Here is a 67,216-nt window from a genome sequence, read left to right as displayed (position 1 = left end):
ATAGAAAATTTATTGGTATTTGTAAAAACAAAACGTATATATTATAATTCAAAACTATAAGAATACTCATAACGGAGAATAGAAAAGTACATATAACCGTAGTAATAGTCAATTTCCAAAAAAAACTAATACTTAAACCCATATAACTACTTAAGAAGGCTCCGTTATTAAACTAAACCTTAATCAACATGAACTTAGTTCATAGACCTCTGAAATACCACACCTCATGGCTATTCCTAAAGCCTGCGAATTCTAAGACTTTCCACATCAACAATATTCAATCCTATAGTTCGCTTTACTATCATAATAAATCTGACAATGACTTCTTAATCACTATCTATACTCTAAAATCTTTACCTCCTATGAACTTACAGAAATCTAAACCTCCAAGGTTTATAGTATGCAGAATTCAAACCTGGGACCTGTGGGTTATGGACAAGGATAGATGGTGTAATTGGAGAATTACTACTTGTCACTCATAGACATGTCTCCTAACACATCCAAAGAAAAATTCTCCCAAAACTTTATAAATGAAATCAATCTAAAATCTTCTCAAAATCTCATTACAAACTCCACATAAACTTTAATGCAATAATAATAAATCAAAGGGGTCCATAACCTCCCGGTAATAGTAACATACCAAACTGAAAACACCATAGATCCTACTAAACCCAAACATATAATTAAAACTCAAAGGCATTAAAAACTAAGAACATCAAGAGTCCTCATTCCAACTACATCCCCTCAGCTTAACCATGATCACCAAACTAATCCAGGTCCTCATTTGGACTCTCCACATCATCTGAAAAATATTATCATGATAGGGGGTGAGTTATCGCAACTCAGTAAGTAGAAATCATATGCTAGCGTGCAAACATGAGCATTTATAAAGTAGAGTATGCAGAATAAAATATTTTTCAGAGTTATCATGCAGAACAGAACATATTTTCAAAATAACAGAGCGATGGTTTTAAAACAAGTAAAACCCATGGTACTTTGGCATAACATAAACTGAGTATCATCATCAGATCAAAACAGAGCATCAAACAGAGCAGAGACCATGTTTCACCCCCGTGGTAGGGTTGTGCTAACCCCGGTGGCCAAACCAGGCAGAGACAGAGGTGAAATCTTTCCTTTATTCTTCTCGGAGCCCCGAGTGTGCACACAGGAAAGACCACAATAAAACCACTTTGTTTCCAAAGTGGGTGCACTCAGAGACAGAGAAGTTGGTACCAACCCAAACAGAGCAGAGCATAACAGAGCAGAGCAGAGCAAAGCAGAGACAGAGTCAGATACGAAAACCAGTACACCATGCCAAAGGTTTTCAGATGTTATATCAAGATAATACAGAGTATCAAAACAGAATCAGACAGTTTACACACACTGAACACAAAAGCCAAAATATCTTTTCGAATAAATGCACAACTTTTCATATTCTCAATATCGCTCATTTTTCAGATTTCAGAAATCACATGACAGAATTTAGCTCATGTCTACACAATGCATGTCAGAACATATTTTTCTCTTTTTCACACAGATTTCATGAATAATGCAGAATAGTGACCGAGGTTGATCTTTGTTTTCACAAGTTCCCAACACAACACAAATTATGCAAGTTTTCATAAAATCAACCTCAGTCTTATTAACTTGTATAAAACCCAGCATAGGAACCCCGCTTACCTGACTCCTGCAGCGTATTATCTAAGCCTTGAAAATGATCTCTATCAATCTCGTCACCTATTCATAAAAATAATATAGATACGCTGAGTATTAAATGATAATTGATATAACGTCCATCTAATAATTAACACTCAAAAACTCAACCCATAGTATAGCAAAAACAACTCACTAATACTACTAATAGTAATTTGGACAGCCCGCATTTCAACCCGAAAATACCATATTCTAATTTTTAACAATTACCAAAACACCCACCAAAATCCACGTCAAACACAAATAACCAAAATATCAACCCCACCTCAAAGGCCCCTAACTCCAAGCAATCATCACAACTCAACCACAATGCAGCTCCAACTATTAATCTCCACTCCCAACGGTCAAATAGAAACCCATATAGCACAAAAACAGCCCCCAAACAAACCCAAGCATTACTCGATTTACTGCTCGACCAACCCAAAACAATTCACAATTCCAAGCCAATTCCAACACAAAGTGTTTGTTAATTCACAAAAAGTGTCCGAGAACTCACAATACACCTCCAAATATTTCATTGAAGTGAAATAAACTGACTTGAGGTGAAGTGTGTGTGCGTGCGCGTAAGACCGAGACCGAGCATGGCTTACCAGTGAAAGAAAAGAATAGATTCTCCGGAATTAGCTTCACTGATTACACGAGAAACTGAAAGTCCAATAACTAGGAATCACAAGTCACGGAAACTCAAGAACCGACGAAAATACAACTCAAACTCACGGCAACCAAAAACTGCAGAAATGAGGATAAAATCAAAATAAATTTGAAGAAGAACTGCATGAGTATGATACGGCATTGAGAAAAACCAGCAAAGGTTTCAATGCTTACCCGAAACTCACCAACCCGAAATACTCCCACGCACAGCAACCAGAAAACTCACAAAATGCTACTCAAAACTCACGGCCAAAACAGAAACTGCAGAAACAGAGGATAAAACAAACCAAATACTAAGGATCAGAATCTGCACAATTTCAGTATATGAAACCGAAACCTAAAGGGATGAGAAGGAAACACTTACCAGTCGAAAAAAATGGAGGAAAGAGAGGTACTGCTCGCTGACTTGTAGAGGAAGAACAGAAACGTGAAAATGGAGAGAAAACAGAGTGTAGCAGACGGCAACTCACTGGAATAATAAGCAGTGCAAGAGAGAAACCGCAATAATGAGGAAACTAGGGCAGAGAATCGGAACCCACAGACTAACGCAGCAACAAGAAATAAGAAGAAACCGAAAGAAAAGAAGGAGACGTGCGCGAGAGACGTGCGGAAGAAACCGAAACTGCGGAAGAGAAGGGAGAAAGAAACGGAAAACAGAGGAGATAAACATACCTCCCAAAACGACGTCGCTCGGTGGTCTCATTAGACAATAAAATGGCTGGGCCATTTACACGCACTGATCCGGGCCACTGATGAAGAAACTGGGCCTTACAACCTGACATCAGAAAAATTTACATTCCTCATGAGTGTCAACAGGCGGGAGCGGGTATAGTAACAAACTGCCCGAAAAACTTACCTCCCTACGGGATACAAGGGGAAAGGTTGGCCTGAAAGGTTGCCTTGTCCTCCTAGCGGAGGTGAGCGGGTTTGGCCCTCATGGCAACTCGAAAACTTACCCCGAACTCCACTATGAGTGAAGAGTGGGTCTAGCGCCAGCCTTGCTCAAAGCGTACCTCAACCCGCAAGAGAACATTCTGGTGAAGAGAGCGACCTTTAAAGCGTAACCCTCATCGTCAACAACCCTCACTAGGCCCAGGGACTTCAAAAACCACATTCTCCCGAAAATGAAAGGTAGAATTGCTCCATGATGCAAACCTCGGGTTGGTCTAGCTCCCCAAGAATCTTGAGTTGAATGGTCTTCTTGGGAGCCATGAAGGTTGAAATTGAGATAGGCAACAGAGAGGAAGAAGAGATGAGCAAAGGGAACGAGAAAGCTAGAACATGAAGAGACGAGGATGTGAAAATGGTGGTAAAAAGAGGGCAAAGCCGTGTTTATACAAAGGGGAAGTGAAGGTTTCCCTTCCATACCCATGTGGCAGAACGGGAGATACGAAAGGGTTCAAATCCCATGAAAGACGCAACATAATGCGATATGGGAAACAAAATGGCACCTTCAGACAAGTCCGTTGTAGTCTAGTCGCTATGATGGGAAGGGTAAAATGTAAAAGAAGGAAGGGGAAATTTAAATAAAGGGCAGCGGCGGTTAACATCCCAAAGTCGTGGAGACAAACGTGCCCAATAGGGCTAACAAGACGTGGATGCATCCCACGGAATGTACTGTGCGATGCAACGCGGAGAGAAAGAGCTGCCTAACACCATCAATGTTGAGAGAACCGAAGGGATGCAATCAAGTATGAGACCCAACGGTTAGAAAATGTGCCAATGAAATTGGGAGGAGAACCGTTGCCCGACATCATTAAAATAACGAAAAAGCCATATAGGCATAGTCTTGAGTTGGGAACCTTACAAATAGAAGAGCTGGGAGAGTAACAACCACTATGGAAGTAAGTCAGAGAGCCCGGCCAAGAGTGTGCATTTGCAGAGTACTCGGTCTACGAGCAAAATCCACCTACTAAGCAACTCCTGCATAGGCAAAGTAAACAGTAGGGGTGGATGGGACTCGCTGCCCCGACACCACCCTGATGGCATACCACCTTCTGAAACTTGCACATACAAGTAGGGGAAATATGGAGAATCCTCGATCTCCTGACATCAGGCATGAAGAGGCTTAACAGGGAACGTGGGCGGGATAAAGTGAGTCAGGAAGTCATGCCGCATTAAAAGACTCTGACAATTAAACAGTGGAAAGTACAAAGGTTCCTCAAAGTCAGGGATGGGTTGTCCCCACCCGAAACCTAGTGTAAAAGTCGATTGTCAGGTATGAAGAACTCTCTCTGATCTCTCTAACGCACAACCTACTAAGGAGATATACTGACTTTAGCATCGAAAACTCCCCGGCCACCACCAAGGCTCCCAATTCTCCATGTTTGCTTAAGTGTGCAGGTGAGAACCCAAAGATTCGAGTTGCAGGAACCCGGCTGTGATACACTATATGATAAGGATAATGGTAGGTGGTATATAGGATTCCACATTGTTTGGAAAGGAGAAATTATTGCTCTTTATAAGGGTCCAATGGGACTCCAATTGTATCATTGACTAGTCCTTTTGGAGTATAGACTATGTATTTTGGGCCTTCCATTGGGGCGTTACATCAGCACAAAGGTGTGCGAAACACGACGTTAACACATGTTTTCTCCCTCAAGCATTTTGTTTTCCCTCGTCATTTTGTCTCTCATTTATTCTCACTTGCTCTAAAGTTTAGGTTCATCGTCTCGATTAGTATTGCCACCATGACCAATAGAAAGTGGTATTGCACAATCTCATTTCGAAGTGCGGCAAGGTAACGCCTTGTTCAATATTAGTTGTTGTTTTACATGACCCAGTGCTTGGATTTATTTTAACGTCACTACTTTATATCACAGGACATCGCTAACGCTCCCGACATGGTTGTTCCACTCCTTATTTCCACGATTCAAACACAAGCTTAGGTAAGATATTCATAATTTTAGGCTCATGGCCAGTATTTTTGTTACGCGTGCAATATAAGTAAATTACGGTTGCTAGAATTTTTAATGAATGATAATTATATGGCTATTGTGAATTATAGGCTGGCTGTATTGAAATTATATGTGAATTATTGAGTTTAAGTTGGCGTTCGTTGTGGTGAAGCTATAAGATACTATTGAAGTTGAGTGATGGATTGTTGAGCTGATGTATTTCTCTGGGTTAAAAGAGGGTTGTTGGGTTGATGAGCATGGTGGTTTAGGTTGAGATGTGGGGCTGGCCTGGTTACTATATGACTGTTATTGGATTGATCATGATGGGTTGATTATATTTGCACTATGGCGAGTTGTGTGGATGCTCGAGACTGAAGTATTTGAAAGTTTGGTTGTTTGTGAAATGTAGAGAGTGACTGTGAAATGTTATGTGCTGGCTAATGAAGAGATATGGTTGTTTGGGTGGTTATAAACTAAACTAGCTAGAGGCTCGTGTTACGTTGGTGTAAGCTTATGCAAATCTTACTAATAAGTTTTTGTGTGGGGATTAATGTTTAACTTAAAAGCGATTAAAATTTTATTTAGGTTATTATGATACGGCTAGAGTGCGAACTCAAGACGTAGATAATATGAAAGTCAGGTACACAGAGTTTCTATACTAGAATTTGTATAAAAGAAAATGACTGCAGTTAATTTTGAAAAATATGCATGTTTGTTTTGAAGAGAAACCTGAAAACAACCTTAGATAAGTGTTCTGCATAATCATGAAATATGTATAAAAATGAAGTATTTTTTATCATGATTGATATAGACATAAGTTTATTTTGTTGCATTCTATTTCTGAGTTGTGTAAAAAGAGCAAACATGAAATCTAAAAAGTTTGCTTTGAGTAAATGAAAATGCTTTGATTATGTTATTTTGAATATATGAAATGATCTAAAGCTATTCAGTACTCGGTTCTGATAAAATGTGTCATCTGAAAACTTTGGAATAATTTTCTGATTCTGTATCTAACTATAATCTGGTTCCGATGTTGTTTTTGTTCTGTTTCCGTTAAGGCCATGCCATTGGTATAATAGTGGCATATGGCCCTGCCACAGTTATAATGGTGGTTTATAACCCTACCACGGGGGTTAAACATGATATATGATCCTATCACTGATATAATAGTGGTATACAGCCCTACCACGGGAATAATAGTGGTATACGGCCCGCCATGGGTATAATAGTGGCATATGGCCCCGCCACGAGTATAATGGTAGTTTATAACCCTACCACGAGGGTTAAACATGATATATGACTCCGTCATGGGTATAATGGTGGTTTATAACCCTACTACGAGAGTTAAACATGGTATCTATCCCGATTTGATACTCTGATATGATATGAAAATTATGTCTCAGATTTTGATACGCCAAATGATTTTTGTTTTTTAAATAATAATGTTTTATGAAATATTCGCTCTAATATTTTGTAATATGTTTTGATTCTATCTTCTGAAAGTAAATATTTTGTTCTTAATTCTGAACTTTGTAAATGCTCATGCTTACATACTAGTATATGTTCTCTGCTTACTGAGTTGTTGATAACTCATTATTTTATCTTCACAATATTTCAAATGGCTTTGATGGTTTAGTTGAGAATCAGTAATAGAGTACATGTGCAAGATTAGCTAAGGATAGAGTTGAGTACCTTGGGGTACTAGTGCTGGTGGTGGATTTATTTGTTCAGTAAACACATTTCAGTATGTTTAGATGATTATGAAAACTTATGTAAACCCTATTTCATTTTATTACGTTAATTGAGACATGTGGAGAAATTGACCTATTTTATCTGGTTTATGGTATTGAGGATCTGATATGTGAATATGTGTGGTTAATTGAATTAGAGGTACTTATGTTTGATTTGGAACCTTTGGAAGTATATATTAGGATTTGGAAAATATATTAGCATTATTGAAGTTGATTATTGAATTAACTCCCTAGACTACATAAAAACATTATTTTTTAATAATAGACTCCACTTTTTTCGACTCTAAAGTTCGAATTTGCAAAGATCAACAAACGTGGCCAATAATTTGTACAAATATATTATCATTAAAATATATACCTCACAAGATTTCCAACAAGGTTTGCCTTTATTTTGTTATGATGTATATTTCCCCCTTCCCACACTGCATGTGATCACCAACTCGATCTTTCCCAATCTTAAAGTACTACTTCTGTATCATAAAGTAAACTAGAAAAAAACTTCAGCCGATCATGCCCACAGAAAAAAAGAAAATCTGATGCCAAATCTCTCTCTCTCTCTCTCTCATAAACTCTAAAGCCCCTTGAGTCGGAAGCCTGGTATTAATATTTATAGCATGATACTAGCTTCTAAGGGCATGCAGTACTACTACGTCATTTTATTTCAATGATTTGAGAGATCATCTCCACCAAATCCAGCTCCTTCTTCGACTCACACTCTACCTCTGGATTCATATCCAGTACTGGGACATCCATCTCAAAATCTTTCTCATCCACAACTGGATCACAAACTACATTCTCCTCATGATCATCAACCACATGATCAAGAGCAGAATTAGGCCAGCTTTCCTCGTCCAAATCTTTCTTGTCAACAGTTAGAGTGCAATGCATGTAGTCACCGAGAAGAGAACCAATGCTACAGCTTTCACGAGACAAGTTTCCATCGAAACAAAAATCCAGGACCTCATGAAAATCATAGTACTCCGAATTGTCAGGGTAAAACTCCGTACTGGTGATGATCTTTGGCTGAGTTAGTGCTTTGAGTTTGAGCTGTGTGTTATCATGAATGGTTGTGCCGCCGTCATTACTAGCATTTGTTTTTGTCTGGTTTTGCACCGTGTTTGAGTCCAAATTCAAGCTCTTGATGTATTCTTGTAGAAGGGAGCTTCTAGGGTATTTTGAACGACATTTTCGTTTCGAGAATTGCCTTCTTTTGGTTGCATTCCAGTGGTTTTTAATGGAGTTTTCGGTTCTTCCAGGCAGCCTCTTTGCAATCTCTGCCCATTTGTTTCCTACTTCTCCATGCGCCTGAATGAGTACCTTGTCCTCCTCTTCACTCCACGTATCCTTCTGCAAAGTAATAAAAAAGAAGATGAAAACATGAATAAAATTAGCTATAGGTATATATTGTGTGCACAAGGATACCTATAGCTCATATTGGTGGTCATGTATTCTTCCTCTGATCAACCAAGATTTTGAACATTTTCACGCATGCGTTTGGTGTCTAATCAGAACATATGTATCCCATCGATGTTTTTATCAGAATTCAATTATATATATCCAGAAAGCTGGAGCAGATACATGGTGTGAAGATCGAATAATATACCAAAAAATAAATAAATAAATAAATAATTAAGAAACTTAAACCTTGATATCAGGCCTAAGATGATTATGCCATCTCTCTCTACACTGCTTTCCTATCCTCCCAGCTGGCAACATTTGAGCAATATGAGACCATTTCCTCACTCCATATTGCTGAACCAGTTGAATCAAGAGCCTGATATATAGGAATACACCAATCATGGAGAATGATCATATATATAAAGTTATAACTTACTGCATGCACAACATTATATACCTCAGTACCCTTATATCTTACTGTATTGATCATGTGGTATTATCTATCGATCCGTGAATTTGTTGTTCTAAAAAGCAAGAGTTGATGGACATAACTATATCGGTACAATGTGATGAAAGTGGAATAAAAGTAGGGATGTATATACACTACAAAAACGAAAATTTGTGACAGATTATTTGTCACGAGAATAACTATTTGCTATGAAAACATACTCATTTTAACAAGAAATAGCTGGTCACCAATAAACAGTTTTCTTGTAGTGATATAGCATAACGAGAAATTGAACTTTCTCTACCTGTCTTCTTCAGTCGTCCATTGGCCCTTAACCAAATTAGACCTTTTCCGACCTTTATATTCCCTTGTAGTTGTTGGCAATGCCCTATTCTTATTCATGCCAAATTTTTTGTAGTACCCAATTTCCGATGTTATGCATGAGACTTCATCTGGTACGATAAAATTCACAGGTTTCACATCTTGGAAAGTAGTTGTGAAGGCCATGGGACCCTGATGATCATCTGTTGCCACAATATCGGCGGGATTTGTCTGAGGAAAACTTAAGTATCGGCCTCCACTTTGGAAATTGTCCATAACATGACCATGCCCACCATTTTCTGCAAATGGCTTACACTCGGTTGAGAATCCATAAGTGAAATTATCTAATGAATCATGACACCCATGAGTTTGGACCCCAAAAATGGGATTTGATGCAAACCCATTAGCATGAAACTCATGATCAGGATGGTGAAAATCTTGCAACAAACACTTTGATGAAGGAGTTCCAAAAGAAAATTCATCTTTCATGTAGGGTTTCAAGCTGTAAGTTGGAGAGAAAAGCATGGGTTGGGAGCCAAGATTTTCCATCAGCTTAGTTTGAAGCTCCATGGGATCAGAGAGGAGCAGAAACTGATCATGAAGAAAAAATGGCTTTGTGGCTTGGAGCTATCACCTTTGTGTTCCTTAATAGGTGACCTTGAGAATCAGGCATTAATTGTTGAGGTTGAAGACCATGCACATTAATTCTAACTCATCCAATGGTCAGGGTTGCTTAGCATTTGCTAGACAGTACTTTTGTGAACAAACCTTTGCACTCAGAGGTCTCTTAATTTGGCATTTCTTAGTTTTTGATGGGTACTTTTGCAACTGCAATATTTAATGAAGAATGAAGATCAATGACGAATTAAATATGATCCAGCTAGCCGTTATGTATACTTTGTCGAATGGTCAAAGAAGTTCATGGTTTCAGACATCTGCGGATAAAATATATTTATCGATCGAGTCATGAGTAGTCATGCACGTTATGGGATTCTACAAAACGCCCTTGGCAACATTTAGTAATAAAGATAATGAAATATTTATGATAATTATTTAATTAATTCTGAGCTTTTTCTCAACTTAAGATAAATGAGGCATTCATTTTCAATTTACCATGGCATTGAAATCAAGATGCAGTACTTTCAGTTGCTCGAGTAGTCGGGTCATGACAGTAAAGAACGATACACATATAACTTTCTTTATACATTAATTCTGCATGCATCGAGACAATTATTAAAATTTTAACCTCGAGTTAAAAAAAGGTATTATTTTTATTCATAAAAGTGATATATACTATAAGAATAATGTTAGTATGCCTACTCGTTTTGTTCCCTCATTTTGACCGCTCATGTATTTTTTTTTTTTTTTTTACCTACTGATTAAGGAATTGACTATTAGTGTATTGATATATTTTTTTATTTTTTAAAAATATTTAAAGATGTTAAAAAATGTGAAAATGAAAAAAAAAAAAAATATTATCTAGACAGCACGCCCAACGGTCACGGCTAGGTGGCAGCCCCATCACTCATAGAATAAACACGTGTAATAGGCAACAATTTGTACAGCATTTTCACTTTGGGGTGTAAATATTCTATATATAATGGTCTTTTAATTATCAACTCAAATGTAAAAAACCTCAGTTTTGAGTTTTTGGTAAAATATATATATATATATATGAAAAACATCCTAATAGCCATTTATAAATGCAGACTTTGATGCTTCATCTATTTTTCACTCTGTTTGCTCTCATTATATATATATATATATATATATATATATATATATTTCTTTTCCTGGTCATTTTTCTTATATATCCAACATAACCCTGAAAACATCTAAAATATCTCCAAGTATGAAATCTGTTCCCAAGTAACTGAAGTTAATTGAATTATGACACAAAATGAGGTTAAAGTAAAAATTTAATGGCCATTTTGGTGGTGGAAAATGAAACACAACAGAAACATGTCGCATTGCATAACCACCAGTATTTACTAATTAATGAGGTTATGATAACGCCATGCATTTAGTTACCTTAATTGTACAGAAACTGTTTTTAAAGGAGACGGGGAATTGTGTTTACACAGGAAAAAACAGAAGTATTGTTTCCACAGTACATAAGTATCAAATTTTCACAGCCAGCCAAATTCTGTACACATCCAAGAGCTTCAGAATATAGAAATGCTCATCAAATTCACACAGTAATTCATTTTTCAAAGAAATTAGACTGCTAAGCAGATGACCACTTTGACACATTCGCCCGGATTACCTTTCAAATCACAGTTCATTAACCTCCATACCTCTTTTGTTTGAACAAGCCTTGCTACTACAGCTTGCTACTAAAGAAAGAATGTCATACTATCGAATTATAGGCGAGACGAAGCAAGCAAGGGAAGAGTTCCGACAAAGCAATTGATCCAGTTAAGACCGATAAATAGAGTACAGGACAGGACCCATACTAACAGGGGACGTAGAACATATTTATTTACAGGAATTGCTAAATAGAACTAAAAGTGTATTCATTAACAGCACACGGTAAGAGCATACATGATGATGCATTCATCAAAGATCATCGACTTCTTAACTATTTGGGGGTGTAAAATGAGATCTTATTATTATTATTATTATTATTTTGAGCATGACTCCAATTTTGATCAAAGAGTAAAATGAAAACAAATATAAGGGTGTAAAAAGACTAAATGCATAGTTGCTGGAAAGCTTTCTCGGGGTTCTTCCCATCGATTTCTGAGTGGCTAGGAAAATCATCTGGCATTTCTGCAGCAGAAAGCCATAATTGATTGAACACTTTTACGACTTCTTCATGTACCACTGCATTGCCTTCTGGTGTCAGATGCAGCCCATCACTGTAAAGTGAAAACAAGAGAAATTGAGAACATTCTGTTCACATTATTTCCTCCATGATAAAATCTTCAGCAGATTTCTCAGAAGGGCTTCTATATTTAAAACACAGTACATGTTGTGTGTAATCTGGATATCCCTAACAATGACGCTTCCAGAGAAAATATGACATTAACCAAAAATTTTCTTTTTTTCAGTGTAAAATCATGGAGAAAAGTTTAACCCGATGAGATTCTCGTGCCAGCCTCTAACATAATCACATATCAAAAAGGAACTTCTCACCAAGAAAAATCTGGTTGGACCCAGTTTTTTCTGAAATTCCAGCAGAATGTCAAATGAATTTTTCTGCAAAATAGATTAGTTTCTTTAAAGATCCAATTATAACAAACCTTAGGAATTTCTTCTGCCAGCCCCCTGTTTCCTGCATTTTTGACCATAGATCAATGGAGCAGAGACCCATTTCCTTGGCCAGTTCAACACACTGCTTGGCATATAGGCCCGTCACTTCATTTGTCCTCTCTGGCAGTTCCATCGCTTTCTCCCCATATACAGATCTGCTGAATCCATTTAAAATTTTACCTCCAATAAAGTAACAAACAAACAATATTTTCAAGAAAATAAAATTAGACCATATATGTATTCTAACATTCTACCAGACAGCTATGACTGATAATAGCATTGATTAAGAAGAGGCGAAGCAGTAGCTGCAGTGCATGAGGCATCATGATATTGGAGCTATTAGAGATTGATGGAGCAACTACGAAGGCATTGCTGGAGATCTGGAGATTTTTTCTTTTTCTTTTTTTTTTTTATGACAAGTAAAGGCATTGTTGGAGATAGCAATTCCAAGTTTTCAACAATTAGTATGCAAGTTTTCATTGGAGATGCCAGCAAGCTTAGCTGGTAAAATGCCTTTCTACCAGGGCCTAGGATTGATTTCTACCTTCACTAGGGATCCCCGCCCTTTGACTTGTAAAGGCCAAGTTAAACCAATAAAAGAGAAGCATCTATTGAATTCATATGAGAAGGTTACATACTGAGCATAATCTCTACGCCCAACCTCGTCAACTGGAGGAGGAGTGATAAGCACAACTAACATGGTGGGGGAGCATTCCTGCAACAAAATCCCTAAACACAATGAGAAGAGATTTAGCAATGACCCCTCACCACACTTGCCTCTTACTAGGAAAAAGATGGAGGGTGAGTTGCACTAATCGACAACAAGGTGAAATGAAAAGTGAACTCTATCAATTCTACTATCATCTTTTATTGTTTTCCACAACATTTTTACGTCAAGATGCATCCTTTAAGATAAAATATCAGCAAAGACAGATCTGTCATGAAAAACTCATTCTAAAATGATAACAAAATTCTTATGATCCAAATCTTTCAAAGGACTTTGGAGTATATCTTGTAATGCTCTGATTAGTTAATTCCCAAATTGGATAGGTGAATTATGATAATATTGAAAGAGTCTCAAGTCCCTCATTGATTCTTTACTAGGTGGAACTAAGCTTTATAAATTACTTCAATGAACTATGATTGCAACTTCGACTAGTCATTCTGGAGTATATGCACAAAATGAGGCAAGTATTTTCCTTAATTCACTACAAATGGTTTCAAAGTCAACCTAATAACACCATATATAGTGTAAGGTGGAACTTGACAAAGATGTTCAGGATATTAATGGGTGAGATTGGATGGGCGAAGTATGGTAGAGTTGAAAGAGTGTCAAGTCTCACATTGGTTCTTTACTTGGTAAATGATCTCAAGGAGCTCCAAATGCAATCTTGATAAGTCGTTTTGGTATGTATAAGCACAAATGCGGCTAGTGCTTTCTATAGGTCTTTATGCATATACTCTTTTCTGCATTGATATAAACATGTAAACGAGAAAATTACGTGGATGCAGAAGTCGTACACTTCCCAAAGTCTCTCACAAAGGAAAAATAGCATACAAACCAAAATAACGTGAGAAAGCAGCGACAAAATCATTTTGGTGGCAAAGTTTGAGGAAAACTTGTGACTTTAGAAGTTCTAAAAGGATCCAAAGGAGATCAAGGGTTTTCAGCTAATGTTTGTAAAAACTGAATTTTGATGGCTTTGAAGTGGCTGAAAGTAGGAAAGGAACTCTATATTATTCTATCGAGCCTATAACCCGCGCAATGCGCGGACCGTTATTTATGCTTGATTTTATAGATATATATTTCGATATTCGTCTATTGTACTATCTCTGCTTTGTTCACCATCAACACACATTCTTGCTGCACTTTATATATCATCCATTATCGTTCGTCCTCTATGTCGCACAATCCTCATGCTTGACAAACACAAAAGAGTGAAAATTGAGACGGTGGCCAAGCGACCAGAAATTATGGCATGTATTTTAAAAAAAAAAAAAAAAAATCCTGGGATGGAAAAATAAAATCGCACCAACTTTTCATTAAATGTCTTCCCGTGCATAGTAGTCCTTGCTAGTAATTATAATAAAATGGTAATACATTGATACATTACATATTCATCAAATAAATTATTGTCAAAAAATTGCTAACAAACATAAAATTAAAAAATACATAGTTTTAATCGAAAAATAAATATCATATGCCTTCACTAATCTACTAATCACGGCTCCATTCCTCAAAATCATTCCAAGCCTCAAAATTATCCCAACTAATCCAATTCTTTTCAATTGCCCTGTTCGATGCCATTTCAGATTTGTATTAACCTTGTAACGAATGTGAATAGTGGTCCTGGATCATTAAAAGGGTCCTGATATATTGGATCTGATTGGCGGCCTTTAGACTTTATCTTGAGCATGGAAAAATCATCTTGTGTATTGCTCACTAACCTGGATCGGTAGCTTGGACCAGGGTCAACCACTGCTTTGATTTTTGGGAGTTGGACTATCATCACTGGGTATGTCAAAGTCAAAATGCTGAGTAGGTGGTATAACATGTATTCTTGCTTTGGTCTTGATGCACAAATTAAACCATGTAGAGTGAGGTGCGGTGCCATACCACACCTAAAATCCTCATAAATCTCTAATTAAACACGACTTTGTAATTATAACCTAAGATACTAAAATAACTTATATTCCCCAAAACCTAAAATCTAATAACACTTATAACCTAAGATACTAAAATAACCTATATTCCCCAAAACCTAAAATCTTAATAACACTAAAATCATTCTCAACTGTTAATCCTAAAAAGGTAGGGGTATTTTTGTAATAATGTTAACATATGTACGTAGTAAACTAAAGACCTAAAAGTGACTTTAACTTATAAAGAAAACAGGGGCCATCGGGAGAGTGGGAGAGAGGCGTGCGATAACTTATTGAGAGAGGGAGAAGTTCTGTGATGGACTCACCGAGAGAGGAGGCTGATGCGCGGCAGCTCTGGGTGGCTAGGGAAAGACCGGCGAAGCGACTGGGTTTTCTGGGCAGTGGTGGTGTGACGCCGAGAGAAGGAGAGAGTGAGAGAGAGAAAAGGGAGGGAACATGGCGGACCTAGAGCAGCGTGGAGTGCCCGTCGGAGTTCTCTGTGCCGGTGGTAACAACGGGTTGGGGCTTGGCGACGTGGCTCATAGTGGAAACACTTCCCCTCTTTCGGTGGTATAAAACAGAGGTGGCTTTCGTGGTTTACCGTAAGTTGTTCCCAAGGTTTACCGTCGGTGGTTTACCGTCAAGTCTTCCTTTCCGTCGTCTCTAAATGCCCCACTTGGTCCTGGTATCTTTTTCACTCTCTCTCTCTCTTAGACACTTAAGTCACTTTTAGTTCCATGAACTACTTCACTTCCACCATCAGTTTTGAGCAAGACCCGCTTCTTATATTTGCGGTTTTTGAGTTTAAACTTGCATTCGAAGAGACCCACTTCTCATTTTTGGCGATTTTTGTAAGCTAAGCTTGCTTCAATACACACCCACTCCAGGACTAAGATTTCAAGCCAGATCTGTTGGTGCTTTCTAGTGTTTTTCTTGTTGAGCATCGCAAGTAATTGTATCAGTTCTCATAGCAGATGTTTTGTAATAGATTATGTAATTGCGGCTTAGATCTTAGCCTATTTCTCATCTAATATAGATTTGAGATTGAAATCCAGGGTATCCATATCGAGAGACTCTTGCTTTTCAGGGTGTTTGGGTTTGTTTCATTCAACTTGGATTGGTGAATACGCGAGGAAGTAAATTGGTGGGTCATTGTTTGGAGGCGAGTTTGGTTTAAAGTTTCGAGGGAAAACATGTTTTGGAGGGACCGTGAGAGGGACAATAAAGAGAAAAACGGTGGACTGCCTTGTGGGCAGGTTCGGGTACAAGTTGTTGGCAACTCAGGTGCTTGTTATTTTTTCGTTATAAATCTGCTATCTTCTTTTATCGCTGTTTTGTAACGCGACTCAACGCTTGGAGAACGTGTTTGAACAAAGACCAAGCTGGGAGTTTAACCCTTTGGACTCACCGCTTGGCATTTCATCTTTCTCTCTTTTCACCGCTTGACGTTTCAGATCACCTTCTCTTTTCACTTGGTGCAAGTCTCTTTTGCACCCTTTCATTCCCAAATTTTATGGTATGAATGCCAAGTCAGCAATTGAAAACTTGGCTTTTATATAATTAAATAGATGTCCCTTAGTTTTCCAGACATTTCAATCCAATTCCACAAATATACACATAGGCCCCGTTTGGATAGTGAAAGTGTCTCATCTCATCATTACAACTTTCCTAAATTTCCACACAAAATATAATAAACAATTCAAGTCTTTCAAATCTCAAAACAATAAAAATATTAGAAAATAATATTCTAATAAGATTGTATTCAACTTTCATCTAAAACAATCTCATCTCATCTCACTATCAAACAGCACCTTCGTGAAATCCAAACTCCAATAACTCTAAAGACTATTTGAAGGAAAATCTCAAACAGCTCAAGAATCAAATTGCTGTTCTAGAATTTCTCCACTGCACCCGGAACAGCAGCCCCTGCATTTTGCCTCTTTCTAACTAATTGGGTTTCTCTAAAAGTAGTACTTTGAACACCATAAACAAACCTCGAATCAACATATTTTCCAAGCTTTTTCTGGTATAAAACTCAAAGCCTTTGCTATCTTTAAACCCTAAAACAACTGCAACCCAGATTTCCTGAGAGTCATTTCCAAAAGTCCCAAAACTCCAAAATGTCAAACCAGTGTTTTACCTGACCTTTTTTATTGGCACCGAGTGTCCAGGAACAGCGTCCCAACTAATCCCGAGGGTGCACAAGCCCTCGGCAAGAAGTTTCCTGCAAGTGCACCTTAGGTAATTCAAGGGAAAAATCCCCTAGTCCGATGACCCTTGAAATTGTTTGCACCTAGTGAGATTCGAACCTTGGACCTTGGAAGGAGCATACCTACCTGACGTTTGCTATCAATTAACCCTACAGGCATCCCATGACAGCTGTTCTATGGCAGTGATATAAATGATTCTAACCATAATAGGATTAATGTCAAATCATATAAAATGAAAACCCAGAAATATGCACCATGTGTCATTATTGCTCCAAAAGCTGCTAAAGACTACATTTAAGTGTATAGGGGTGCTGTCTAGGCAAAAATCCTCCACACCTTCCTTGGGAAAAAAAAAGGAAAAGAAAATGTGCCAAAAAAACTTATATGTCCTTGAGTCGGACAAAAAGGTGTTAGCCTAAAGAATCAAAATATCTAGCTTACACGCAGCAAAATACAATATAGAAGTACCAATAATCCAATCCATGCATGTAGTCCTTGAAAGACACTAAAATAAATGCATAGTAGGAAGCAATATTCTGACTATTCTTTCAGGTCATTTTATACGCTTCTAAACAACCCCAAAAAAAAAAGTTTTGGCTTATTTTTCTTGAAAGCATAAGCCAAAAAATATCAGCTGGCAGATCTGGTACAATGAATGGACAGAAAAGAACACATTACTTACAGATCATAAGTCAAACCAAAAGTATAACATCTAGTAGAGAGTGAGCTAGATACTAAAACGGTTATTAAAAGTAAGAAACAAAATTTGAACCTTCAAATGATGAACGACTTTTCTAAGATTCTCTTTGTACTCTTCAATAGGAACATGTTGTCGTTCACTGGTTCTTCCCAAAAGAGCTGCATCATTAGCCCCAAAGAAAATTGTTGCAGCAACAGGGGGTTTTGTAGAGTCCTGCAGAGGAAGCTATATGAGTGACCTGCTTGAAATTACCAGTATCACAGTGGTTATACTATTTTTTATTCACATGCACAGTTCATTTTTGGGAAAAAAAACACCAAGCGCCATATAGGGTCGCAAGAAGTTTACCAAAGGGAATGCCTCAAACAGAAAAAAGAAAAAACAAATGTAAAAATGCAGGCAAAAAAGAACAGATAAAAGATTGACCAATGAGTACCAGTTGCAGGTAAAAAAGAACAAAAAAAAAACTCACTTAATTTTGCCATTAGAACATTTCATCCCTTTCAATCCTCAGCTAATCTGCAACATCCATAAGTGCCAAAGTACACATAAAGGTGTAACTCTAGCGGAGGTAGCGAGCAAAGCCCCCCCGCACCCAAAAAAAAAAGTATATAATCAATAAAAACTCTCTGCCTCCCTTATAAAATTACCAAAAAATAAATTTTGATCCCTAAAAACCCCAAGCAAACCCGTTCACTACTCTCCTAAAAAGTTCTAACAAAAATTCTTCCCCCAAACTTTGAGACAAACCTTAAAACCCAAAAAATTTAGCAAATCGCTCCTCTATCCTCAAAAAAAAAAAAAAAGTTTAAAAAAAATTTCTTTGGCTTCCCAAAAATTTAAAATGACCTCCTAATCCTAATAACTTTAAAGAACTTACGGTCCCTCCAAATATGCTAATAAAAATATGCATAGAGACTTTTTATAAAACTAGAAATGTAATCCAGATCTTTAATAAAGTCTACTTTTAGGGGGGGCTGGTAGATGCAATGGAAGCTGTGTTTCAAGCGGAAAGACAATCGGAATTCATCAGACACATGCAAAGGAAACAGAGCGTTCATGGCTCAACAATGTTCCAACCTACACGGTAGATTCTTAACTGTAACCAAGTATGGTGAAGGAGGTCGACGGGGGGTTCTAGTCATTTCAAACGTGTATGAAGGCCTTGGTTGGGAGAAATTTGTTGTCGAGTCGTGCAAATTTGCTGCTCTATTTTCTCGCAATCATGGAGATGGGTCATTGGGGAAAAGCCAAAGGAATTTATCTACTCATTAGAAAAACAATATGGAATTGAAGCAAAACGACCCGAGCACAACCACGGTGGTGAGGCAATCATATGCAGAAGCTCTGAATATGGGTCATGCTTCGGCGACTCAGTTTGATAATAGGGGCAAGAAGGGAAGTAGTGAAAGGGGTCTGCAACCTCTACAGATTGCGCATGGACATAGTCAAAAAGGGTTTGACTCCTCTGAAAGCTTAAGAACCGTTTCTTACAAAACAAGGGATGGTTTTGGTCTTCCCAATGGCATGCATTGGACATTGAAAGAGATGCAAAACCAGCTTGCCGAGTTTAAGGCAGCGGTTGCTAGGTTATCAGCAAAAATGGATGGGTTAGGCGTGTTAAGAGGTGGTAAGGGGGCTGTAAGACCCAATCAGGGGGAGTCGAATCACAAGTCATTTACACAAAAGAGCGGGCTTGGCGTGTTAAGAGATGGGTCGAGTCCTATAAAATTAGATAAAGGAAAGAAGAAAGTTGGGTTTGCCCCAATTTCGATATCCAAACCTAGGAGAGTGTGGCGGGTCAAAAGGAGAAGCATGTCATCTATATTTGAAGTGGGTTCTACATTGGGTATTGGCGTAGAGACTGCTAAAACGGACTGCCCCCCACCAAGGGTGTCATAGAAAAGTTCACCGACGGAACTTGAGGTATTGTTGAGCCTTTGGGGAGTTTCTGGGTTTTCACTAACCCAAAACTTCAAATGATGCCCATGGCTCCACCACCCATGATGGAGGGAACTGGTGTGGAGGAAAGGATGGGGCTATCATTGATGCCTTGCGAGGAGGAATATTTAGGGCCTGACCTACAATTGGGAGTTGAGTCTGTAGAAGATGTTGTCCCCTTGATCTCCTCTTCCACCGATTAACAATATAGAAGATTCATCATCAGATTGGGTTTTGAAAGAGATAAATGAGATACAGAAGTGTGTGGGGATTACATGGGGAGGATTTGAGGATCAATTCACAGCACTACTCACTACAATAAAGGTGGGTCACGTATTTGGAACAAAATCAAGATCCAAGAAGAGCAGAGAGTTAAAGCGTCTTACTTGGGCAATCAACTATGACGCTAAGGGAGGTAATCCAAGTCGAGGGAGGATCAAAGGGAAGAAAGAACCAATTGTATATTTCTAGTAGACTCCTTCAGAGTTTACAAGTACGGAGGAGTGTGTTGGGGATTTTACAGCGGCTTGGTGTATGGGCAAAACCTGGTTTGTTGGGATAAGCATTGGTGCACTGGTGGAGGTTTGGTGAGAGCTCAGGGTAGGCACGACTTTGGGCTTGGGCTTTGTTAGGATCTTTTTTCTAGATGGGCTTTACGTTCTTTTGTTCCTTGTATCTTTTTTTGCACTCCAACTAGGTGTTTCTCTTGAATACATCCAGTGTACTTGACTACGCCTATTGGTATTAATAAAGTTTTACTTATAAAAAAAAAACTGTAAACTCAAACGTTTGACCTGAAAAAGTTTTTAAAGGTCAAAATATGTATTTTTCTAAAAGCAACAAAGTATGATTTTTCTGTATCTCATAGTCTCTTCAACCCTTTCTTGCTCTTCTTCTTCTTCAAAAAAAAAAAATCAAATTGAAATAACAAGCTTGTTTCATTTAAGAAAGAATCAAAATCTCTAATTCATGATTTATGACTCCCATGATATTCATTAATCATCTTTAGATTGATAAACATGTAGATAATTGTTTTATATCTTTGATTATGCTGCAGTGCTCCTTTTCATGTTATTATATATAAAAATATACATTATATACAAAATGCTATTATTTAAGGGTTGATTACAAATTCAGTTCCTGGGTTTTTGGCAGTTTGCAAATGACCACCTTGGTTTTTTAGATGAATAAAGCTACTTGGCCATGAACTTACCGCTCAAATGGCCTTCTTGACTTGGTTGGTGCCATGTGGTTTATTAAATAAATAAATAATAAAAACACAAACACAAAAGTAGCAGAGAGAACTTAGGGTTTTAGTCTTCCTCTTTTTGTGTTTTCGAACGCCCCTCATGAGGTGGCCTGCAGTCACTCCACATGGTGCTAATCCGGTGGATCAGCAGCATTCACAAGGTGGCTCGCAGTCACCCCGCAACGCCAAAGCAGGTTGCGGAATGGTTGCAAGCAACCCCAAAGTTACAGTTGTGGTCACGGGGAGGTCGCAAGCAAGAGATACCGAAGCTGGCGTCATGGGGTGAGTCCAGGCTACTCTGCGACCGGATCAGACTCTTGAGAGGTGGCGAGGAGGGGGGTGGGAGATTCCCCCTAAACCAACATTCTTTTTTTAATTTTAAATTTTTCAATACTTTTAGGTTTTAGAATTCATTTGAAACTTTTTATTTTATTATTTAATAAATTTGCTGGCATGTCATTAAAGGGACACTTGTCAACTTTTTATTGGCTGATACGTGTCAGAAATGCCACATGGAAAAATAACCCATTGGTGGATTAGATGAAGATGGACGGAAGTTATTAATTGCAAACTTTAAAAATCTCAAGTATCAATATTACCAATGTTGTGGTCATTTGCAAATGGACGAAAACCCAAGTTATTTAAAAGAGAATACCTTCCCGTAGGTCCCAACTGATATTCCCCTATCAACAGCAGCGAATGGTAGGCTGCCACGTAGACCTCACATGAACCCAATGGTAGACCGCACTGCCTAGGAAAGAAATATTTTTTTCCCAAATTTCACTCTCTCTCTCTCTCTCTCTCTCTCGCTCTCTCTGAGCCAGGCTTTTAGATCTTAGGCCCTCTTCTAGACGATTAAGCCATTCTCAGTCCTTCAACGGCAACAAATAACAAATGGACACATCAGCAATCCACATCTAAATCCCATGAACCACATTACAGGGGATAGCAAAATCAAATACGTTAGAAAAACAAAGAACATATTCACTTCAGTGAAATCCCTTACATTCCACCGCACCTCACTTACACTCCACAGCGTCGCACCTCCCCAATCCGTCACAGCCTGGCGAACCTCCCCAGCCCATCGCAGCCAATGTAATAGACACAAAGGCTTGGCCCGGTATGGTAGACCATATGGATCTAGAAGGACTTGATTGATGATAAATTGAGATATAACCACCATAGTTGGAGCTCCAAAGAATCTGGAAGTCCTCCCCGATCGAGAAGATTTGGCGTGAAGGCACTCTTTGGGAACTAAAAAACAGAGTTCCTCAGATGGAAGGTAGGCCTGTTGGGGTCGACGGGAAAGGGTTATTAAGATGTTTGTGGTGCTTTTTGGTGATTTTAAGGACTGCCATGTTGAGATCAACGAGAGAGCTGACCCATGCAATCTTATTTATATCTTCTGAATCTGAAATTTTTTTATGTAAAATCCTTTTCCTGAAAGACTTTTTTCTTGATGCACGTAACAATTTGCTTTCGAGGGATAGATGAGCTCCGAATTTGCCTACTAACTTAGTTGTCCTCATTTACTAAGTATCACTTTCCTTTATCTTATGATGTTAGATGTGTTCTATTGCACTTAAGCCCCCCATCAATTCAAATATTTTTCTTTTGTCTACCACACAAATTCCCACTTTCCCTTACACACACCTTATTACCTAATGGAATGGGTTCGCCTGCGGGAGAGAAAGTGTACAGATAGAGACGGGAGGGAGGCAAGGGTGGGGCTAGGGCTCAATGAGAGGGAAGGAGGGAGGGAGTGGTGGGGCTCGGGCTCGATGGGACTTTCAAGAGTGGGTGGGGCTAGGGCTCGAGGGAGGGAGTGGTTCCTGAGAGAGAGAGGAGAGAGAGAGAGAGAGGGAAGGAGGGAGGGAGATGGAAAAGGGAGGGTTTCTCTACAATGCGGCCACAAGGTTTGAAAATAGAGTGTCTACGTGGCACATTCCCATTGGATGCCCTTTTTTAGGGGAGAAAGGTTAAGCCTACGGGAAGGTTTTCTCTTTAGATCTCCACTGTAAGTCACCCTCCCTCCTCCATGAAACCCACTAGACGGTAACCCACCCTCCCTTGACTCATGAGCAGGAAGCTCGACATATAAGACAGTGAAATTTTTGCTGGCATAATAAATGTGATCCAAAACCCTTGATGTTTCTCTTAGGATTTTATAGAGATTATGAAGGTTGATCAGAGAAGGTACTAAATGCAGACCCTCAGCTCATAGGTACATCTAAATCGTCATTTCTGTGTGCTTCCAAAAAATATAATTACGAATAATCCACAAACATCATGAGTTTGGTCAAGAAAGCAATCTCGCGCACACAAACACGAGCAAAATTGTACTAATAACATCTCAAAGAGATGAAGTCAACGTACTTCAAGGAGTTCAAAAAATCCAAAGACAGGAAAAAAAACAAAATTATAATCACTGGGCTAGTGCGGGTTTTTCCTTCTTCATTTTTGAAAAGTAGTAATTGTAATGCAAAATGGTACGATCTGAATTTAGAGCACCGACAACAACCAAAAGAAGGGATTTTTTTTTTTTTTTTAGGAAAGAAAAAAGGAGGAAAACTTACAAAAGGGAAAAGTTGATGCAGCAAGAACAAAGCCCATCTGGTATTGTATCCACTATACCCACGATTCACTATATCAGCCTTGACACATAACAAACAAAAAGGCGGAAACTACAGTTAAGTACATTTTCATCAAATCTTTCCCAGAAGAAAAAGAAAAAGAAATGCAAAAAATAATGAATAAACGTGGAACCTTGCGAGTGTAAGTGTCAGCAAGAGCAGCTCCCCAACCACCTGATCTGAACGACTGCTCCGTTATCGAATCACCAAACAGCGCGATCTGTGGCCTCATTCTCTCGCGTCTCAAACTGTCATTAGAAGATATTGAAGTGTCTGGAAGATGTGCTTCAACGAAGTGAAGTGAAGTGAAGGGAAGAAACACTTAAACTAAAAACGGCGTCGTCTGGTTAACATGAAAGACTTGTGAAGATTAGGCACAACGAGGCGTTTTGATGGTTATGGGTAGAGTCTGTCGTTTTGGTGCTGTGAATCTGTGATACACACCGTTTAATTAAGTCATAGTTGTAGTTTTGTGATCTTTCGTAATACGCAGCGTTTGGGAATTAAAGACACCAAACAGTGCATTTAGCTACTGTTATTTTCTTCTTACGTTACAGTGGGTCAGGCTATCGTTTTAGTACTCTGTTACAAAGTTTGTTGGGTAAGGGTCAGATATAAGGGGAGGATGAGCAAAGTGGAAGGTCATCTGAAAATTACTAATGTCGGAAAATTTTGGAGGTTTAGGGATTTCCCCGAACAACCCTATTATTAATTTAGTTTGACAATTCTCACAATTCATTTCTCAAACACCTTGGATTCGTCTTATCAATAGTCCAGTAGCCTTACAACCCATCCTCACATCCATTACATTCTTACATTGCAATCCTGGAACCTAACAACTGGTATAATGTCATGAACCCAATCAACTTGGATTGGGCTTGAAGGCCTCAAGCTAAATTGTTTTCTTTTGTTCTATTGAGTTACTAAGTTGTGAGCTTATTTTGTTGTTTTTAGAAACTGGCCCATGGCCTTCTTTTGTTGCTGGCGTGTTGTTAGTCTCTATTCTAGGTCGAGTATTATATGTACAGGGATGAGGGTCTGGGGGTGATTATCTAAATAATTCTCTTGTATTCCTGGAGGTTAGGATTCCTCGAAATGCCCTGTTATCCTTTTACAGTAATTCAATTATAGTCAGTACATCTATTTTCTATTACACTTTCTGAATCCACAAGGATTATTTCTCCATTCACTATTAGGACCATAACAAGTGGTATTTAAAGTCGACGATTCATGGAGGATGGAACACTTTTCAAGCAGCAATAAGAGATCTTACAGCAGCTGGTAGCTCTCATGAAAAGAGTCTTCAAGACATCAAGGATCGCTTGAATCAGCTGATGGAGATGGCATGGACCTTAATGGCAAATCAGAACAAACTTCATAATCAGAATATCGTTATAAAAAAATCAGTGAGTGAACAATCATCGACAAAGATGACTTCCACCTCTACCCACACCTCACTCTTGGTAGAATCAAGACAAGGCTATGGGCATGATTCTCGACAAAGGTTAGAAGAGAACAATACCATCGATACCATCACTACCATCGACCAAGTGAAGGCTAAGGTCCAAGACAACAAGGGCATCTTGCTCGACCAGAAGAGTCTCATCTTCAACGGAAGGCAACTCGAAGATGGTCGTTCCCTAGCCGTGGTGCAGCAGTACACGGAGGAAGCTCCTTCTCATTCTTTACTCAAGGCTGATTCAGAACTCGCTCTCACTCTCGGTGCTCAACTGAAGCTCAACGGCGATGGCTCCACCTTTCTTGTTTTCACCTATGTGAACCCAGCCATGGCAAAGGGTGAGAGTCCAACAAATGGTATCGACTTGGGGATGACATACTCATGTGTTTGTTTGGCAACATGACCACAAAGAGATCGAAGCTGATATTACTGTGGCAGCACTGCCCATGGTTGAAAAGCGTACCACTACATTTGGTTTGATGAAGATTATGAAGCAGGCCGCATGGTTGAGTTTACCGCAAATTTTACGGGTAAGAAAATCTTTGCTCCTCAGTTGCTTGATGCTTTGCCCATTAAAGTTGTTTTTATGCCCTTTGATAGAGGAAGAGAATGAAACCTTGTGGGAAAGAATTGTAATGACCAGGACACCATTGAGTTTCTGAAAGAACCCCATAAACTTTTTGTAGCAAATAATGTAGTAGATCATGTCACTAAGAAGGAGAGTAATTATTTGGGTGACGTGCTGGAAAAGAATTTGGAGTGTGGAGTGGAGAGTGGGTTTGAGTGAGAATTAGGATGGGTCTGAAAACTTTATTGAAGGTTGGGTGTGCAAAGGTGATTCCAATGATGCCTATTTTTGGCGTGATCCTTAAGCACTCTGAAGAAGATGTGAAGTCTAGCCAAATAGATATGAATTTAGCCTAAGGGTAACCTTGGGACCTAAAGGAGATTTGATGATGATTTCTCATATTCGCAATACAAACACTGATGGGAAGCCGATTATGTTCACATTTTCTACCACACATATTTTGCTGGTACTACAAGAGACAATGGATTCAAGATACTTGCAAATGTTGTTGGCCTAAGATCTTTTAGGAAGTCTAATCGTTCGAAGCATTGAGATCACCCATTGAATTTGCTGCAGATAAGGTTTCTGGCTCTTCAGCCATCACAAATGTCAATCCAGTCAATTGTAAAGTGGAAAAAAGCTCCCTGGTTAAGCCTTCTCCAATTCTTAATGGCGTTGATCTAATGGGTAGAAGGGATAAGAAAATAAATGTGGAAGATGTAACTGATATAACTAAACCCTGGCAGTTGTCTGAAATTGTGGATGTTGTCCAATGTCGAATAGTTACCATGCTTGGTAGCACAGATTCTTCTAGCAAGGTTGTAGGACTTTTATATACAAATTCTGGTGTTGGGGTTTTGGCACTGGGAGCAAATGGTGTTCAAAAGCTGGGAAGTGGTCACGCAATGAACAAAATCCCAAGTGGAAATGTCATTCCCAGTGTCGTTCTGAATCATTGGCAATCAAATAGTTGTTTTCTTATGACTGATGAAGTCTCAGGTGTCAACCTTGAAGAAGTAGTTCTGTGTATAGCTCCATTCCACGTGTCATCATGTTAAATATTGAAACCTTAACTATCCACATATATAATGTTAGAGTGGATGAGGTTAAATCAAAATTGAGGGGTCACCAAAAGCGGATTACTGGTTTGGATTTTTTGACAAATCTTAATATCATGTTTTATCCGGGTACAAATGCTCAACTTTGTGTGTGGAGCATTGACATGTGGGAAGGAAAAGAGGAAGCAGTTACAGTCTAAATACAATCGAGAAAGGCACTTGCTGGTGACACTCGAGTACAGTTTCACTCTGATCAAGTCCATTTGCTGGTAGTTCATGAGACACAATTAGTTGTATACGACAGCGATACCTCCAAGATGGACCGCATCCGGCACTAGATCCCACAAGATGTGCTTTCAATGCCCATTTCTTCTGTTGCATACTAATGCAATAGCCAATTGGTTTTTGCCACACTTGCTACTACTAGGGTGCATCTTTTGCTATTCAATGGAAGTGATTTATGGGAGCAAGGTAAAAGTGCCCTCGGAGGGAGAAAAAAGGAATATATACATACCAAGTTTAGGAAGAAGTACAAATCAGTTCCTACGTGGTGGTTTATTGTCATCCTTGTGTTGAACATTATTCTTATAATGTATGCCTTGGTGGGTTATCCTACTAGCTTGTGGCACTACCAATTCCTTCACCCTCTCAATTGGTATCATTGCTGCCACCACAAACCATATGGTAGAATTGAATACTATAACAAAGTACATTATTGGGTACATGTACCCCAAGTGTTCTGTTACTAACACGTGCTTCAAAGTTTATGGATACATCAACATGGACTGGGCTTGAGTGGCCTCAAGCTAAATTGTTTTCTTTTGTTCTATTGGGTTACTAAGTTGTCCTAGTGGCCCGTGGGCCTATTTTGTTGTTTGTAGAAATTGGCCCATGGCCTTCTTTTGTTGCTAGCGTGTTGTTAGTTTCTATTCTGGGTTGAGTAGTATATGTACGGGGAGGAGGGCCTGGGGGTGATTATCTGAAGGCTTATTAAGAATTATCTTGTATTCCTAGAGGTTAGGGTTCCTTGAAATGCCCTGTTATCCTTTTACATTAATTTAACTATAATCAATTCATCTATTTTCTATTACATTTTCTGAATCCACAATGTCTCTGTTCACTATTAGGACCATAACACAAACACGGCCAGAGAGAGAGAGAGCGCACAGAGCAGAGCAAATGATTAGTGCAACCGATTGTTGAGACTTGAGAGTGGATCCACCAAAAAGTTAAAAATGGAAAAGGATATGAAATGCAACGTGTTAAACACATATCCCTTTCCTTTTAACAGATCTCATAAATCCACGAACTGACTTGATTTGATGTGATACATATTGCCTTTGTAGATTTATTTTTATATAATTTTTTTTTATCTATACCACTTCTAATTGTTCGTACCATAGAATGGGGTATACGGCTCCTCCTGTTGTTTAACAGCAAGTTTCATATAAAGTTAGCATTATTCTGGTTTATTCACAGAGGACAGTTCAATTCTATATTTTTATTGAACGATTTTGTATGTAATGCGACCAAGGATGAAGCTAAAAATAGTTTTCATGGCCAAGGCCCTTCTAGTCTCCCTATCAAGAATAAGGGGTGCATCTTTAAAGTTATAAAAAAAATTAAATCATATAAATTCCTTTTAGATTTTAAAATTACATGAATGTCATCTAGGTTTAAAATTTATAAAAAATATCATCCAAATACAATAAAATTATAAAATTACCATTAAAATAGTCTGAAACGGATTGGAACGGTTCAAAATTTGGAATGAAACAAAATGAGGATGTATTGTATAATGAGTACTATAGCGGAAAGGAAAATTTCGGCTGTTCTAACGAAATTCATAACTATGATGTTTTCACCTTTGCTTACGAAATCTTCCCATTATCTTTTAATACATTTTACACCTTCATGTATATCTTCAAAGTATTAGAGGTTTTAGATTTTAACAAATTGGAACTATCAAAATTAAGATTACACCATTCACCTATCCAAAACTGAAATATATGTTGCTATTGTTTTATTTTGTCTATTAACTGGGATAAAAGATATGTTGTGATTGCATCGATCATCATTGAATTTTTCTCGTTGATTATATAGAAAGCTTTCAAAATTAGAGACGTGAAAAAAATAATTTTATTCGAAGGCCTTTACTCTACACACAATCAAGGTGGCATAATGTGATACCCCGTATTTTAGTGTATTTTAACTGAATGATTATTTTAATTAATTTAAATATTAGTTCTCTTGTTTTAAAATTTATTTGATTTCTCGTTAGTTTATTTTATGATTTTTTTTTAAGTTGTGAAAATTATTTTATTATGCTTTATTAATATTAATTATTGTTTTGCATTTAAATTTCTCTTAATTTAAATTAGTTTGTGGGTTTAAAATTATTGTATTATTGGATTTAATTATTTTATTTTACTTAGTCACTGTGTTTAAATTTATTTTATTTAAACTGTTGTTTTGAAATAATTTTCGTTGAAATTTTGTGACCCAAGTTGTGAGGATTAGACCTCATTCATTTCCCTCCATTTTCTTTTTCCTCTTTCTTTTTCTCTTTCCTCTTTTTTCTTTCTTTTTCTTCCAGAACTGCGACAACGTCCCTCTCTCCCTCTCCCTGTGTGTTTTCCTTCCTCTCCCAGCCCGCTGCGGTGCGCCTCCGTCCGGCGACACCGCCTAGCCCACGGCCTTCCCTACCCTCCGGCGACCACCTCCCTCCAATCTCAGCCCATCTTGCGTCACCATTTGCCCCCACGTGCAACACTATGCCGCGGCGTTCCTTGTGCTCGCGCGCCGCCGTCGCACCACCACCAGCCACCATTTCTTCACCACTTCATCCTCGACCTCCTAACAACCCAATGCACTTACCCCCAGCTCCGATTTGCCACCGGTGAAGCCCCACCATCAACATTTCCTTTTTGAACATTTTTTGCCTTAAACAGCTCTTTACGCCGCCACCCACGGCTAACTACCACCACCACTAACTTTACTAACATCCCTAAACCATTTCCTATCAATCTCGGGTCTTGGTTTGTCCCCGTTCAAAAGTGGATTTTTGAGACCCATGGCTACAGTGCATTTTGCACTATTCCGTTGCTGTGCCTCCACTTCTAGCACCTCCGTGACTTTCAAAAATTATATTATAGCATTGTAAGTATTTTCCTAAAGAATTTTTGAGATTTAAATGTATTTTTGTGCTAACTCATATTTACTGTTAATTGGTTGGTTGTGCAGGACTGAGTCCGAGGAGTAAGGGGGTCGGTTGGATTGGATGATGGAGTTATTTGTATGATTGGTTTATGCTATAAAATTTGTTGGTTGTTTCGGGTTTAAATATTGGTGTTTTAAGTTTGACGTTGGTCATGGTGGATATTGGTGATGTTTAGGAAGTGATGATATATTTTGAGATTATGAGGGTTTTAAGTTTTGAGAAATTAAAATAGGTTATTTTATAAACTTAGGCTTAAACATCGAAATCCGTGATTGATTGAAAACTTATGGAAATTATGTGATTATTTTTATAGGTGACGATTTATAGTCGACTCGACATTTTTTAAGAAAATTCTGAAAAACTAAGTTGTCCAGGTAAGCGGGGTTCATATACTAGTTTTGTATAAAAGAAATGAAATGAGGTTGACTTTGAAAATATGCATGTTTGTTTGAAAAGAAATATGAAACGACCTCAAATGTTTATTCTACATATGCATAAATTCTATATAAGGGAAATTATTTTCTGTCATGACTGGTGTAGACATGAGCTAATTTTGCGCATTCTGTTTCGGAACTATGCAAAAGGAGCGAATATAAAAATCTAAAAGTTTTTTCTATGAATAAATGAATATGTTTTGGATTCTGTTTATTTCGAACATGTGAAATAATCTGAAACTATTCAGTATTTTGTTTTGATATGATGCGTCATTTGAAAACCTTGGCATGAAGTTCTGATTTTGTATTTGAACGTGATCTGGTTCCGATGATGTTCCGTTCTGTTTTTTTTAAGATCCAGCCACAGATATAATAGTGGTTTATAACCCTACCACGAGGGTGAAACATGGAATACGGCCCAGCCACGGGTATAATGGTGGTTTATAACCCTACCACGGAGGTAAAACATGGTATACGGCCCAGCCACGAGTATAATGGTGGTTTATAACCCTACCACGGGAGTGAAACATGGTATTTGTCTCGATGAGATGATATGAATATAATGTTTCAGTTTGGATATGCCAAAAGACTTTCTTTTTTAGAACAAGTTTGTTTTTTTGAAAAGATTCACTCTGATGTTTTGTAACAAGTTTTGTTTATGCATTCTGAAAGAAAATATATTGTTTCTGCATTCTGAAAGTAAATGTCTTGTTCTCCATACCGAACTTTATAAATGCTCATGTTTACATGCTAGTATATACTCTCTGCTTACTGAGTTGTTGATAACTCACCCCTTATCTCCACAATATTTTTTTTTCCAGATATTTTGATGGTTCAGCTGAGGATCAAGATTTTGGAGCTTTGGGTGAGATGATTTAAGTATAGTGGCTTGAATCAAATTTTCTATATGATATTGGAAATTTGGAGTCTATTTTTATATTGTTGAAATGTTAGTTTAAGTGTTAGGAAGTAACTCTCCGACCTGTACAGGACCGGGGCTTTACACATAATTTGATTTAGAAACTAAATTTTAAAATTTTAATCTTAAAAATTAAATTATGCCATGTGAATCTTGTGTAGTGTAAAGGTTTTCAAATAGTACTATTCGACGGAAAAATGTATATTATAGTAGGCCATGTAAACTAATTCCTATGCTGGTATAAACAAATAATGGAAGAGGTTTGCTGCGTATCAGCCGGAAGCCGCAACACACCTCACGGGTTTTTTTTTTTTTTTTTTTCACTCGTTCCGTTGAGTGTGCGGCGACTTCCGGCTGATACGAATATTTTTTCATAATGGAATCAATACTAATCAAACATGTCTTACATCACTGCTGATCCAAAAACTTAGTTTAATGAGTGTTGGGGACAAAACTGCAGTTAGGGTTCACAGCAGCAAAGGCAATGGTAAATAGTAAAGGGAGAAGATATCAAAGCTTGATAGGATTATACAATGAAAAAAAACCGTAAGCGCAAGGCTTAAAATTGATAATGATGAGGACAAGAGAGGAAAGATTGCAGGACGAAAGGAGAGAGAGGCAAGGGACTTCACTTTGGTGACCTGACTTCACCTTTTTCTTCTTCCTTGTTCTTCTTTCATCCATGAATATTGTATCAAAGAGCTAGAGAGACCGTGAAAGTTTGTATTTATAGTAGATTTCACTTCTCCAAGATCCATGGATGCAGGTTTTATTACCAAATCACTAAAATCTCTGCATTTTTTTTTTATTCATTGTTATTTATCATTCTGCAAACCATGAATGTTCATCTCAAGCACAACCATCAAACACCGTCAAAAGACCAAGACATGGGCCATCAGACCATACTGCTGGCCACCGTGACTGAAAAATGCCTTGACAATGAGAAATTGACGACCTTGATATTTTTTATTTCTACTTTTAACAGTTTTTTATATTCACACAAAAATAAAAATGACCTTAGCTCAGCATACTTGAATGCTTAGATGTAGGTCCGTTTGAATACAGAAATGGTTTCATCTTATTTCATTTCATCTCATCATTATAATTTTTTTAAATTTTTACACAAAATATAATAATAATTTAATTTTTTCAAATTTTAAAATAAAAATAATATTAAAAAATAATATTCTAATAATATTTTATTTAATTTTTAATTTTTTTTTAAAATTATTTCATCTCATCACACTATCAAAACATGCTTAGTGTGGGTTAGTATAACAACTAAAGATGGGTGGTACTCAATTTCTGTCATCTATCTCTGTCAGTATCAAATATATATCGATGACAAATATTTGAGTGACACGAAGATCCAGTAGTACAGAGAGCAGGGTCCAGATAATGGAAGGAATTGCATGCATGCTTATTCCACTAACCAATCTAATCAATCACCAAATCTGTACCAACCAAACTTTCTTATTCTTGTGAATGATGAGGCTTTTACTGTGGATATAGACAGAGAACTGAATTTATAGTGACATTCAGATGTAGAATCCATGAAGATTTGCATAATAACACAAGAAGAAGAGAGAGAGAGAAGGTTATTCAAATCTTCCAAAACAGAGATTAATTACATCTTCTAAGAAAGGAGGTTGATTAGAACTAAAGCAGCTGTAAAATGCTTCAAGAAAAAGAAAAGAAAAGATGGGAAGTACAAAAGCAGCAGGCCTGCTCCATTACTAATGCAGCAAAGGACATATAAAGCTAATAGTGTGGTACTCTCAATGCTATATAGTGTAGGAAAAGATTCTCCCCCAACAATCATGAAGCCTTGAGTGGAAGCCTGGTCAACATGAACTTCATCAAACTTGCAATGCAATTGGCATGGCTTTAAAAATCTGGTAAAAAGGCTCACCTTTGCTGCAGTTCCCTTTACGAAAGATGACACATATAGGTGTCAAATCCCATGAATTCAATGTCCTTGATGACAACCAAGACCAGGAGTGTAAAACAGGTTAAAATTAGAGTTAGAATGGGCCTCCCTGAATTTAAACAGCCATAACATAAAATCTCGCCTATAACATGAATTAAAGGACGACCTCAAGTAATATATCCATGTTCTACCCATTTTCTACTACTTACAAGCTGAAGCTAGTGTGTAAATATAACACTTATTATGAGACTCATTATAATTATTATAAAAATAAAAACATAAATACTTCTTTCCACATCAGTAGTGTGGTTGATGTGTCAATAGACAAGCTTGTAAATGAGTTTTTTTAATGAATAAGCCTCCTACATCAAGAACATATCCTCCTTTCCCAAAAGTTTACTCACAACATTTTAGCTCCGAGTGTATGGAGGATTCTGTCAAATTAAAGAAGACACATCCATAGAGGGGCTTTGATTACCATAGATTTAGCAGTATAACTGTTATTTGTAAATCTCATAATTTGATTTTTGGATCAAGTGGAAGGTTAGTAATTAAGGCAATTGACATGAACATATCATATATATATATGAATGCTGAATTCAGTAATGAATCGCCCCCACACAAAGGAAGGATGGAAGCACTAATGTTTATGATCAATGCTGAATAGATCGAGTAATAGAAGCACAGAGCACGCTCTGCTTCTGTTGATACTTTTTATTTTTATTCAACTTGAGAAAAAAAAAATTATATGCTGCTCTGTGCAGCCCTATCAAAAGCACTTTCAGAACACAGATTACTTAAAGAAGGAAGTATATAAGATGACCAACCAACAGAAGCAGTGAAAATAAATAGACCTGTTATCCATTATCACAAGTACATTCTCTGCCCAGCCTATATGAGAGATACAAGTTGAGTAGTTTTTTTTGTAAGTAAATACAAAGCAAGAGTAGTTATCCATTATAGAAGGTTGGACGAAATAAAAGAAACACGCATCTACAAGATAACACTTGGTTACATGATTTAGAACAGGACCTCTCGAGCACCCTTGACTACTAACCTCACAATAATCACAAATTTAGGTTTTAGCTTAAAACTTAACTACGAGGGCTTTGTCCAAGAACAGATGGCCCGGGACTGGGAGTTTGTTTTGCTTCAAGTTCTTTTCCTTTCAATCTGGGACTCTGTTCCCCCCTCAGTTGATTTACACGGGGGCTGTATTTTCTTGGTGATGCCTGCAGGCTATGAGTAGGCCTGATATCCAAAATAGGGGTTGAACTTGTTACCTTAGCACTCTGAGTGAGACGGATCTCACCACGGCTTCTTGTGATGATTTCATCAAGAATTTCCGCACCATCAATGTTAGGAATTCTTGCCTGAGCATCCTGGTCCTGATAGTACATAAAACATCAAGATGTGGTGATAAGCATCAGGAGATTAGCTAATAAAGGCCTGTTTTAGAATGGAAATCAATTTTGAATCATCATCATCAAAGGGAAAGCAAGAACGACATTTCTAAATATGATTTCTAGAATGGTTAAGACACTTACTTGAACTGAGATGTTGAAAGCAATCACAGGGGCTTCCTCATATTCTGCAGCATCCAACTCATGCAGATGGGCACCTTTAAAAAACTTGGGGAGAAAATACTGTCGCACTGGTACAAGAAGCATGATCAACAGTGGGAAAAGGACCCCAGCTAATGGTATCCATGTTATGCCGAAACATACAAGCAAGTAAGCTGTCTGGAACAAGGTGAAGGTGGCAATTGTTTTGAAGGGCACAGTCTCGACAAAGGTTGCATGATACTCCTCCAGCACCCTAACAAAATTATGTAAATATCATTTGTTTCTTCTAAAAATAATAAGAAGGCTAATAATGTTCACAATTTCACACACACATGGAGCAGTGAAAAGCCATCAATGGAAATTAAAAAAAAAAAAATCCATGGATATATAAGAAATTAAAACTGAAAGAAAAAATATCCATGATTGTATATGAGACCATTCTACATAAGAGAATTAGAATTATAAAGCCATTTTCTGAGGAAAAAAAGAGATAAGCATTAGAGACCATGAAGATACGAAAATATGTTGTTCCCAGTACGGAAGAACTTGAAGTCCTCAAACCCATGGCGATTAACAAGAGTAACTAGAAATATGAGCAGAAACTTACTTGTATCTTCGACTTGGAGCAGTGAAAAGCAACAATATCCTCTCCCAGAACTGATTTCCAGGCAAGCTTTCAATTGCCATGAAAGCAAAGTAGCCCCAAAGAACTGAAGTTGGGATCTTCTTTAGCAGAGGCATCGCAGCAACACAACTGCCAACCATTAATGCCTGAAGCAGATTACTGAGGCGTTGTTCTTTAACTTCGACAGGCAAAAGATCATCAATATCCTTATCCACATCAAAAACTGCCTTATCAACAGGGGCTCCAATATAGCCATTACTGGAGGCTAATTGAATAGTGGATTCTTTCAGCTCTTTAAGACCCTGTTTGAAGCACAGAGCTAAGACAAGAAAATGCGTGTGTATATATATATATATCTTTGTATATATAAAAAATCATACGCTTACCAGAGTGGATGGAATTTGGTAGGTTAGTGGAGTCTGCATTTCATTATATGCTTCTTGCATGTTCTGGTATAATTGACCCAAATTTGAATTCTTACACATACTTTGTCGGGCTGTCACTACAAGCTTATTCCGCAAAAGCTGCTCCAGAGAAACCAAAAGGCCCATTGTATTTATTAACATATATGTCAGGAGAAAGAAGAATTCAGAAAGCAACTAACAGAAAAGGGTCATTCAAAGAGGAAGGCAAAGAAACAAAAAGGCAAGGAGATGCATTCTCATTGCAGGATAAGTCAAAATTGGAAGATAGGACAAGGATTTATTTTAGAGTTCATAACGGTCACAGACAGATATTCTCAACTGTCCAATTAGTACCAATGCAACGAGTATATCAGATGATTAGGATCATTGGAGTGAATTCAAAGAATGGTTGGATTTTGGTTTGTCCTTTGTGCTGGGATTGCAGAACAGAGGGTAAGGTTTTTTTTATTCTAACGACCTGAATTCTATGCTCTGATAAACTTGCAAACAAAAATAACGGGATTCTAGAACTATAAAATGAGACTATTTAACTTCCAGAACACAATAAGGTGGTTTACCTGATGTTTTAGAGTGGCTAAACTTTTAGTATGCATTGGAGATTGCGGGATTACGCCGTTGGAAGGAGGAATGCCAATAAGACCACATAATATGACCTGGCAAGGAAAATAATACAAAAACTAAAATGAGAAGTTTCCGTAGATAGATTAATAAAAATTCTTTTAAAGATGGAGTTTTTTGACAAAATTACAAGTGAATTTGGTATTCTTTAGAGACAGCTCACCAAAAAACCCAGAAGAAGAAGGTCATAATGATATGAAGCGGGTTTCTTCAGATTAAACTCCTTCTGCTGGGCAAGTTGGGATGCAACACTGTGATCAAAGTAGTAAAGTACAGCTATCATAGTTGCTGGTATAAATGCTCCAACTATATATAATGGAGGAACGTTCAACATGTCCTGCACAACTTAGCAGCATGAGTTTGTAGCCAAGCTTCAGACACAAGGAAACAAAATTTGGGCGTCCCTGAAGCAGATGCCAGAGAGGAGTCTTAGCAGCTATTTGACAAACCATAAGATTCACCTTTATAACCGTCCAATTTGAGTATGCCCCTGGAGACCATGGATTTGGGCTGAAAAGACGCCTGGGGATCCCTCTTGGGACATCATTTACAGGCATGTAAGAGACACCAGTCCATACAAGCACCATTAAAGGAACTCCATAATCCGCAATAAATCCCCGTAGGCAACCTATAAATTTGAAACACCTATAACATAAGAAAACTAATAACATATATGATGCACAGCATAGATAAAGAAAAATAGTTCTTTCGCCTGACAGCAAGAAACTAACAATTTCATTAAAAAGACAATCAAAAGGGAAAAAATAAAAAGATGATATCAAATTTACTAATTGAAGAACACTTGGTGAAAACCAAATTTAATCTTTTGACCCTATGCTTGATACTTCGAAAGCAAACTCTGCATACCAGTCCCATAGCGCCAGGATCTAGCTTTACGACTGCTTAGTGCAGTAAGAAGAAGGCCAAAGGACAGAACCAATGCAAACATTCCATTGCCAAATCGCCAGGATAGCTGGAATGCAGTCTGATTTGGATTCTCTCTCTTGGGTATGCCAAACTCTTCCACAAGTCCCTGTATCATAAGATCCATGAATTAAAGGTCCAGCGAAAAGAATTTTTACAAAGTACTGATAAAAAATAGAATGTTAACAAAGCAAATTAGCTTGTTAAGTGACTTGGGGAAAAGGTCTGGTATTTAAGGACTTGTCACCACCATGAAAACTACTCAATACCGTAGAAGCTTTTCAAACTAACTTTCAGATCTAATGTTATTTCAAGAACCTTCCAGTCCTCATTAGTCAAAATGAAGTTATTATTTAAAAAATTAAAACCATAAATGATATTCACCCGTATGGCCTGCTGCATAAATAGCATTGCAATTAGCAGACCAAACAATTCACCAGCAATGCGTGTAAATCTATTGATAATTGAGCAGGCACCCAGAACAGCCAGCAAGAAGAGCAAAAGCGCCGTCCACACACAGACCCTGAAAACCCAATTATGTATAAAGAGTGTCAAATATCACTAAACATCAAGCCCTTTGCATTTTTCAAGTACCCAAGTGTTTATGTGATACCATCCAGTCCAGGCTAAGAAGAGTTCCTGCCCCAAATCCTTCCGGTCCTTAGCAAAGTTGAACATGAATGTATACATCAGCACTGTTGGCTCAGCCACTCCTAGAATAAGTAGGGGCTGTCCTCCAACAACTGAGTGGATAACACCACAAAGTGCTGTTGATGCAAGAGTTTGCACAGCAGTCAAACTTCCTTCTGCAACATATAATCAAAGGAAGCATGTCTGAGAAAACAATTCCCAATTTATCAGCTATGATAATATTTTTGTGTATTTTTTATTTGGGGAGATGATAAGTAACTAGAATAGGAAGTTGGCAGCCAAAAAAGGAAAATCCAGCACACCTGTTTCTCTCTCCAGCTGCTCCCCAAAAGATATAACTGGAATTGCTGAAGCAAAAAATATGTACGTTGTTGGAGCCAGGATCCTAGTGATTGGAGATAATGATAATATATTCATAGTAAAAATATAAAAGTGGCAATATCTACAGAATTGAAAGTTGTCCATGGATCAGAAACTGTGATGGCTAGCAGATTGCGGTTGTAAGTTACTAAGTTCAATATCTTTAACAACATATTAGTCAAATTGTTATATATGGATAAGAATTACAAGAGTCACAAACCTGATACCCGCTCGGATACCACCGGTCCAGTCTTGTTTATAGCACAAAAGTCTTCCTTTGAGGTCATTCTTGATCCCACGAAAGGGAACAAATGTTTCTTCCATGATAGGTCGAATAGTTTGTGAAGAAGGGATGATAACTTATTTAGTTTTTTGTTTGAGTAACAAGTAACCCGGGAAATATGTGGAATGAAAGATGCTTAATTCAGGTTCGGATTTTAAGGGACTCGAGAGGCCAACATGGTAACTAGACTTGCATGAGAAAATATATCTGTGTATGTATAGGCAAAATTATGGGCAGAGAGGCAATGATTTCTTCTTCATCGTTGGAGTTTGAGAGAAAAGGAAAAAAGAATGTCGACTCATCAAGTATAACAGACCCTTGATAATATCCATCGGCAAATGATTACAATTAAAGAATTTACATCTCTAGTGAGTTATAAAGAATGTTGGAGTATATTGCTACGAGGAAGAACAAAAAAACTAGTTGGTAATGGATGCAACTACATGGATTCCTTATCTTGGTAAAGAATCAAGGATATTAACGAATGGAATTCATAGTAAATTAGGAAGTTCTAAACTTTAATAAAATTGACAGACGCTCTGCATATGTTCAGATCAGTACTAGCGGTGGTTGACTTTGACAAAGCTCAGATCCATCACCGTCCCTCTCTTCTAACTATCAAGAAGTACATCAACGTAACAAAATGAAGCGGAATGCTAAGATTAATTACAGGATATAACTTTTACATGCTAAAATTGGTGGAAATCGCAGTCAAGCTCTAGAGTTGGGAAATTAAAAAGAGCAACAAGCACCAAACTAAGGAGAACCCATTTGTAAAAGCTGCATTTGCGATGGTTCAGAACTATTTGAAGCAAATGGGTATCAATAGAAAGATGAACATAGATTATCTATTCAGCAAGACTAGCGAGAACCCATGATTAAAACCACAAACAAGATTGATTCAGAACACTTTTAAGCAAATGAGCATCAACCAAACTGGGAAAAGAACCAATCACAGCTAAACCAAAGTTACATTATTCAAAGAGGACCCTTCTTAGCAACAACACGAACACTTGGAGAACTGGCAGATAAAAAAAGGCTTGGAGTTGCAAAAGGCGAGAGACTGAGAGCACAGAGATATAAAAGAAGGCAGGAAAGGTTCTACTGACAACTCAGGCAATAAACGAGCAAAGAACGTGAAACTTATAGATCTTTCAGCAAACTTGCAAGGGATTTTCGCGTGAATGAGATAGTGTGCGATGACTAAGCATAAATAACTCTCTCAGGCTCTCAGCAGTGGAGGAGACAAAGAAAATGATGAGAGAAAGCGGAGAGAGAAAGACAGACAGGGAGAGTAAAAAACAAAACCCACTAAAAACCTGCCGTTTCCTGAGAAAATAAGAATAAAATTGACAAAAAAAAAAAAAAAAAAAAGATGTTTCTTAACTTCTTCGGCTTCAATTGAGTTGTAAACTATCGGTAAATTATTCAGTGTACTTGCAGTCTTCCCTTCTGAAAAACATGTTATAGTACAGGTATATACTTTTTAATGAAGTCATTAAAAGTATATTATTTCTCCTAATCTTTATTTTGAGGACTCAAATGCTTTGTTACCATTCGCTCCATTACTCCAAGGTTGTGTTTAAACAACAAAGAACGAAAAGTTTTGGGCTTAAGGGACTGCCGAGAGGAAAGCTTATTTGTTTTCGAATCGAGATAAGTTGAGGTTAAACTTAAAAAATTAAATAAAATATTATTAAAATATATTTTTTAATATTATTTTTATTTTAAAATTAAAAAAAATTAAATTATTTATTTTATTTTATATAAAAAATTTAAAATAATTATAATAATTAAATAAAATAAATTAAGATAAACCGTAAATACAAACAAATGAGACCGAAGATAAACATTGATGAACTGAACAACTTTCTACTGTCTAGCCACCAAAGCGGCCGAAAAGACCCAGATCAAGGAAAGTTGAAACGCCCATATCAGAGGCTTTGCTAATGGCTATAATTTTGAACTTTTTTTTTTCGCTATAAAATGAACACACAACACCTTTTATTTTTATTTTTTTTCTTTTTAATTCTTCCTTGTTTCAACAGTAATATATTGTTCCATGAAACTAAGATCTAAAATATGAAAGAAATAGGTATTTTCACGACTCTACCACCCAGTCAATTTTGTTCCGCTTAATCCATATTTCATGGTCACATATCTTTTCGGCTAAGGAATAAGAAACTTTTATCTTGTCACATGAATCTAATTTTTGTTTCATTTGGAAAAAGTCATCTTTTTTTCAACAATGTCATTATCATTTGATCCAATAGCATTCCGTTAGATAGGAACATATTTTATAAATATTTGATAAATACTGATAACTCTCGGATGGAATATTAGATGTCCATTCCATGAGTTATACAAAATCCATTTTTTTAGTCACTATGGTAAAGATTTAGGATTTAAGTTTTTATCTTAAAATTAAATACCCATGTGAAATTCTTCTAAATTATGAATGTTGATGTGCATTATGCTATCTTAAACTCTAAAATTCAATGAAGGGCAGGTTTAGAGTATGGGATGAGATATAAAATCATCATCTAATATTATTTTATCTCATCTTATTTTATTTCCAAATATAATTTGGGTTTGTTTGGAGAGTGAAATAATATGAGAATTTTATAAATAGTAGTAAGATAATTTGTAAATAGTAATGAGATAATTTGAGTTTAGTATTGTTTGGGTTTTGAGAAAGGAGAAAGAAAAATTTAAATAAAAAATATTATAAAGTTAAAATATTGTAAGAATATAGTTTTATTATATTATTTTTGTTTGGATTTGCAAAAGTTAGAATTGTTTTTTATTTAAAATTTTGAAAAAGTCGTAATAATTAGTTTAAAAAAGTTGTAATAATTAATTTGAAAATTTCGTTTTAAGTGTCACTTTTTAAGTATTTTTTAATTTTGTATAAAATCCAAAGCATTTAATAAAAAAATAATAATAAATTAGATGACTATTGTGAAAAATCAGGAGAATAATAAAACATTCCACCATAAAGATGAAGCATTTAATATCATAACTGTTCGTCAAAGAGTTAAATGAAACCATCACCATTATCATAAGATTATTTAATCACTCACTTACCTAACTCTTAATTTTATTGCAACTTTATCATCATCACCTTATCATCTACAGCACATCTTGAGTTTAACTTCCTAACCATTATCTTATTATAGTCATCATCATATTCCTTATCCTTGCTATTGCATTCTTACCCTTTAGGCATGGCTAAACCAACTTCTCCCAATACCATTCAATAAAAAAATTATATGTAAATTTGCTTTTCAACACACTAAACGCACTATTGATACAGAAGTCCGCTATATCAACTAACATAAAAAAATAAAAATATCTATATCTTGATATTGAGAGTCTCTATTGTCTAGATATGGTGTAAGTTTCAATAACTTACCCCTTTTGTTCGTAAGTTAATTGGCACATAAAGTCACGACAGTTTATTTTTTTAATAGAGTTGCACCACACCAAAATATTGCATCACAAGAAAAATTTAGAACCACCTAGGGGGCTACCACACTTTCCTATAGTGGCTCAGACCTAAGTGGATTTTGTCACCCTAATGCCGGGATGGCCGTAAATCATCCCAAATATTTTAGAAAAATTCTTTTCATCGGTCACTATTTACCACCCTACATCTCATACCCCATATCTTATAAAAAATACATTCACACCGGCCCTATGAAAAAGATATATGTGTGAAGTGTGTGAGTGAATAATAACTGATGTATAATAAATCTCAGTATTTTTTATTTAGGGTGGTTTCATTTAAATTTTAGTGGGTTTAATTCAATATGGATGTTTTTTCCTTCTCTCCAATAGAATACTGTTGTGCTGGCTCTCTATTGAAGAGTGTAAAAGTCCTTATTTTAGTGGGTTTAATTTTAGAAAATTAAATATTTAATATTTTTTTCATTATAATAGATTTAACAATACATGTTATATTTACACACATTTATAAGTAGCATCACTTATTAAAAAATGGTCAAAAACTGTAGTACTTTATAGAGAACTTAGCAGTTTTTCTTTTTTCAACAAACTTGCATTGAATTAAAAGAGAGACTACAAGAGGAGAGTACATGGGAATTGACAACAACCCATTTTACAAAAAGTATAGTGAATACAGTAGAAAAAAAAACAGGTGATAGGACCAATAAATTGGACCTGAGCCCTTGTTTCCTTGGCTTGCCAAGGAGGGGACCACTACAGTAGCAATTCTAAAATCCAATTGGTGGATTTTTCAAATGCAGTAATGATCCGCATCTGTGAAAGTAGCATTGGAACCATTTGTTTTGAAGTCGTTGGTGAAGATCTTCAGGACATATTTGGCAGCTCCTCCACTAGGGTTTTGAAGATCGATGATTAGTGAGCACAGTGGTGGGGCACATGTGGTAGTTCGACGATCGAAAAGTGACAGATCAAACATTTCTGATCTACTGGAAAAAGAAAAAAAATAGAAAATCGGTGACAAATTGAAATAGCAAACCAAAAAGGCGACTAAGTAGAGATTGAGGAGGAGAAGAGGGAGAAGCTAAGCTCCGACAAAGATTTACGATGGAGGGCCAAGTATTTGGAGGGTCACAGAGAGAGAGAATGATCAAGTATTTTGGGTAAACTTTGCAGTTAAGTTGATGCTGAGATATTAGCTACAGAGATAGCTCTTTGCATAAGTTTGAACATGAATTTTCTTGAGGATGATGCTAGAGGTGCTTATTTCCCTCAAAGATTGGCAACACTTCCCGATTGAATTGAAATATCAACTTGCCACTGCTGGAATGAGACAATATCATATCCGTCTTCTTTTAATGGTTGTGTTGTTCTATAAGTAACCATAACTTTCAAATAATTTAATTTGAGTTTAAAGCAATTTGAACTTTTTTATGTATTAGTGTAGTTAGGTTTAGGGTTATTTCAAGCATTTTGGGTCTAAGAGGTTTTCCATAATCTTTCATTCTTTTTTTTTTTTACTAGCAAGATGATTTTATTACTAAATAAAAAGAAATCCGTTAGGAGGGGGCTAAGATTTCAACAAACACCCAATGCATTAGATACAGTGTATGAGTTAAAATCTAATTGGGAAATGACACCAACTAATTGGTCTAGTCCCATGACTAGCCATCGCGAATAGACCTAGACGGCAAATTTGACCCACTTACCCAATATGCCCAGCCCGCAAGGGTAATGGGCAAAAAATCTACCTGTTAACTTAGTGGGTGGGCGGTTTCATTTTAAAATTATGAAAGCGGGTGGGGGGTGGGTTGGGCTTTAGCCCACCCGCCTGCTTATTATAAACACACAGACACATGTGCACAAGCGCACACACACACATACTTAAAAAACCCCTAAAGTTCTAAACCTAATTCACATCTCGCAGCCATCGTCTCTCTCTCGTTCTCCTCCTTCTTCTTCGTTTCTTCTCTTCTACTCCTCACCCTTATCTTCTCTGCACCCTCTTCTTATTTCTCATTCTTATTTTTTTAGCTTATCTTCTTCTTCTTCTTCTCCTCCTCCTCCTCCTCCTCCTTCTTCTTCTCCTCCTCCTCCTCCTCCTTCTTCTTCTCTTCTTCTTCTCCTTCTCCTCCTTCTCCTTCTTCTCCTTCTTCCACCTATCTATCTCTCTTTCAAAATTCTCTCATTTGTTCTTCTTCTTCATTTCTTCTTTATTTCTCTCTCTTTTTAGGTTTGGTTCAATTTTCATTGGTTATTTGGTTGGGTTTTAATTGGTTGGTTGATTCGGTTTTCGTTCAACTTTGGGAGCGAATGAGCGATAGAGCCACGAATATGGTGGTTTCTGTGCATGGAGAGCCACGGTCACGAATTTGGTGTTTTCCACCGGATCTAAATTAACTGTAGTGCATAGGGACTGTGATACAGATGATGGTTTGTGCCACCCATTCACCCATTGAATGGACAGGGCTAGGGAGCATACGAAGGGGATAGGGTGCGGGAGGGGTGGCTGCCTGCCCATGTAGGGCAAGTGGCACCACTAATCGCAAAGATGATTATTGAAACAATCCATTCATAAGATTACTTGAAACATCAATTGTGAGAAAATCCCCTAATAGGAAAGTATGGGCTGACTCTCGATCTCCATAAGACAATCTACTGAGCTTTATTTTGACAAAAACATGATTCATTCATTCTTACTTTCCTTTTCAAAGATCCAGAAGATGAAGGCATAATTAAAAAGTTTTACAAGACATCCCAAGTGGTGAAGTTTCGTGCAACATCAATCTTTATATCTTTCAAATGCAATAATGCGCGCAATGCATGCCTAATTGCATGGGATTGCATAAAAATATCAACCTCTATGGTGGTTCCCTCCTCGGCTCAATTGGCCAGCTGGAAACATGGGTATGAACAAATTATTCTATCCACTTTTTAACAGAGTGTACTTGACCTATTATCAGCTTACACGTGGATGGACTTGCACCACGTCATATGCAGTTATGTACACGTGGACAAAAGCTTGTAAATATTGGAAATGCCTTCATAAATTCTTAACATTAATCTTAACATTAATTTTACAACCCAAGCCATCATGCACTATATCATTCCATTTCAATCACTTCGATCGAAACTGATCATGATCTGGTTTTTCTTCCTCCCTTACTGTCAAAAAATAGTTTTAGGTTTTTGTTCGTGTTGTACAACGACATACAACGTTATTTCTGGTGCTCCCATCGACAAACAGATTAGTTCTCGATACTCAGTCTAGCTAAACTTTGAAATCTCGTCACTTTGGGGCATGTCTTCTATTTTAGGACTTAAGGAAATTGGGATTTCTGCAAATTTGAGGCTTTTGATATAATTGGTACCCCACATGATTTCAAGCATGCATGTTTTTTTGGGTACGATAAAATGCAGGTAAGCATTTGCTCATTAAAGAATATGAAGATCAACTAGAGTACATGAAACTAAATAACAATATATATATATATATATATATATATATATATTTAAGAAAAGAAGCACTTCGATAAAATTACATGGATACGTGAGGAAATGCTAATTAATTACCTGTTTAATTAATACTGGTTTTTGCATCAATGCAAAGCTTTTAATTCAAGTCCTTTTTCAGTCATCGAATTGGTAAATTGTACACGCGCGCGCGCGCGCACACACACACATATATATATATATATATATGTATGACATGAATTCTTGTACTCGAACATGAAATTTTGGTGATGAGAGAAACTAATAAAGTCACGAGCTTTTTGCTTCCAACCACCTCATGCATGCAGTAGCGCGCATTGTACTTGCATGTTTAGTTTGCTTTGGGTTAATTGGTATTAATTGTTTATACGTTTTGGATGTCTTCTTTGCTTACTTGCACTAATGACTTTTTTTTTTTTTTTTATATAAGTTGTTAATGGTCTCAAACATAATTCATGTACGTACGTAGTAATGAGAATTATATACATATATTTGTTTCAATCGATTTGTGGAAAGTGATCATTGGATTTAAAAGTTGTCGTCGGGATTAATATTCCTCATTCAAGAAAGACACATAAAGTTGTTTAAAAAGTTACCCAAATCATCCGAGTTACTCGATGACTATTAATTAATGAGTAATGCTATATACAGTCGTAAAGTGTGCAAGCGTCGTGCAGTCGTTTTAAAAAAGAGTGGTGTCTATTATTAAAAAACTAATTTTTTTTCATGCGGATCCTGTATTTATTCATTTTTTTCAAATTAATTGCACAACGTTTACACACTCACAACTGCAACGTCTATCATTTCTCTTAATTAATTTTGGGCAAAAAATCATGATCAGTTGTAGATCATAAAAAAACATAGCATGCACTCATTTTAATCTGTTCTTGCATGGCCTTTAATTACCAGCTTCTTATCCAATAGCAAGAGGGATCCATTAATTAATGTTTGTTAAACAAGTCATATATTAATTAGGTAATTAACATGACCCGATTTGGATATATACATACATATATATATATATAAACGTACGGTTAAATCATGACGGGTGATCAATTAATCGTGAATTAATAGGCGTGTCGTGTTCATGTATACTTAAAGTGATTGACTTATTTAATTATTCGTGTAAAGACGTTTGTGTCAAATAATAGAAATGAACTGATCTCCTACGAACGTACTTGAATTGCTAATTAACACAACACGACGCAATTGACAATTCCCTTTATATATTATCACTTGATGATCTATGAAATTCGTGTAAGGATGGATTTAGTGTGCAAGAAATTAATTCTTTAGAGGCCGAGCCATGAGAGCAGGGCCACCGGCCACGTACGTACGTAGTTCCTAATTTACACGAAAGAAAGGATGAACTGATAATCTCTCTCTTTCGGGAAAAAATATGTGTATTTATGTGCATCATGTCCATGATGTCCGGCGCCCATGTCGTGTATATATATGTATATATATATATGTATATATATTTTTTATATATTGCTGCATTATGCATGGTTACATCATGCGTATACTAAAGTGATATGATCATGAGCTTAATTAATTTAATTAATGGTCCAAAGTCTAGCAGATTAAGACGTTTGTTTATGAAAAATTAGGTCATGTCCTAATAATATATTAATGGGTCCCCCAATTCAAATAAGATAGGAGTATAAAAGTTTGATACGGGACTCTCTCTCTCTCTCTCTTTCTCTCTCATGTAATTAATAAAATAATGATACATTTTTGTCTTTTACACGAAATTAAATAAAACATCATCATGTATCATATAAATATTTTGATTGGATGGGGCACCTAAAACCAGCCTCAAATATCACTTTCAATTGGTTAAGGATGATGATCTAAGATCCTTTTTTTTTTTATATACTATATTATATCTTTTCATGTAACGGTACTCATGACTATATATATATGCATATGCATGCACGCTAACCAGCTTGCTAGTTGATTTGATCTAATTCTATCTTCTTCTTTCATGTTGTTTGACTTTGATTCTTTTATCAATAACTCATGTAGAGAAGTGAGAAAAAATTGCCGCCCCTTTTCCACTCACTTGCCATTTATAATATATAAATATATATATATATATATATATATAGCATCGTGTATTCTTTTTAAAAAAATAAGTAAATATGATACCTATATGAAAAAAATAATTTTTTAATAATAAACTTTATTTTTTTCAAAATGAGTGTGTGACGTCTATTGTACACTTTATGATTATATCTAACATTACTATATATATATATATAAATGCATTTCATCATTCTTTAATCACTTATTGATACGATCATATAAAATAATCGGAATATTATTTGTTATTTTTTCACTTAATTATATATCAATTATCTAGTTCCACTTCCCGCGATATTTGATAGTTAGAAAAAGAAGAATATTATTTTTTATATTATTAATTGAAATTTTGTATTCATTATTTTTTTCACAATCATATATATATATATAAGAAAAAACTATCTATAACTTTTTATAATCTGGATTTTAGATCTAGGATAATAATAAATTAATGACTTGGTTCATGTATCTATTTTCCTTTAATTACTTCCAACTCGAATATTTCTAAATAAAATTTTGAGAGAGTCATGATCCCTATATATATATATTATTAATTATTATTAAAATATACAGAATTATTGGCCTTATTATTCTTGCTATAATTGATAAGCATGTTAATTGGCGGGTGTCCCAATTAAGGTGCAAAGTCTTGATCATCAGTCACTTAAGCGCGCATGCGCATGACGGCATGAGGACTAGGAGACAGCATTTAAGTTTTAGAAAATAAAATAAAATAAAATATAAAGAAAAATTTCTGACTTTTACAAAAAATTAAAATAAATAAATAAATTTATAAACTGACATAATATAATATATACATTATATTATAATTTTTTTATTATTATTATAAAGTAAACCTGATGGCTGATGCATCGCATTATACTATATCAGATTTTAAATTTATATTTTTATAACATCTCGTTCTCAAATTATAGGTAGAGATATGCTTTTTTGAAAAGGTTGCATTGTGAAGGAGGTTAGGTCAATGGTTTATTTTCTATATTTTTTGCAAGGAGCCCATCTGGTCTGTTGGAAAGCTACATTAATGATCCTTCCTTACTAGATATAGTTATATATATAAAAATACTATAGATCTTTAGTTAAGTCGTGAGTAATGAAATATAAAACATAGAACAGGTTTACGTTGCTCTCATGGTTTAGGATATCATATCTTAAAATATTTAATTAGAATTGATGACTGATTCAACCAACAACAAGACGTACGTGCAGTGATTTTTTGTATTGTGCATTAAAAGATTATATATAAACACACGGAGCTGTGTTAATTTGGCATCTGCGCTTTTAATTTAAAAAATAACTCGTAGGTACAATCCTAAGGTATACAAAATTTCCATACTCATTTTCAAGTAAATGGATAAATCTATGATCCACGTGAAAAATTCTAATTTTTAATTGTGGGTTTTATTATTTTTTAAAGAAAGTAGTGTGCAGATTTACACATCTTAAAACTGTATTAATCAGTACTTTTTAATTAATTGTGTATTTTGTAATCATGCATATAATATATTAATGGCGCATAGTAATTGTTGTTGTGATTTATTTGACTCATGCTTTTCTTATATTCAAAAATTCAAACCTCATTTCTTTTTTTTATATTTAATTTTCTTTTGAACTTTTAGATTTTTTTTTTTTTTTCCGTCAGTTTTTTCTTATATGCTAGGGTACTAATTATTGATTTTACTATTTGGGGGTCAACTAATTAGATTACAGAGAAATGATACTTGCAGTCGTGAGCGTGCAGTCGCTTTGAAAAAAATGAATAAATAAGGGACTCACCTGAAAAGAAATTAATTTTTTAATAGTGAACCCCACTCTTTTTCAAAGCGACTGCACGACGTTTGCGCATTCCACGACTGTATGTAGCATTACTCTAGATTACATGCATAGGCATCGTACGGCTAATTAATTCTTAATTGATACTAATTTACTATATTGTTTCCTCGTTTTCCGTACGTCAATTTCTTGTAGGATTGGATCAATGATTTTACTATTAGAGGGTGGTCAACACCCTTGAGAGGATAAAATGATAAAATCCCTCTCGCACGCGCGTATATATATATATATATATATATATATATATATATATATATATATATATATGGAAATGATTTGAATAGTTTTAAGAGGTATAAATTTCACACCTTAAAACTATAAGGATAATGATAAGATGACTATGAAATGTGTATGTACACTCATACAATTGAGTTTTTATTTTTTATTTTTTTAATCATTTTTTAAATATCTTTAACTATTAAAAATAAATAAAATATATATATTTATTAATAGTCACTTTCTTAATTATTAATAAAAAAATAATAATAAAAATATATAATTAGACACATTTAATAGACATATTTAGTAATCATACTATCATTTTCCAAACTGTAACCGACGTTACTCATATATAATACATGAAAGATGTATATATGCATATATATAGTTGCAATTCTTTATGCATGTTTTCAAATTCTCAAGTATATGATTATAAACTGATCGATCACGAGAATTGCAAGGTAGAGGTAGCATACTAGAAGATGATTGATTGTAATATGGCCCCCCATCAATAATACAAACGGGGACGTCAATGATGAATGATGGTGAGTTAATGCTAACAATACATCATGCATGTTGTTATTGTATGCCCTTGATCTCTACACGTATCATTTTCCACCGTACGCACGTGTTGATCATCACTCTCATACGTCTTTTCAGGCATGCAATCAAAGTTCTAGTCCTACCTGTGGAAATTAATTGGCATACATATTCTTTCCTAACCCTATCATATTGCGGAACCCAACCCAATTAATATTGCATGTGAAGAGAAACATACCAATTAGCTGCGGTCTCTACCATAGATTAGAAGAGTTTAATTTGAAAAATACTTTAACTATTTATAGATTTCGTAAAAGTAAACTCACAAATTAATATTGTTTGTTATGATATGTTAGATTGTAAAATTAAAAAATAGATCACACGTATCATATGAAAATATATCAGGACATGCAATAGATATATAGCATGAAAACCCCATGTATATTCGTATATATACACGTGGGACAAGATCATCATCATGATAATTAAAAAAGAATATCATTCAGATATATATGATCTATATATGTGGGTTACTGCTTGTTTCGCTTTTTCATGGCCAACTATGCAGATTTCATTTCACTTGTCTTAATTATTATTAATTATCAGGTTACTACAAGAAATATGAGATTTTCCTACGATTTTTTCCTCCATGACTATCGCTAGTGGGAAATAGTGGGCTTATTTCCCACAATCATGGTTGTGGGATTTATGGACTAAATTGGTTTGATGTAAACCACATTTTCTATAGACTTCTCTCAAGATAATTCTACATTTCCTACGAAATGAGTTGTGGTTGGGAAAAATATTTCATCGTTAATACAAAAGTATTTTTCACAACATCCTTTCATGGAAAGGAAGTTTTTCTAACCATCACATTTATGGATAATTAGTTGTCATGCATATTTAACATATGCTTATTTCCTACAAATTGTAATGGTGGGTAATAGTTTTACCCACCAAGTTCACTTGTGGGACTTGCTCCTTTTACAACGAATTTCATAGTATTTAAATTCTCTTTTGTGACGTGGAATGTACCGTGGTGAAACACAGGTATTCTCCACGAGTTAGAGTTATCATGGATAATAACACTTTTTGTGGTAAAATTTATGCCACGAGACTCCCACGGATAAATTTTGTGTGTAAAAGGTTTTTCCCACGAAAAACAGGCCTTTTGCCAAGAAGTTCCTCCATGGAAAAACACAATATTTCTTGTAGTGGATTCACTTTCTCTTCATGCATGTGTATCCAACTTCCACTAAAAGAAATTTCATTTCACTTTCCCTTCATGATAATAATTAAGGCCTTGATAACAAACGAGGCATTGAAAATAATTAAGGCTGTATGTACTTAATTTTCTTTACACTCAGGCAAACAGGCTGCTAGCTAGGACACTACAAGAAATAAAGTTATTTGCAACGCTCCAAAAATATGTATATATATTTATTTATACACACACAGCCATACAAGAAGGAAAAAGTACTATCATGATCAATAAGTGAAGGCATGCATTCACTTTGAAGAAACTAATGCATTCAAAAAATGTTCTATTAAAAAGTTGTTTATTGTTTGGTAAACATACACTTAAAGAGCTTTTAAAGTTAGTTATGGTGATTTTTAAATAATTTAGCATTATTTCCGTGATCTTTTCGACAAAATCTTCAATTTGACTCTTTTTTTTTCTTCAAAAAAAAAAGTAGACTATTAGTTTTTTTTAGGTGCTTAAAACACTTTTTATAAATTTACCAAGCATACATTTTTTTCTTTAAGAGAGTTTTTAGGTTTTAAAAACTCTTTTTAAACTACCAAACTCAAACTCAAACATACACTTAATATCGTAATATATATATATATATATATATATATATATATATAATATGGAACCTCATGGATTAATTTGCATTTTCTACTGATCATCTTTTACACGAGAAACTCACTTTTTGTATTCGTGTTTATAATGTTCTTACACGGATATCTCTCTCCTTTAATTATTAAGATTATGATTCAGTGTCCTTGTTTTGTTTTTAGCATTTGATGTAACTGAAACATTATAGGGAATATATATATATATATATTTATATATATATATATTGTGATAGAATACAAGTCAAATAATTAATGTACATTTTTCCTATCTACTTAATTAAATTTTTGTATGATTTGATATTGTATTAGAATAAATATTCTAATGTTGAATATTAGAGAAATAATATTTGCATTCTTAAAGTGTGCAAATCATGTACACTCCCTTAAAAAAATGAGTAAATGTAGATAGGGGTGCTACCCGCACCCCGGGACTCTGGGTGATAGGGGCAGAGTCCCGAATCCAAGGTAAGTGGGCCCGAACCTCTTTCTAGGCCCAAAAATGGAAGAGAAACAAACACATGTAATGACCTAACAACATTTAGCCCCGTTTGTTTTCACAAATGAGTTGAGTTGAGATAAAAATTGAAAGTTGAATAAAATATTATTAGAATATCTTTTTTTAATATTATTTTTGTTTTAGGATTTGAAAAAGTTGAATTGTTTTTTTTATTTTGTATAATAATTTGAAAATTTTGTAATTATTAGATGAGATGAGATGAGAAGTTTTATGAAATTGAACGAGTTGTCCAAAATATTTATACAGATAACAATAAATGTTGTAGGGTCCACCCTATGTGTCAATCTATATTCCATTTGAAACCCTAAAGTTTGACAACAACTCAAAAAAACATTGATCTAATATATATATAATAGGGGTCTGATATTGAGGCGAGTCTAGAACTACAATATCTTTAATTTAAAGAAAAAAATGATTTACCGAGAGATTACTTTGTTTCCTTAGATATATCCATTTAGATTGAAATTGGCTTATCTTTTGAGGCAATAAACTTGTAGCGCTTGCATCCAAATTCTTTGAAAACATACTTCACATCCAAATTATAAAAAGAAAAAATGCAAATAAATCAGCACGAAGTTGACCGGTGAGAGACATCAAATTAAGGGGATGTTGGAATTTGGAAATTAGTTGGATGCATTCATTGTCATTTGCATCATAGTGAAAGGATTGTTCTCTCCCCGCTTTCAACAAACACCTTTCCCAACCAATTTAAAACTCCACTAATTGGAAAAACACGCCATAAGAATGAGTCATCTCTCTTGCTTTAAAGTTCTCTCCCTCTTATCTTCTATCTTTCTTTTCTCTTGAATTTTTTTTTTTCCATTATCCTTTGACGTGTAATAGATTTACGGCATATGGTGCTCACAATGTATTAAGAATGATAAGAAGAAAAGTAAAGCGAAAAACAAAATCAACATTACACAAATACAAAGTTTACGTGATTCGACAACGTGTCTACGTCTATAGAGCTGCAGATAGTTTTATTCTTTTGAAAGTCGAATACACTATATGGCAATACAATGTGCAGCCATACAAAAAATTATATATATATATATGTAGTGAAACCCTAATTAAGGTTATTAGTGCGTAAACCCTAACTAGGGGTCAGGTCGGACCAGTTTAAGAGTTAAAACCAGGTCAAAACCTTAGTGTAAAATCCACTAACAAATCGGGTTAAAGCCTATCGGTTCAAGCTTGCACTCCATTGCCTAAACCTCATTGAAAATCTAAAGAAAAACTGCAACGAATTCTTTTCAGGTTGGATCGAGTCATCAAATCGGGCGCCACAAAACAAAATCAGGCTTCACAAAAAGCTCAACACAATGACCTAAATCCATTGGCGCACGTGTGCATGCCACCTCTGTGCTATAGTTTCTAAATCCTTTTGTATCGGTTTTTTGTTTACAACCCCCTCTATAGGTACTATCTTAGCCCAATTTATGGTCAATTTGTTTCATTTTTTTTCATTTTTCTTTATTTTTCGCCACACTTTTTGTACTAATGCCAAAAGTTTAGATTTGTTTACGTCTGTCCACCAATAGCCACCATGCATTCCTCCTTAGATCTCCACACCCTCTATCGCTTCCCAACATGGAAGTGGGATCCCTATACCCCACCTATATGTAGCGCATGGGTGCCATGTGCATCCACCTCTGGTAATATCTTGACGGTTTTGTGTCTTCCTCCAAAAGACTATTCATTGTTCTCTCTTTAGTTAGAAGCACATATTTGTCTTTATATTCTTAAAAGAAGATGAGAGTGTGGAAAGTTTTGTTAGATTCTTCAAATTAGTCAAGTTAGTTGAATCATTATTTGTCACAACTTTTTAGCCATAGTATTAAAATCTCTCGCTGTGATTGCAACAAAAACCATCTTTTATGATTATCATTTTCTTGGTAGAATCGAGGAATATGACTTGAACCATACCTTTGGTATCATTCTCTTTTAGCATTTATTTGTTTAATTTAATGAAATTTTGATTTAATCTGTAAGAATCTAATTACTAATATGAACTGGACAACCCGAATGGACTGAATGGGTTTGGTCCAAACCGATAAGTATATTAGTCGGCTTCGATCTATATAACCTTAGAATTTCGATTTTTGGTCCAATTTTGGGTTGTGGTTTTTTTGAACCAGACCAAACCGACCAAAGTGTGACGCCCCCAATTCCCCGCTTAGGATGTAACGAAATTTTGGAATGTCGGGACATGTAACACAAGGTTACATACCTTCGTTCATGACAGTTAACATGCAATGCATCTTAGAATGCAACTAGCAGTATGCAATAATCGCAATGCTAACTAAATATAACTTATGCCAGAATGAACTAAAAAATCTCATTAGCATTAATATTAATCATGACTTCAAACGACAAGGTAGCATATCCTCTATACAAAATACTTCAAATGATAAGTCTCCATGATTAGATCAACTCATTTATACGCTCTAAGGTACGAAGGGTTAGAGCTGTGAACATCAAAATAAGATCTAATCTTCGATTGAGGTCCGACTCCTCTTCAATCAATCGGATCCATTGGTTCATTTTGTCCGTCCTCGTATGATTTTGATACATCTTCTATCATCTCGAGTGGAATGATAGTGGGCCCACAATGGGCGAGATTTACTTGAAATCTCAGTAAGTTAACAACCAACATGTACGAAGATAAATTATGCATAATAAATGATAAATATGAAATGCATACTATGCAAAAAAAAAGGATTTGTCTCCTATCTAGATTCTTCAACTTTTTTAGAAAAATTTTGATGTATATTTTCTTACAGAGAACACTTTTCAATTCAACTTTAAAAAACATAACATTTCATCATCATTAAGCATTATTAACGATCATATTAATATTAACATCATAATGTATGGCATCATCACAGTTCTCCATATGCACTGTGAGTACCTTCTGGTGACCGTAGTACAACTCATGTTGAAACTACGTTGTATGCAGACTCGTTGATTGTTCTTTGTCGACCCAAGAGTTACCACTCCATTTTTTCTCACTTCAGAGTGGACAGATGAGTTCCATTAGGATAAAATCCTCATCCTAGCCTTTAGGGTCATGACAAAAATTAAGTTTTCATACTATACTTGAGAATATTTTTCATGACATGCGTTTGTAAATATGCTTCATGTGAAAATGATAATTTTGTATAACATGCTCTAATGATGAAAATTGCACATGTCATGTAACTAAGTAGTCATGTACTCAATATATCATTTAACATGATGTTTCATGCTCAAATGACATTTATGTTATGGATGTGACATTTATCAATAAATCATAAATAAATTATCAAAGTGTAAGTTAAAAACCAACTTACAAACTATTCGAGTTTGAAAAATCATAGCGGTTGTAAACAAGTTTATACTAAGTTAGTATTTGAGCTTCTGAGGAAGATGTTCATAATCAAAAGGGTTCAAAAATGAGTATTTACAGAAATACGTCTAAACTTTTCAAAATTGTCACTAAACTCTAAATTTTTACTATTTATAAATGAGTCTCAAATTTTACCAAACTTCATAAACCTCATATTGTCTATTTCCTGAGACCATCTATGCCCTTATAATTTTAAGAATAAAAATGTAACTATGCTAATCACACCCAACCCGTGGCATGCATTCCATTAATGCCTAAGTGTGATTTCAACTAATTAACCTCATAGATGGATATGTACTCAATTTCATCAAGTGCCATCAATAATTACAATTTTAATGAAAAATTAAAAATTAGGTTCAAGTCATACAAGTTCATCCCAATACTTAAACATGGCTCAAGACCTTAATTAACACTAAATCATCTATTAAGCACGCATGATATTTCTAGCTTTCTTCAACAAGAGATGTTCTAAAAACTAATCAAATCATGCATTCTCATTCTTATCCTCATCACAAGACTTTTCTAAATGCACATCATTCAAGCCTAGGTAAACGAATCAAAACTTCCATAAGTTAAGCATAAACTAATCAAAACCGATGCATACTTAGATGATCAACACAAGATAGAATTAAAGTCTACTATGACATGCTTCTAACTTCAAAATTAAACTTTCAAGATTCATTCTAAGAAATTATTAAATCATATAAAATTATTCTAAGACATGTCATAACAAAAAATTCAACTTAAAAACAATTTATGAAATCAATGATCCCAATTAACCCAATTTTTAACTAAGCATGGTAACCTCAACTAACCTCAATTAAAAACTCATTCCCAAGGTATAAATTAAAGCCTAACATGCTATACTAATACTAAAAAAATATTAGGACAATGTTACTTACCAAGATTCGTGGCCCTTAGAGCTCTCAACACAACTTCACTCAAGCACACTTAAGAAATCTCAAGAATCTCACTCAGTTTCACTCTATTGCTCACTGAGGAAGATAAATGCTCTCAAGACTCAAGAAAAAACTTGGAGGAGAGGTGTGGAGAAATAAGGAAGTGAGGGGATATTTATAGGCTTCAAGATGAGAGGTGGACGTTGGCCTTGGATGAAGAAGGGCTTGGTGAATGGTTGAGTGGGTGGTGGAGTGTGGTGATGAAATTTCAACTTGTGTCATCCCTTGTGCAGGTGAATAGTGTCTTAACCTTTCATGATTTCTTCATTTCAGGTGCTGCAAGGTGCTATGTGGGTGTAGGTACTGCCATGGTGCAGAAATAAAAATGAAAAAATGAAAAAAAAAAACATAAGTCATGACATGATGCCGTCGAGTAGGAGCCTAAGAATCTGGACATATTTTCATCTCATGCTTGCATCACTCTTGTATTTTATTCGTGGCTGATTTGTGCAAGTATAATGTCACTCCTTAAAGGATTTTTCAGGTGTTGGAGGTGGAGGATTGGCTACCAAGTGCTCAAGTGTGTGCAGCTCATGGAATAGGTTGAAGTTGTCTGCCAAGTGGTTTAAGCTTGATGCCCATCAGTTTGTGTTGTTTGGCTTAGGGGAAAACTCGGTCAAGACTTCATGACGACTTTGAGGGGCTCATGGGGGTTGGAGGGAAATGGAGGTGGCGTGTGGTGTTGGCTCAACCAAGAGCAAAAATTCAAACAAAAACACAATGTCACTTGGTTTAGCTTCAACTAGGTTTCTAATGGAATCAGTTGGGTTTTTGGTTTGGTTCCTTGGAGCCAATTCTTCCATCATTAGAACTGAACTATGAGAGATAATGTGAGGTGTTAAATGATGAAATTAACCTTGAAAAAAAATGGTGCAAAAGGTGTGGGCTAGGGGGTTGATTTGGTGCAATGCACATGAAGGTGCACATGTGTGCCAATTGTGGTGATTTGGGCATTGACATGTCTTTGTCTCTATTGACATATGTTGGGTCAAGACTAAACTTTTAATTTGGCCTAAGAATGATGCAATTAAATAAAAAAGTTTTAGATAAAAAAATGTTGGAAATCATTAAAAGGAAAATTAAGTTTAAAACATGGTTTAGATGTCATTAATTATGTGTAACTTGATTAATGCTCTTAACTCAAGGTAGAAGCTTAATTATGGTCAAGTGAGGACCTTAGGGGTGTGGGGTACTTCTTGGGTTTGAGGAAAACAAATGGTATGTTGTATGTGAGCTTCAATTAGAAGTATGAAAATGGAAGACAATGCTTTTGGGCCTTGTTGGGCTATTTGTGTAAGTCTCTTGGTTGTGGGGCTTTGGTATGGGTCAATGAGTGGACCTTATGTCCAAATTTGAGGGCTTAAATAAGGCCTCAAAGGTCTACCAAGCTTGGGTCAAAATGGCATGTCTTTCTAAGGTTAGGCCAAGAGCCTCTACTATTACCAAGTTAGGCCTAAAGGCTTCATGCCTTTTTCTTGATTAGGCCTAATTTCTAAGGTTTTTCAAGAAAAGCCTAAGCTTTGAAATCCACATGAGTCTTGGCTTATAGCATCTATCCTTATCCCATCTCATTCTTAGTGATTGAGGGCCCTAGATAAAACACTATTAGGCTCACACCTAAATCCATACATACTTGGCCCTTTGCTTAGCCCAATAATAATGCCAAGTGTCATTCCACTATTGACTTCTTGGCAATAAAATATAATACTATAACTTTTCCAATAATTCTAACTAAAATAAAAAATGTGATTCTCATACTAAATTTTTTTTCCCAACAATAGTATCAATCTATCACTAACTAAGATTAAAAAAGCTAGTAGTTAAGTCTTAACAGCCTTTTTAGGTGGGGTGTTGCATCATCCCCCTTAAAATAAGATTTCGTCCTCAAAATCGGGGTCTTAGTAAAAACATAAGCATACAACATACAATTGCTAAGCATAAGCTTACCAATGGCTCTAAGGCTCGGAGCTCGAAGAGGGGTATTCGATGTCATCTTCTATGAGCTCGTCCTGCGTGTTATAATAGTAGGCATCCTCTTCGGAGTCATAATATGCATTGACTCGTTCCTCTTTGATAATTTTCTCAACTTTTCTTTAGGCTATTTTAAAGAGCAAAATGTGTAAATAAAGTTAAATAGTTGATATTCAAAACTGGAAAAAAAATTGAGCTTTTTTTGTATATTTGGGTTGAAAATACACATTAGAAGTGATTTTGGATTTTTTGTATTTTTGACCCATTTTGCACTAGCCTGAACCGAACTGATTACACCCCTGGATGGAATCATGACACTTCTCGACCGACCATAATCCTTTAAGGGCTAAATTAAGTATGCCCTCAATTTAAGACAACCAAAGATGTTCTGATTCAACCTCTAATTTTAGTACTTAAACTTGAATATGTAAGTCGAATTTGTCTTGTATATAATTCAAACATAATCCTACTCTTTAATGAAGAGTGTAAGATCTCTCAATTCTAATTCTTTAATTTCATATCAAATTTATACATCAACTTAATTCGACCTATTTAATTATTCGACTTAAACCCTTCAATCCTAATCCTTTAATTTCGTGTAGGATATGCGATTTGTATAAAAAAGTTATCAATCCTAAACTTGTTTAGGGCCACACGTTCATAAGATGGATTTGAAACAAAGTTGAAAACAAAATTCAGTATTATAAGATGAATAATATTAAGTACAAATCTCAAATAGACAAGTTCCATACACGTATTTTGTAAAAAAGTGTCCCACTAGTAAAAAATAATTTTTTTATATTTTTTTTAGATGGAGTCCATTTTTTTGCAAGTATTTTTATGGGATTTGTATATTTGAAATTTGTACAAATTATTTATTTTATAAGATAGCATGAGATGTATGGGTCTAGGACTTCAAAATAAAGTTCAATCCAGTTTTATTCGGCCCATTGTTAACATGGGCTTGGGCATATACAAATCTGAACTAATGCTTTTTCTTTGGGTATGGTTTGTGTTTGTGGGCCAAACTTACGATTGTGAAGAAGGATTGTTGGACTGTGAAATGGACCATAGTCCATCGTACTTTTTTTATTTTATTTTTATTAATTATATTATAATATTAATCGTTACTCGTTAGTCACTCTTTAATGCTATCAGGATACTAGTCTAGATCTTAATAAATAAAGCTTTCCAAAAAAAAAAGATCTTAATAAATAATTATGTTAAAAAAATGGATTTTTGAAAAAAAAAAAAAAAAGGAAATGACATGGCAAGAACATGAGGCACTGCAGTAGAAGAGAAACCTCAAACCGTACTGATATAGAACTGGAGAGAACCAGAATCAAGCTGGTCCAGTACTTTTACTTCCGGATTTTTTATGGGCTTTTGGGAAGTCCATTTCAAAATAATCTCGTCTGTCCACGTGTCCCAGATCATTCTCATCCACAACGCACCGCCTTTAAAGCTAATACTTATACTACTAGGAGGAGGAGGAGGATTGATTCTTCGGGAACGAGAGCGGAAAAGAGAAGCGAAGAAAAAGAAGAAGAAGAAGAAGAAGAAACAGAGTGAAAAATGCAGAGGCTCGTGTCGAAGAGGCTCGTAGGGCTGCTGCAAGCCTCACGGGACGTGACGTCCCGGCCCGTACAGGTCCTGCCAGGCCGCCTCTATCATGAGAGGGTCATCGAGCACTACGACAAGCCCCTGAACGTCGGATCCTTCGACAAGAACGATCCCGCCGTTGGCACCGGACTTGTCGGTGCACCGGCATGCGGTGACGTCATGAAGCTCCAGATCAAGGTCGACGAGGAGACCGGCAAGATTGTCGACGCTCGCTTCAAGACCTTCGGTTGTGGCTCCGCTATTGCGTCCTCGTCTGTAGGTTGGTGTTTCTCTCTTTCTTTGATTTGTTTGGCTTCTGTGGAATTTGAGTAAACAAAAATAAAAATCGACAGGGAATTAGGATTTTGTTTTTGGAGAGTTTTTTTTTTTTTTTTGTGCTTATTGCTTATGGTTTGTTTGGTTGCTGAGAAATTATCCAAGGGCTGTTGAGGTGTTTGTTTGACCGGAAAATTGAGGGAAGGGTAAAAAACTGAGCTCTTTAACTTTTTTGCCTTTTGGGTTTTGTTTAGGGGGTGGGGATTTTATGATTTGTTTGGTGGTTGAGATTGTTAAGCAAAGGACTAGGTGGTAGAAAACATTTACTCTCTGAATTGTTTAATAGAGCCAGAAGGAGACAATAAATGAGAGCTTTTATTTTGCGTGGTGGTTTGTATTCTAGGATAGGTTTCTGATTATTAGTTAACCCAGACCTACACAGCTTTGGCAGATCGCTTAGCACCGTTCATCTTCGAAATTTGTAAAATTTAGTCGTTTAACGTCGTTGGTTACATCTTGGCAACAAAAGTGCTTAAATTAAATGATTCTCTCTCTCTCTCTCTCTCTCTCTCTCTCTCTCTCTCTCTCCGGTGATCCGGCAATATGAATTAGTTGATTGGATTGATAGATTAAATTAGGTCAAATTCCATGCATAAAATTATGAGTTCTGAATTTTAAAGTGCATGTTTCTCTTATATTTTTAAGATACTTATGGGCAAAATATAGTTGGGTGAGTAAATGATATGGTGCCACAATTACAGAAAATTGTATTCTCCTCGGGAGTCCTTTTTTTTTCTTGCCGTTCTGATATGGACTATCTACTAAAACTAGTGTGCGGAATATGCATCTTGTGTATTGCCTTGACAAATTGTTGAAGTAAGTCTTTTTTTTAAGTTTTTTTTTTTTTTGAAGTTTGCTAATTATGAATATATGTAATTGAATGAAGAACATCAGGTTTTTCATGTTTTGATATTATTTTCATCGTGGGGGACGTCATGTTTTGTTTCTTTGCTCAGCAACCACAATTCCATCCAATCTGCATCCTTCTAATGCTCTCAGTCCCTTAAACGTTTCCATTCCTTCATGTAACACCCACTTCCCGTGTGGGTTCAGAATGTTACATCATTAGGTTCCATAGCACCAGGTAATGACGACAGTTCCATAAACTAATAAGAGTTTTAAATGGCAGTGAAAAACTTCTTAGACCATGAAATCTCAATGTAATCCAATATGTGGTAAAACTTAGGAGAAACAGGAGAAGGGCTGCTATTTTGTGTGCTAAATTGAAGTTCTGTGGGCTGAAAAGGGGCATCGGCATTGACAGATTGTGGTAGGGTTGAGATTTGAGGGATTAGTATAATCTATATATGAGGAAGCTTAAGAGTTTTGGGCTGGCTGCGTTGATGCTGATGAAAATGGAAAGTTTTAGACTACTAATGCTACTTGATGTTCTTAGAACAGCTTTTTAATCAACTCTTAACTTCCCTAAGAAAATCTGGCAGGAAGTTTTGATTCTGTCTATGTTCTGACCCAGCAAGTAAAATAATTGAAAAACGACCTTTCCTTGTCTGCATTGACAAAAAGGAATCCTAAATTCTAGGGTTTGCTGGCCATAAAATTGGTGCTGGATCTAATCTAGGTGGAAAATTCTTGTTCAACTAGGATTTCTAAGCTTTCTTGGATTCTTTTTTACTATTTCTAAGCTTTTTAGGTTTTGGTGGTATACTTGCTTCAAGTCTTAAGGTTTGAACACTTGGGTGCAAACAATTTCTAGGAACCATTGGATTGAGGGGATTTTCCCTTGAATTAATCCAGGTTCAATTACTGGAAACTCCTTGTCGGGGGCTTGTTTACCCTTGGAATTAGTCGGGGTTTTGTTCCTAGACTAATTCAGTTCTAGGCACTAACAACTTCTTTAAGACATTTTGAGCCCTTAAGAATATAACTTCAAAGGTTTAAAAAGCTGAAGTTAAACATATAAATTAATGAAGTTACTAAATTACCTCCTAATGAATTTTTGGCAGTGACCCTCTGTTGTAGGATATGGTGGCCATAGAAAGTTTCTGGAGCTGGAGTTAGAATTTGCTGATAGCACAGGCACCATAACTTTTAATGCAAGCATTTAATAGTGAGACTGCATATCAAAAGGTTTGGAACCCAAACTTAACATAAATTATGACAAGTCCCAAGTCTGAGAAAGGGTAGTAGGTGTAGGTCTTTCCAGCTATATTCGTTAATGCAATGCTTTGGCTGGCATGGGTGATGCCTAGAGAGGTGGTTGATTTCTTAGCAAGTTGGAGAAGCTTATAGTGGGTTCCACAAATTGCAGCAATTTGGAATATGGATCTTATTTGATTATTGTGTTGCTTTTGGAGGGAAAGAAATGATAGAAGCATTGAAGACCACGAGTGCAAAATGATGAAATTAGAGCTTTATTTTTTAACTCACTATTCCAACTTTCAATAGTGATAGATTTTAATGTACTAAGGGTATGCCTAGTTAACACAGATATTTTCTCATATCATCTTATTCCCAAAAATACAAACATAACATTCATCTTGCTCAAATTTTTAAAAACAAAAAAAACTCAAGAAATCATTTTTAAATCATATTTATAAAAATAGTAAATAAAAAAATTCCAGCCCCATGGTAGCGACCAGACACTCTTGACCATGATGGCAGCACAGATCAGGTCTCCTAGAGATCAGGCTCTGGTGGTGTCCAGCCCCACTGTTGCTTCAACTTTTTTTTTTTTTTTCCAATTCATATATTTGTTTTTTTATTTTATTTATTATACTAACATAACTATTTTTTTAACATAGCAAAACCTTATCTTAAAAAGATTGTACATTCGCAAATATATCTCTATTATTCATGATCTTACCTTACATCCAAACATGCCCCAGGTATCAATGAGTTTTTTTTTTTTTTTTTTGATAAGTAAGATATAAACTTTATTGATGTGAATGAAATAGGCATATACCTAGTACACAGGAAGTATACAGTTGAACACCTAGATACATTCTAAGAGCGTAAAACTAAAGATAGGAATTCATGAATATCATCCCCATTTAATACAATAGCTGAAAACCAAAGCAATAAAGTGTGCAGAAAATAATTCTTCAGCTCCATCATTGTTCGTTCCTTGTCTTCGAAGCAACGCATATTCCTTTCCTTTCAAATACACCACATGATACACAACGGAATCATTCTCCAAGCTGCTGCCACTTGATGACTGCCCTGCAATTTTCTCCAACAACCCATCAACTCCACCACTCTCCTAGGCATTACCCAAGCCACTCCGACCCGTCGAAAAATCTCATCCCACAACCCTCTTGCTATGTCACAATGCAGTAAAAGATGATCTACCGATTCTCCATTCTTTCTACACATGTAACACCAATCCAGCACAACGCATCCTCTCTTCCTCAAATTATCCATGGTTAAGATCTTCCCAAGAGCGGCATTCCAAACAAAGAAAGCTACTCTAGAGGGCACTCGAGACCTCCAAATGTTCCTCCAAGGGAATGAGGTGTGATCCTGTGAAATCAAAATTTTATAATACGCTTTTACTGTGAATTTCTTATGATCCTGGAACCTCCATTTCAAGTTGTCTTGTTGCGCCATACTAGACCCTAAAGAATGTAACAAGTTGAAAAAATCTGAAACCATAGATAATTCCCAATCATGAATATCTCTATTAAACAGAATATTCCACTGATGCGAACCATGAGCAAATAATCGCACTTCAGCCACAGAAACCTCCTTGTTAATTGCAATACGATATAAAGCTGGAAACACCATTTCCAATGCATGATCTCCACACCACACATCCCGCCAAAAACTGATTCGGTTACCCTCACCTGCGACAAAACGAATATGATTTACTAAAATAATCCACCCCTTCCTTATAAACTTCCATAGCCCCACTCCATGCCCCCCTCTCACTTCTTTAGAACACCAACCACCCACCCCAATCAACCCCATATTTAGCATCTATTATTTCCCTCCACAAAGAACCCCCTTCAATATGATATCTCCAAAGCCATTTCCCCAACAACATTTTATTAAAAGTTCTCAAATTACGCACACCCAAACCCTCATACTCAACTGGAGAACATACTGTCTTCCAATTAACCAAATGAACTTTCTTCTCCTCCCCTAAGCCTCCCCATAGAAATGCCTTGAAGAGTTTCTCAATTCTATTCACCACCTCTGCAGGCATAGGAAAAATAGATAAAAAATAAGTGGGGAGGTTTGTGAGGGTACTCTTGATAAGAGTGAGACGACCCCCTTTTAATAGATACACCCTTTTCCATTCAGTCAACATTTTCTCTATTTTTTCTACCACCCCATCCCATATAGCTCTACTCTTGAAAGTAGCACCTAGCGGAAGACCCAGATATTTCATTGGGAACGAGGACACCCTGCAACCCAGAAGACTTGCTAGATTGCGTATATTAGGGACCACACCCACCGGAACCAACTCAGACTTGTCAAGGTTCACCTTAAGCCCTGATACTGCTTCAAAACAAAGTAATAATGCACGCAAAGTTTGGACCTGACTCCTATCTGCTTCACAAAACAACAGAGTGTCGTCTGCGAAAAGGAGATGTGAAATGATACAAGAGCTACCAGAGCCATTACCCACCTGAAAACCAGATAAAAAACCCCCACTAACAGTAGCCTGCAACATCTTGCTCAACGCCTCCATAACTATGACAAAAAGAAAGGGAGATAACGGATCACCCTGTCGCAAACCCCTCGAACTATAAAAAAAACCAGCAGGAGCGCCATTAACTAGCACTGAAAACCGGACCGTTGAAATGCAAAAACGCATCCAAGAAATCCACCTATCTCCAAAACCACACATCTTCAACAAATACAAAAGGAAATCCCAGTTCACATGATCATAAGCCTTCTCCATATCTAGCTTGCAAAGAATACCTGGACTTCCCTCCCTCAATCTAGCATCCAAACACTCATTTGCAATGAGCATCGAATCAAATATATATCTCCCACGAATAAAAGCATTCTGGGGCTTGGAGATAATATTTTCAACGGCCCATATCTGGGGCTTGGAGATAATCCACCTTCTCCATATCTGGGGCTTGTATCGGTTGTTAATGAAACATAGGTTTCTCTTATATCTCCTGTGTAGATTGGTGTGCCTATCATTATTCATCAATGAAACTCTTCATCACTTATCCAAAAGAAATTATTTATCAAGTTGCTATTGTTTTCTACTGCAGCTTATTGTCCATTTACCTGAGTTTGTGGCTTTTTGTTTTTACAAGCAATTGTTCTAATTGCTTTACTCTCTCGTTTTCCAGCTTCTGAATGGGTTAAAGGGAAGCAATTGGAGGAAGTTGTGACTATTAAAAACACGTGAGTCCTGCTGTCTCTCTAAATTACCAGCTTTTGAATGTGTCTGCCGCTGCATTTACAATTTTGTGATCATCTTGTCTAGCATTATCATTTTTTTGTTTGCAGTCATTGTAGTTAATAATCGTGGGATGTTGTTTTCTTACTTTTTGAGTTTGAATTTCATACTAAGTGATATGATTTCTGAGACATCACCTGTCTCTCAACGTTTTACTTACTGTTGCCAAGAGAAAAAGAGAGACCTTTCGCTTGCTTTCATATACAGAGAAGTAAATTGTGGTGGATCTAGTTAGTTTCCATTGGAGATCAACATGATCTAGATACCATATGTGATGTTGTATGCCAGTTATTTTGAAGTAATTACAATCTTTTATTTATAACTTGTATAGAAAGTAATTGAAATCAGATGCTGGAAGTAATGAACAAAAATAACTTGTTTTTCTTCAATAATGGTTCCGCATGGTTACTTGCCCCCAAAAAAGAAGGAAAAAAGCGAGGTGAAGTTAAGAAATTTGTTGTATTACATAATCAATTTGTCTTGTTTAAGCTTTCTTCAGAGTGACATCAAGCCTAGGTGTTGATCTATGTCCCCCATATAGGCGATGCCCGTCCTTCCCATTAATAAAATTGCTTGTTCAAGGATTGAAAAAATAAAAACTTAATTCATTTAGCACGGAAGTATCCCAGTTCCCGTTCTATTCAAAGCAGGAAAGATATTTTTTAGTCCTGATCCAGATAGATTGTTTCTAAC

The 67,216-nt window shown here is 36.1% G+C and overlaps 6 protein-coding genes across 8 annotated transcripts in view; 3 read left to right on the top strand and 3 right to left on the bottom strand.

Annotated features, from left to right (window-relative positions):
• Positions 1–7,663: 7,663 nt before the first annotated feature.
• Positions 7,664–9,749, bottom strand: LOC108981000 (transcription factor MYB98-like). Its single transcript, XM_018952069.2, has 3 exons — positions 9,163–9,749; positions 8,657–8,786; positions 7,664–8,359 (listed from the first exon to the last, which is right to left on the bottom strand). Exons 1-3 carry the CDS (start codon positions 9,747–9,749, stop codon positions 7,664–7,666), a joined length of 1,413 nt encoding a protein of 470 aa, XP_018807614.2.
• A 1,825-nt stretch (positions 9,750–11,574) lies between these two features.
• Positions 11,575–24,129, bottom strand: LOC108981001 (GDSL esterase/lipase At5g62930-like). 2 transcript variants are annotated; one of them, XM_018952070.2, is made up of 6 exons: positions 23,944–24,129; positions 23,754–23,831; positions 18,060–18,200; positions 13,073–13,149; positions 12,425–12,589; positions 11,575–12,040 (listed from the first exon to the last, which is right to left on the bottom strand). In XM_018952070.2, exons 1-6 carry the CDS (start codon positions 24,040–24,042, stop codon positions 11,872–11,874), a joined length of 729 nt encoding a protein of 242 aa, XP_018807615.1. In that variant the 5' UTR covers positions 24,043–24,129; the 3' UTR covers positions 11,575–11,871. The 2 variants fall into 2 exon arrangements, with proteins under 2 accessions (XP_018807615.1, XP_035550091.1); XM_035694198.1 differs by having other exon boundaries at positions 12,425–12,592; positions 23,944–24,107.
• Positions 24,130–25,240: 1,111 nt separating this feature from the next.
• On the top strand, positions 25,241–25,672 carry LOC118349424 (ubiquitin-40S ribosomal protein S27a-like). Its single transcript, XM_035693843.1, has one exon. It carries the CDS (start codon positions 25,241–25,243, stop codon positions 25,670–25,672), a length of 432 nt encoding a protein of 143 aa, XP_035549736.1.
• A 91-nt stretch (positions 25,673–25,763) lies between these two features.
• On the top strand, positions 25,764–26,911 carry LOC118349390 (topless-related protein 3-like). The gene is made up of 2 exons (XM_035693758.1): positions 25,764–25,799; positions 26,414–26,911. The coding sequence occupies exons 1-2, from the start codon at positions 25,772–25,774 to the stop codon at positions 26,893–26,895; spliced, it is 510 nt and encodes a 169-aa protein (XP_035549651.1). The 5' UTR covers positions 25,764–25,771; the 3' UTR covers positions 26,896–26,911.
• Positions 26,912–34,237: 7,326 nt separating this feature from the next.
• LOC109021148 (probable boron transporter 2) lies at positions 34,238–40,110 on the bottom strand. 2 transcript variants are annotated; one of them, XM_019003709.2, is made up of 12 exons: positions 38,787–40,110; positions 38,509–38,591; positions 38,169–38,361; positions 37,940–38,078; positions 37,499–37,664; positions 37,093–37,259; positions 36,795–36,968; positions 36,571–36,666; positions 35,975–36,112; positions 35,571–35,890; positions 34,946–35,216; positions 34,238–34,786 (listed from the first exon to the last, which is right to left on the bottom strand). In XM_019003709.2, exons 1-12 carry the CDS (start codon positions 38,888–38,890, stop codon positions 34,493–34,495), a joined length of 2,145 nt encoding a protein of 714 aa, XP_018859254.1. In that variant the 5' UTR covers positions 38,891–40,110; the 3' UTR covers positions 34,238–34,492. The 2 variants fall into 2 exon arrangements, with proteins under 2 accessions (XP_018859254.1, XP_018859255.1); XM_019003710.2 differs by having other exon boundaries at positions 38,509–38,553.
• A 20,581-nt stretch (positions 40,111–60,691) lies between these two features.
• The window catches only part of LOC109019912 (iron-sulfur cluster assembly protein 1), a 7,034-nt gene continuing 509 nt past the window's right edge, over positions 60,692–67,216 (top strand). The window contains exons 1-2 of the mRNA XM_035694103.1: positions 60,692–61,084; positions 66,414–66,468. Coding sequence (XP_035549996.1) covers positions 60,778–61,084; positions 66,414–66,468 — 362 coding nt within the window. The 5' untranslated portion in view covers positions 60,692–60,777. The remainder of the gene's footprint in view (positions 61,085–66,413; positions 66,469–67,216) is intronic.

The sequence above is a fragment of the Juglans regia genome, chromosome 9, assembly GCF_001411555.2.
Source record: "Juglans regia cultivar Chandler chromosome 9, Walnut 2.0, whole genome shotgun sequence".
Taxonomy (NCBI): domain Eukaryota; kingdom Viridiplantae; phylum Streptophyta; class Magnoliopsida; order Fagales; family Juglandaceae; genus Juglans; species Juglans regia.
This window is presented reverse-complemented; position numbering and strand designations above follow the sequence as displayed.

Excerpts from the sequence above, each read along its gene's own strand:
- LOC108981000 (XM_018952069.2), bottom strand. The coding sequence starts at position 9,749 with ATGGAGCTTCAAACTAAGCTGATGGAAAATCTTGGCTCCCAACCCATG. Across the intron at positions 8,787-9,162 it reads TGGACGACTGAAGAAGACAG|GCTCTTGATTCAACTGGTTC; the intron begins GTAGAGAAAGTT and ends CCTATATATCAG. Across the intron at positions 8,360-8,656 it reads ATCTTAGGCCTGATATCAAG|AAGGATACGTGGAGTGAAGA; the intron begins GTTTAAGTTTCT and ends ATTACTTTGCAG.
- LOC108981001 (XM_035694198.1), bottom strand. The coding sequence starts at position 24,042 with ATGAGGCCACAGATCGCGCTGTTTGGTGATTCGATAACGGAGCAGTCG. Across the intron at positions 23,832-23,943 it reads CTGACACTTACACTCGCAAG|GCTGATATAGTGAATCGTGG; the intron begins GTTCCACGTTTA and ends TTATGTGTCAAG. Across the intron at positions 12,041-12,424 it reads TGGCAGAAGAAATTCCTAAG|TGATGGGCTGCATCTGACAC; the intron begins GTTTGTTATAAT and ends TTCACTTTACAG.
- LOC118349424 (XM_035693843.1), top strand. The coding sequence starts at position 25,241 with ATGACTTCCACCTCTACCCACACCTCACTCTTGGTAGAATCAAGACAA.
- LOC118349390 (XM_035693758.1), top strand. The coding sequence starts at position 25,772 with ATGGTTGAGTTTACCGCAAATTTTACGG. Across the intron at positions 25,800-26,413 it reads GTTTACCGCAAATTTTACGG|ATAAGGTTTCTGGCTCTTCA; the intron begins GTAAGAAAATCT and ends AATTTGCTGCAG.
- LOC109021148 (XM_019003709.2), bottom strand. The coding sequence starts at position 38,890 with ATGGAAGAAACATTTGTTCCCTTTCGTGGGATCAAGAATGACCTCAAA. Across the intron at positions 38,592-38,786 it reads GGTATCCGAGCGGGTATCAG|GATCCTGGCTCCAACAACGT; the intron begins GTTTGTGACTCT and ends TCCAATCACTAG. Across the intron at positions 35,217-35,570 it reads GCTCCAAGTCGAAGATACAA|GGTGCTGGAGGAGTATCATG; the intron begins GTAAGTTTCTGC and ends TAATTTTGTTAG.